The following is a 72,089-nucleotide window of genomic DNA, read 5'->3' as shown; positions in this document are numbered from 1 at the left end:
AAAGGAACCCACACTCAAGATTAACGTCTGAGTGTGCGTGTCCTCGAGGAAATGAGGTCTCCTGATCCCAGGTGCAAAGGGGTAAGTCCTCTAACTCCAGGGGCCATGAAGGGACATCTGAGTTTCCCTTGTCCTTCTTTCCCTCTCTAACTAACCACAGTTAGGACCCTGGCCTCATTCCCCAGTGAGGATCATTAGGCTCCATAAAGGACAGTCTCTAAGATGCTCAGAGGACCAACACCCTCTGCACAACCCATAACCCTATTCACCCAAGAGGCAAGAGGATTTCTATTCAGGAAAACCAGGAAAGGGAGAGCCTTTCTCAAGGACACAAGGACATTAGTGAGTGAGGGAGTGATTAATGGATGGAGAACTATTTCCAACACCAACTTCCAGGAGCATATATGGCCCCCTGGAGAATTCTGCAGTGTGTTGGTGATTAAGGAGAACGTGTGAATTCAGGGGTCACTAGGTCCTCTCAGCCATAAGGAGGGAAACTGCCATAAAGGAACTAGGACAAGGGTGCGAGGAATGCTCACTGGTGGGAGATCGGAAGGAAGGAAAGTGTACTCATTAGAAAAGTGTCGCCTGAAAATTCTTAGCCAGCCAAAAGTCGTGCGAACTTGTGTGGGAAAAGAGTCTTTGCACAGTGATGAAGCTAAGAGCTCACATGATGGAACACAGCATCAACTGGGACCAAATCCAATATCTGATATTCTTGTAGGAAGAGGAGAGTCTGGACCCAGATACCAGGGAGACTGGGGGATACCGGATATGTGAGGTTGGAGCCAGGGCGGGATGCCCATATGGGAACCACAGATCGTGGGCAGCAATAGGAGAGTGGGCAAGGGCTGGGAGAGTTGGGGAGACAGTCCCCTTGAAACCTGGGAGGGGTTATGGCACTGGGACAGCCCAACACCTACTGTGTTGAGCCTCTGGAGCTCAACGGAAGACACTTCCTCTGTTGTCGGCCACCCAGTTAACAGAGTTTGGTTGCAGCAGCCTAGGACCCAGCTGAAGGTCTGAGCATGTTGGCCATGCAGGTTGGATCTGGACCACAGACACCCTCATCAGAGATTGTAGGGTCTCAGCCCTGAGGCAAGACAGGCACTAAGTCAGGCCAGGTGGGGAAACGGATAGGCACACACTCTGGGGGCTGGTGCCTGTGTTACTGGGAGCACTTCTGATCGCAATTCCCTGATCTGCTGCCAACACAGGCTACAGAGGAGCGTACAGAAACACAGACCACGGATCTGCCCCACTCAGTGGGCCCAGGCCAACACCACACCCAGCAGCCTCGTGCCATACCCAATGAGTCTCGAAGCGGCCCCCTCTTCCCATCCTGAGAGCTCTTCCCTTCCTCATGTGCCAATAGCTCCCTACTGTCACTGGCAATATCTACTCTGTGAGATGTCAACATCCGTGGGTACTGTTCTCTCATCCCAGGACAGTGTGGTCCCACACACCCTGGTGAAATGGGCCACCTGGAGGCTGGACCTGGAGGTTGTTGAGGCTGAATGGCAGCGGTGGTCCTCTGGCACTTAATATTATTTAAGTTAAAAAAAAAAAAACAAAAACAAAAAACGGGTCTTGGTGCTCAAAAATGTTTGATTTGCATATTCTCATCCCCTAACCCCAATATTTTCATTATTTCCTCACATATGAAATCTTACTAGCATAAAGGTAATTTCGTATTAAACAAAGTGGATTGAAATAACATTGGTAAAAATAATCAATCACCATACTTTCAATTTTTGTTCTGCTTTCCTATTAGAAACCACTTGGATACAAGAGAACAGAGGACAGACTCATGGAAATGCTTGAAATGACAAGAAGCTCCCACTCAAGCTCAGCATTCAGTCCTGGACAGGGTAAGACCAGGCCACTTTGACATCTGTGCCAAAGAGTCTACCAGACAGAATCCTCTGACTGATCCCTGACTGAGCCATAGGAACTGGCTAGAAAAGCCTTCACATCCTCAATACATTCTTCACGTCAGAATACTTGACAACCATTGATATCCATCTCTCGTTAACTTGCTCCCCAGCCAACCATTCTTCAACAAATTCAAAGGAGTAACTCATGCAAGCACACAGAAAGGGGTGTTCACTACACACATCCATGTGCGAAAAAGACAACTGGTATTTCTTGTTTGGGCTATTTCAAATGAAATCCCTTCTGCATGACCTCCACAAACCAAAGGAAAATATTTGTGAAATTCCCACGTAGAAGACAAGATACACTTGCCAAGGAGGCAGTGGCAAGAATTTTGACACTCCAAATGTAGAGTGTGTGTTTAGGAAGCAGTCACAGTTTCCATGAGAGAGTCCCATGAAATCAATTAGGAAGATCCATGCTCTAGCCCTACCATGCAAGTGATGTGACTTGAAAGAGTCACTTAGTCTTAGTAACCATCATCACTAACAACTAAGTCAATGAATAAAGGTCCTCAGGTGCCAAGCTACAAAATGTGGGATGAGCATGGATGAGGATGGGTGGGAGAAGTCTCCAACTCTAACACAATTAGGGAAGGATGTGCTGACCTCAAGTGGCTGGGGGGCTGGGATCCTGCCACAGAGGGGGATTCCAAACCTCACATCCCCTGACCCAGGCCAGAAGACCAGGTAGAGTCCAAGGACCCTGGGGTGGCCCAATGGCAATAAAGGTCAAAAGGAACTAGGGATCTGCCTGGTCCCTCAATCCCCTACTCTGAGCAGGGCTGCATGACGAGGCCAGAGGCCATCCACAGCAATCTGCCTTTACAGGAAAACAGGGACTGCAGGCTGCCTCTGGCTCACTGAATCAGGGTGGTGTTTTCATAAAGCAAGACCACTTCCTCACACTTGACCAGCAGCTCATGTGTTCACAGCACAATGACTGACTTGACTCAGGCCCTGATGAATGAAATAGAAAATTCATAGCAAACCCATCTTTAGCTCTTCCACATCATCAGGGGCTCTGATTCAATTCCGTCCAGAAAGGTGTCTGAAATGATTTCTAAACATGCTGGGGACTCACCTCTGTGTGGAACTTTTCAGGAAAAAGGGGATCAAATCTCATGAAGCAACTCTTCTCTCTTCTAGCCCATGGGCAATGCAAGGAACCTGCATGATACCAGAGGCTCACTTCTCTCTTCTCATGTCTTCTGGAAAGGATTCGTTAATGCTTCCTGCAAGGTGAAGCAGAAGCCTGCATCCCCAGCTGCACAGAAGTGTTTTAGGGCAGTGTCTCCCTTAAAACCCAAAAATAAAAAAAACAGGTCATTCAACAGGCACATGGATTCGAGTACATGTTCAATGATCCCTCCTCCCTGGAGCCTTCCACATGCCCATCTTCCACATTCACAGAGCAATGCTTGGCCATTCTCAAGACCAGGAGACCATGATGCTCATCACCAGGAAGTCAATAAGGAACATGAAGAGAGCAGCATGGATTGCAGAAGGTGGCACATCAAGGATCTTCAGCTCTGCTGCTAGAACACAAGAGCTTAACTTCAGTATTGACTTTTTGCCAACTACCAAGTACGATAGCAGTGTCAAGCCCAATATGCAGATATGCAAGTAGTAGGTGACACCCCACATCCATTCACAAAAGTGGGAGACATCTGCATCAGAACAAGGAAGTATCTTACCCTTACTCATAAAAATCATGAGAAACAAAATAAAATGGATGCAAGACTTCTCATTTCACTATTAGGTAGCTGTTGGAATTCCCTATTAAATAATACCTCCTCCAAAATAAAAAGTATCTCAGACATGTGTCAACTATTCAATGGATGACATTTTAAAAACTATGGACTTTACTTAATATTTATGTATGCTATATCCCTGCCTAAGGCTCTATGAGAAAGGAGCACATAGAATTGGATCTTTGAAAATCTCACATTTTCTGATAAATATTACTGCTGATCTCAGGCATGGCGAAGTGAAAAGTGGGACTTTGGATATTCCAAGAATGCTATGTTGTGGGATTGGTGTCCCTGATTCATACATAGCATATGGTTTCCATGAAATCCAGTGAGGGAGCAGGAGTAACGAAGCTGATTGCACAGATGACCTCAGGGAATACTGACAGATAGGCCAAATGAAAAATATGCTCCAGCTAACCATTGGTATTTGGGCTTCTGATCCCAGTCCTGTTTTTAAAAAAGGTGCAGACAGGCAGTGTTCATTAAAAACTGTCTACCATGTAAAAGTGGGTAATTTAAATGGCATCTAGTTACACATCTGATAGAATGGTCTGGCAACATATGAATTTCATTCTAACAACAACAACAACAACAAAACATAGAAAATGAGACATAAAGATAAAACCTTGTCTTCACCAGGATGCCTAAAAATAGTTTTTATTTGGCTCATGCCAATAAATATCTTTCAATATAATTTCTGATTTCTGAATGAATCCATTCAACTTCATACTGCACAGATCACAAGGTTTTCTTTACAGAATATTCTCTTCTTCTTCTTAAAGCCTCACATAGAAAATGTCTCACAGGACATAGGAGGGGAATGACCCAAAGGATGAGAGAATGGCTGGAACCGTTCTCAAATGTGCCCATGTAGCCTAAAGTTTGAAGGCATCTAATTGTACTCTAAAATAATTATGAACCTATTCGATCCATTATTAATAAATATCACCACTTTACCACTTGAACCAAATCACAGAAAATTGGAAACAGATGATCATTGGCTTTGATACCTTTACTTCTGTTTCATTACTCAGAGTCGATCAACTCTATACTTCAAGTGACACAGATTTATTACAGAATGCCTAAGATCCTAAGGATCTATTTTAGCTCAGCCCATGGTATTGCTTCATTATTTTATTATTTTGTAAGTAATAAAATATAACTTCATGTTGGATGATATATTCAAGCCATGAATATATCATCCAACATTGTTCTTCCCAAAATATTAGCCCAATTTCTGCGCGTGCTCACTTACTGTTCAGGAATTTTACTAATTGTTTGAAGGTTCTAGAGGACCTGTTAGACTCCTAATGGACAAACCATACAACATACTCCAGAGAACGGACGAGTGCCATAAGAAGAAAATAAGGTCAGCCTACAGCAATGGGCAGCTGCCTGCCCTCGGCTGGGAGGAGCCCTGGCCATGGCACCAGGGCTGCTGGGCAGCAGAAGCCTCCACAGCCCTGCAGGGAGCCTGGAGCACAGCTCTGCCTAACCATGCTCAGCCCTGGACAGATGCACATGAGTTCCCATCACAGGCTCCAGTGTGACAGTCCCAGGTGCATGCCTGTCATGCCAGCCACCAGGGAGGCTGAGGCAAGAGGAACGTTTGAGGTCAGCCTTGGCAACTTAGACCCCGAGGCAAAGGGGAAATACGTTTACAGGGGTCTCTGAGGGTGTAGCTCAGGTAGGTCACTTGCCTCACAGGCTCAAGGCCCTGGGTTCAATCCCCAGAACCCACGTACACACAAAAAGTGAACTTGGAATATTGTTTAAAATGATGGGTCAGGTACACACAAGGACTTCAATATGACCTCTCAGAGGAGCTCAATTTGAGATCAGACTGAACAAAAGACCACCTGGACCATTGACTCAGTGTCTGAAACCCTCTGTGAGCATGAGAAGCACTGCTGGCAAGACACCAGAGGGCCAAAGCACTTGTGCCCCCTGCAGGGGCGTCTCTTGTCTACCGCCAAAGACTGTTCCCCTCCTGGGGCAGCTGAGAGCAAGCTGGGCCTTGGAGCAAGGACTAGTGCTTTAGATATAGACTATGCAAGCAAGGGGCAATGTCTTTAATAAAACTAAAATTAAAAAGTCACATTGAAAAAATTTTAAAAAGAAGAAAATAAGGTCAAGTAGAGGAAGCCCATTTTCACAGGAAAAAATCCCCCAGTGAAAAGCATCAGAATAGATACCAAGAAAAATACCAACAAAAACAGTGTGCTCCCACTATGTATCTACTCAACCTGCAAAAGTTAGAAAGCTAGATAATACAATCCTGGCCACAGGTAGAGCTATGCAGAAGAGCCACCTGGCACTGCTTAGTCAAAGAAGTAAACATGCACACTTTGACCTAGAAATTCCACCTGTGTGTAAACCAGGTGGTGCTTAAGCAGTTTCACAAGGGGACATGCACAGGGAAATTTATCCTCAGGTTCTTATAGAGTTGTCTGTGCTTACAGGGAGTTGATGGTTGTCAAGATGCCCACAGCTGCGAAAGTCAAAAGCTAAAAAAATAATAGATGCCAACCTGGATATATTAATAATCCCGTATCTATGATCACCTTCATAAGGTAGCTTCCCAACTTCTGTGTGGAAGTGAGTTCCTCCTTGGCCCTTACACTGTTGTGGAGACCACTAGGAGTTCAGCTTTGTGCAGGATCATCTGACCTGGACTTTTGGCAAGACCTGTACAGCCCTCACACATGCTCAGATGCTACAGGACTTTTCAGACCAGTCCAGACAACAGTAGGCATCCATTCATTGTCTGCACTCTACAGATTCCTAGATGCACGACATTCATTACCATCAAATGCAGAATTTTCATCAAAAACTAATATATATATCATTCCAATCTGAATCAAGAAAATCGGAAATATCCCCAAATCCAAAGAGTGGATCCCCATTGTGATGCTACAAGTTGAAAATTCCACAGCTGACCTCATGGGATGGTTCACAGTCAAAAGACAGCTGCATGAAAAATATTACATGACCTTCCTGCTATGTGAAAAGTGGCATGTGAAGTACACATGCATGTCTTCCTCAGACATGGGTTCATTTGCAAGACACCTTGTGCAATTGAAAATACTCCAAAAGGGGAGAAATCAGAACCATGTCTCCAAAGTATTTCAGCAGAGACCAACTCCATCTGTCTATCTATCTCTCAGTGAGTGTGTGTGCTCTTGTGTGTGTTTGTGTGTCTTTGTTTGTGTTTGTACCATCACAGCTGATACTTCATTGCCCCCATTGGAAAACTGACTCAGATAATGCCATCTGCCAAACTCCTAAAAACCAAAGTTCTTGCTGATAGAATGAAACATTCCTTCCTGTTGGTTTGGATGTGTCCTTTAGGAATCACTGCTACATTTAGTATACTCAAATCATCACAGTAGATCAGGTAACAAAAACATATATATTTTAAAATAATAATAATATATTAATGGAAACAACAAATACAGGATAGAGTAACAACTGTGTTACTAAACAAGGTCAAGGACAATGGCAAACTATAGATTCAAACTTTGAAGAAAATAGTAATCAATGTAAATATTCCTGGGCTGCCCCAGCCCCGCCCAGGCACACAGCAACAGAATGGTTTTGCAAGCATCCTCAGGAGGGCTGGAGCCTTCTTTCCAGGACGAGAGGGAGGTTGAGGCTCGATCCACCCATCATTCTTTTGGGAGAGGCTCCTTTTCCTCAGCACAAAGTTGGATTTTTTGTGAGGATTCTTGGCATCAAATACGTTGGCCTCTGCTGGAATCCTCAGCTCTGGGGAGAGAGGGGTGTACAAAAAGAAGGTGGCACTCAGGAGGTGCTCCCTAGGACACGCCAACATCTGAGAGCCTGTGCCAGAAAAGGCCAGAGCCACACACCTGAGAGCTCTCCAATTCAGCACCAATACCAACAAAGACAGCCTCCACAGTCCTCCCTGAGGAAGAACTAGGCAGAGCACTTCAACAGACCTAATGTCTGTTCCTACCGAAGGCTTTGGACTCCAGAATATCTCAGGTCCTCTTGCATCTGCCAAAGCACACCACTAGGGTTTGCATCTGAAATCTCCCACAAAAGGCTCCTGTGCCGAAGATTCAGTCCCCACATGAGCCATCTTCATAGGTGGGTTTGGAGGGAAGCATTGGATGGTGAGTGCTCTGATGTCAACATGAAATTCTCATTCAAGATGAATACACTACTGGGGGCTGGGAGGGACTGGAAGAAAGGTTGAGCATGGTTGGAGTAAGACCTAAACAGGGTTGTGCCCTGGGCAACAGTACCTTGTTCCTGTTGGCTCCACTGAATCCTCATTCTCCAAAGAGAGGTCCTCCCTCTCCATCTTTCTCTCTCTCCCTCTCTGCCAGCCTCGTTCTCTCTCTCCCAGTCTATGCCTTTGTGGCAAGGGCTGAGGAGCTCTCCACTGCCACACACTAGAGCTTTATGGACAGCCTCAGTGCACAACCAAAGAGAAAGCTATGAAACCCAGAGAAAAAAGGCCTAGGATTCCTCCTCTGAGTTATTTTCCTCAAGTATGGCCACAGTGAGGACAGGATGACCAGCACGGATACCACGTTAGAGCCATGCTTCTGCATTGGTGGAGCCCGCCTCCATGTGAACCAGGCTTCTGAGAATGGAGGCCACATTCCAAATACTGCCCTACTGAGAACAATGGTTCCAAAGACCAGCAAAGGGACTGCTTCCCTCCAACATGGTGTATGGCCCAGTTGTGCCATGACCCCGAGTGGGGGAATACAACAGCCGCTTCTCCTTCCTCTGAACATGTGTTTCCTGTCGCCCTCCTCTAACCTAGAGCCTGTTCTCCATCCCTTCTGGGTTGGATGTGGAGATCTCTGCTATGAATTTCTTAGGCTACCAAGGCCCCAGACAGACTTCCTCTTCCATAGACTCTACTAACCTAACAGTAGGTTAAGATAGGAGACAAGTGATCCTAGAACTCATAGGGATGGTGGTCTTCAGGGTACATAGGCTGGGATAATGGCTGCTGTGGTGTTTGGCTCCCAAAAACCAACCAACCAACCAACGAAAAAGCGCTGGCATTATTATCAGATGAGCTCTGTGGCTACGTGCTCAGGAAGCCCTCATCTGACTTTAGTTAGGGATCACAACCTGGCTATTGTGATCACTCCTTGCCTAGTGGACTCAGGTGCGTAAGACCATGGAATTTATGCAAAAACAGATGATTCAGGCTGTCTCCCAGGCTGTGTTTTCTTCCCAATTTCATCCTGTTACTGCTTGCTAGAATCCTGGCAATGCTCTGCCCAGGCAGTGGTTTTTTGGTCACACAGAAGGCTTTCAATAGTACTGCTTCAGTCCACAAAATGCCAGTTCCCTCTTTAGCCCATGCATTCCCATGTTCCTTTGAAACCACTCCTATCCCAGACCATGAAAACATACTGCTCCTGGAGAGAGGCTTTCCTCCTCACTCCTCAAAGATGTCAGCTTTGGATGCCTGTTCATGTCCAGGGGAGGGCACCTGGTGGGGAGCCGCAATATCCACCGGGGTATACCATTGGACCTCAAGACCTTCCACCAGCAGAAGTGCAGTTGGCTTTGTGCACGAACCCAACACACCTGTTGGAGTGTTCTTGGGGGTCAGAGACTACTCTTTGTTGCTAAGAGTTGACCTGAGTCCACATCCTGACCCTTGCTCTCTGCTATCTGATTGTCTCACTTACTCTGACGGCGAGAGATGATTTGGCCCAGCTCATAATCCTCTGGATTCTCCTCAGTAAGGAAGTGTAGGTCGAGGGCGCTGCGGATGACGACAGGAGCCCTATCGTGGCAGGTCACCTGGAGCAGCATGGGAGACAGGCCTTCAGGAAATGGGCCTTGAAGTGACTACTCAAGGACAGTGGGCAGGGGCATTCTGGAGGCACCTCCACTCTAAATACAAGGGCAACATCCATGACCCTACTACCCGAGGCTGACCTCCTGCTCATCGTGTGGGCTCTTCCCACAGGCTACTAGCCCAATCCTTGTACATAGGACTTCCTGGGCCTGCCATTGCTCTTTGTGGAGCTGCACTCCTCTCGGAGTGAAAGGACCCCACTACCTGCATACAGATGCAATCTCATCCCACAAGTTGGGAGGAATGGGACAATAGCCTCCAAGATCCCAGGTCTGCCCGAGGATGCAGGCGGCATTGGGAATGGCCTAGGCACAAAACCTAGAGGCTTTGGTCTGGATTGCCAGGGCCAAAAACAGACCCAGGAACATGACCACACACAGGAGAGCTGAAAGATAGCCACGAGAGCTCCTGGCCTCCAGAGGCTCAGTGCTGGCTGGGATGTAGGAGGGCACCTCATCCGGCAAGGGTGGTCATTGGGTTACCTGGACATTTAGTGTGCTTGCTCCACATCCATATCGACTCTGCAGAGAGACTCTCTCAGCTCCTTGTTCAAGGAACATGGAGAACCTCACACTGCTGTCCTCCTCCATAGACGTCAGCATCCCATACAAGGGAACCTGCAACCTAGTTCCTGTCCTATTCTCATCTGTCACCCATACCTGTCCCTGCCCTTCTGGACTGCATGCTGCCACCTGACACACAGACTCCCTCAGACATGGCAGTGGACAAGCTGCTGCACTCGCTCATCTCAGCTCCAGCCCTTCACACTGACCTCTCCCTTCTTGATTCCCATCTATCCTCCTGATCATCCAGAAGCTCCAAATTCAAGAGGGCATGAGTAGTCCATGGTATTGGACCAGTGTCTGCTCCCCACCCAGGTGTAAGCACCACGGGACACCCCTGCTCCCAGGCTTACCAGAACACTCTTGGCCATCTCTGGACTTTGTGTTTCTAAGTGGACACGAATTAAGCAGGTGTCTCCCACCTACTTGTGGGAAAGCGGCCTGGAGGACTTGCAGGTTGATTCTGAGAACTGTGGGGGATGGAACATCAGCAAACCCAGAAACAGAAAGCCACCCCAGACTGTCAGTTGGCTCTATGGGCTTCCAGCAAATATGTCCAGGTGCTGAGGCTTCTTATTTCCTCAGGTCGGAGTGGAATGGCAGCACATGCACAGCTTGAATAAGGTAGGTGTTTACCTCCTTTCCCTTGACCTGGGGGCGTTTCCTCACCATGAAATATTGTATTCCCAGATTCATGGACAGACACACGAGTGAGTGGTCAGAGACCTTGATTTCTGCAGAGCGAAGTGGAGAGAATTGTTAGGTGGCACTCAAGGATTATACCACAAAACACCCACAACCCCTGAGAGTCTCCGCCAGGCCCATCACACTTTGGTATTTTGGGGCCAAGGCCCACTTTCTCTTGGCTGTCAGTTATCCTGAGCCCACTGTGGATCATGTCTCCCCACTGTCTGATTGTCCTACTTACTCTCATCCTCAGACATCATATACAGCAGCTCAAAGTTGTCCACATCCTCATGCTGCAACAAATTTTGGTCCAAGGCCCTGCGGATGAGGCTTGTCACCGTCTCCTGAAAGGTCACCTGGATCAGGGTGGGACAAATGTCATCAGAGAATGGCTTTTAGAAGAGCTACCCAGAAGACTGTGGTCAAACATTCAGGAGAAATCTCAGCTACATATACAAGGGCACAATCTTGTTATCCTGCTACCTGAGTGTGTCCTCCATATACCACCTGGGTTCTTGCAATGTGCTACTAGAACAATCCTGGTACAAATATCTGCCTGTACCTGCCATCTCCCCTCCCCCTGGGGAGCCACATTCCACTCATGTCAAAGGACCAAACTGCCTATGCACAGACACACTCTCATCTCACTGAGATGAGAGCAATGGGCCAGGGATCTGCGCACCAAGTGTGATCTGGGATGCAGGCTGCCTTTGTGGGTGGAAGAGGCAGATGCACTGAAAATTTGGGTCCTGACTGCCACGACACAAAACAGACTCAGATACAAGAGTGTGCACTTGAGTGCTTCATGATAGCTTTGAGAGGCCCTGGCCTCTGGAAGCTCGGTGCGGGTCTGGTTGTAATGATGTACTTGACTCAGCACTGGCAGTCACTGAACATATCTCCTCTGCAGCTGGACACCTGCAGCATTAGCGTGTCTACTGCACATCCATAGAAATTCTGCCAAGAACCCCTTTAGCTCCGTATTTACATACATGCAAAGCCTAACATTCCGAAGCTTTGGCATGACCCCCCAGGTGATCCCGACCCCAAATTCCTACACCTAGTCATGCTAAGGAGGTTCTCTTCCCTGCCACCAGGAACACATCCCCTCCTACACATGTGACAAGTCACTGCCACCTCCTCTGCTCCAACTTCACTCATTGAGAATACCAAGTTCTAGGCACTGCAGCCTGCACCCTGGACATATCTCTGCCTTCATCTGTCCACAGCACTTCCGTCTGCACTTCTGGCCTGCAAAACCCACAATACACAGGCCCACTCACCACTGAAGCTGGGCATGCTGATGCTCTCCCTCCTCAGGTCAAGCCCTTAAGACGGACCTCTCTCTTCTTTATTTCCCACCATAGCCCTGGGGTTGGCTGTGTCTCCTGCCTTCCACTGTGTGGACACCCAGGAGGCAGCCCTGCTGTCGGGCTTACCGGGATGCGCTTTGTCTCCCTCAGGCTCTGTCCCTCTAGGAGGACGTGAACAACGCGGCTGTCTTCCACCTGCTCGCTGGAGTGAAGCAGTGAGGAGCTGCTACTCACAGCTGCTGGGGTCCTGGATGCCACTGCCACAGAAGGTTCCAAGAACTGTGGGGGATGACAACATCAGCAAAGCCCAGCAACTGCACCCCACCCAGCCTGGCAGTTGGCTCTGTGGGCATTCTACAACATCCATCCAGAACCTGAGGTTCTTGTCCCCTTGGAGGATGTGGAGTGGCACCAGGAGTAAAGACTGAAGAAGGTGGCTGTTTTGGGAACAAGAGATCCAGCACCTGCTGGGTGGGGATGAAATCCCAGGAGATTAACCCCATGTTGCTGCTGAAATGTAGGTTCCTCCCACAAATGACAGGCAGGAGCTCATTCCTAAGCTGGTCCTGCCTGTAAGGTTCAAGGCTCTGAACCCTGAAGGGCTCCTCCGTGTTCTGATCATTTTCACCCTGGGTTGGGACCAAGAATGGTGGGTTCAAAATGGAAATGGTGACAAACAGAAAAATGACTTGTGCCAATACACTAGAGTCAAAGCACAATGGGACAGTTCCCATCAGTACAAACACACACACACACACACACACACACACACACACAGAGTCAGAATAGGAGTCCTGGGCCATTCATCAGGGATCAGACTAGAGGGCCTGCTGGGCTCACCTGCCCTGTGCTACTCACTGTTACTCTTGAGCTCCTCTGCGACAATCGCCAGAGGCTGTGGCGTCTAAGATGAAGCCTCACCCAGTGTATCCACAAAAGGGCTAGTTGGCCCCCCTGAGATTCCTGGGAGCCTGAGGCTCGGCATTGTCTGCAACCACAGGAGAACATCCTTCTCCCTCCAGTGGCTCCAACCAAGTGAGCTCGGATGGCTTGGTCAGTGAAGTGGGTGCCTGGATACCAGGGTTCCATGTTCTGTTTGATCCATTGTCAAGGCAATGATGTCATTTCCTGTGCCCATACCTGAGCCTCTTTTCACATAAGACCACTTTCAACAGCCCTATGGGCTGCCGATTTCTCCTCCATGCCTACCCATCTCAGGTGCGCAGGTGTTCACCAACAACTCCCCAAACATCCCCACCAGCATCTGCCCTGCTTGGTGCCACTAGAGTTCCAGCTTGGAGCCTTCAAAAATGCATTCACAACCAGTCCTTCCCTCTCAGCAGCTTTTGGACCCTGGTCCCATCATTGTGCAACTCATGGTGTGCCCAGTCTTTTCTGGAAAGTAGGGTAGCATCTAATCTCTAGGGTTTATTGTGTCTATTGGCCCATAACACCCTCTGTTCTCTCTGAAACCAGAGATGGGACTCACAGGTGGCTAAAGCACAAATGTAGAGATGGGATAATCACAAGAAAGGGAGAGACAAAGAATGCACCCTAACTCAATCAGGCCTGTGTCCCACACAGGGACATGGCCAATGTCCGTCCCATCGTGGCTGCAGTTCCCTCTCTACACCATGGCAAGTTGGAGGGGACTGAGATGCAGAGGCTGCTCCCCTCTGCCATACAACTTCCCAAGGCTTCTCCTAAGATTTCAAAAGGGCCAAGTGTGTCTAGTGTTGGGGTCTCACAGAGACTCCGAGGTACCACAGCATCCTGCTGCCCAGAACCGGTTCACCCCTCACCTCAAGGGGGCTCAGCCTCTGGATTCATGGGAATTGAAGTGGGTACAGGTGATGGGATATCACCTCCAAGACTGAGTTATGCCAAGTCCATGACCCCTGTCTGCATCCCTGTCTCCAGCACCACTCCCCCCTCTCTCTTTCCTCCTCAGAGCAAACAAATCCATTTAGCAAGTGTGTCCTGTGATAAAGACATGACGGTCACCCATCCTCTCATTACAAAAACACTGAGGCTCAGCCAACATGGATCCTACAGGGAACACAGGCATAAACTCAGACTCCGATCCTCCCAGCCGAGCCTCAGTGGAGCCTGGACTCCCAGCCTCCTGAGTCAAGGAAACAGAGGTTCCTAGCCGAGCCACCTTGGATGCAGCCGCACACAAACTGAACTCATCAATGCCCCTTGCTCTCAGTTGTGAGTAAGAGGGGAAGTGGTGTTTCACAACCCTGGACATCAAGTGCAGTCTCCAGGCTTTGGGGTGTGCCCTGGCCTCTGTCTATCTGCCCAGGCTCTCCAACCCACACTGGCCTCTTACCCAACCTCCTCCTAGGGCCAAACTCAATCCTGCCTCTCAATTTCTGCTGCCTTCCCCAACACACTGCTCCCCAAAATGAGCAGGGCTGGCTCTCGGTTATCATGCTGGTGCCAGCAGCAATGCCACCCCACTGACATAATTCTGAGTCCCAACCTAGGCACTCCAGCTGTCTTTGCCACACCTGGCCTGTTTGGGCTCTGGCTCTTGCTCTTTTCTTTCATGTGCATGTGTTTTGAGGTTTTGAGTTTCTCCCACTGCAGAACTGCAGCTGTGGCAGGGTAGAGCTCATGAGGGTAACATTCTGAGCCACATCCAATCCCATCAGGACTGTTCACTGGGGTGACTGCTGGAACACAGTGATGAGTGAACACATGGGAGGTGGTTGGACCCACCTTGCCTCTGAGTGGCTTCCATTCAGGACAGGAATGTAGGCATGGGAGCCCCTGGCGTGGGATGCTTTGCACAAGGCGTGACCATGGGCTCTCTTTCCTGGCAAAAATGGCTCCACTCAGCATGGAGAGCACTGTCATTCCTGGTGGCTAACAGCCCTGGACCCCAGAAAGGAACCCACACTCAAGATTAACGTCTGAGTGTGCGTGTCCTCGAGGAAATGAGGTCTCCTGATCCCAGGTGCAAAGGGGTAAGTCCTCTAACTCCAGGGGCCATGAAGGGACATCTGAGTTTCCCTTGTCCTTCTTTCCCTCTCTAACTAACCACAGTTAGGACCCTGGCCTCATTCCCCAGTGAGGATCATTAGGCTCCATAAAGGACAGACTCTAAGATGCTCAGTGGACCAACACCCTCTGCACAACCCATAACCCTATTCACCCAAGAGGCAAGAGGATTTCTATTCAGGAAAACCAGGAAAGGGAGAGCCTTTCTCAAGGACACAAGGACATTAGTGAGTGAGGGAGTGATTAATGGATGGAGAACTATTTCCAACACCAACTTCCAGGAGCATATATGGCCCCCTGGAGAATTCTGCAGTGTGTTGGTGATTAAGGAGAACGTGTGAATTCAGGGGTCACTAGGTCCTCTCAGCCATAAGGAGGGAAACTGCCATAAAGGAACTAGGACAAGGGTGCGAGGAATGCTCACTGGTGGGAGATCGGGAGGAAGGAAAGTGTACTCATTAGAAAAGTGTCGCCTGAAAATTCTTAGCCAGCCAAAAGCCGTGCGAACTTGTGTGGGAAAAGAGTCTTTGCACAGTGATGAAGCTAAGAGCTCACATGATGGAACACAGCATCAACTGGGACCAAATCCAATATCTGATATTCTTGTAGGAAGAGGAGAGTCTGGACCCAGATACCAGGGAGACTGGGGGATACCGGATATGTGAGGTTGGAGCCAGGGCGGGATGCCCATATGGGAACCACAGATCGTGGGCAGCAATAGGAGAGTGGGCAAGGGCTGGGAGAGTTGGGGAGACAGTCCCCTTGAAACCTGGGAGGGGTTATGGCACTGGGACAGCCCAACACCTACTGTGTTGAGCCTCTGGAGCTCAACGGAAGACACTTCCTCTGTTGTCGGCCACCCAGTTAACAGAGTTTGGTTGCAGCAGCCTAGGACCCAGCTGAAGGTCTGAGCATGTTGGCCATGCAGGTTGGATCTGGACCACAGACACCCTCATCAGAGATTGTAGGGTCTCAGCCCTGAGGCAAGACAGGCACTAAGTCAGGCCAGGTGGGGAAACGGATAGGCACACACTCTGGGGGCTGGTGCCTGTGTTACTGGGAGCACTTCTGATCGCAATTCCCTGATCTGCTGCCAACACAGGCTACAGAGGAGGGTACAGAAACACAGACCACGGATCTGCCCCACTCAGTGGGCCCAGGCCAACACCACACCCAGCAGCCTCGTGCCATACCCAATGAGTCTCGAAGCGGCCCCCTCTTCCCATCCTGAGAGCTCTTCCCTTCCTCATGTGCCAATAGCTCCCTACTGTCACTGGCAATATCTACTCTGTGAGATGTCAACATCCGTGGGTAGTGTTCTCTCATCCCAGGACAGTGTGGTCCCACACACCCTGGTGAAATGGGCCACCTGGAGGCTGGACCTGGAGGTTGTTGAGGCTGAATGGCAGCGGTGGTCCTCTGGCACTTAATATTATTTAAGTTAAAAAAAAAACAAAAACAAAAACAAAAAACCGGTCTTGGTGCTCAAAAATGTTTGATTTGCATATTCTCATCCCCTAACCCCAATATTTTCATTATTTCCTCACATATGAAATCTTACTAGCATAAAGGTAATTTCGTATTAAACAAAGTGGATTGAAATAACATTGGTAAAAATAATCAATCACCATACTTTCAATTTTTGTTCTGCTTTCCTATTAGAAACCACTTGGATACAAGAGAACAGAGGACAGACTCATGGAAATGCTTGAAATGACAAGAAGCTCCCACTCAAGCTCAGCATTCAGTCCTGGACAGGGTAAGACCAGGCCACTTTGACATCTGTGCCAAAGAGTCTACCAGACAGAATCCTCTGACTGATCCCTGACTGAGCCATAGGAACTGGCTAGAAAAGCCTTCACATCCTCAATACATTCTTCACGTCAGAATACTTGACAACCATTGATATCCATCTCTCGTTAACTTGCTCCCCAGCCAACAATTCTTCAACAAATTCAAAGGAGTAACTCATGCAAGCACAGAGAAAGGGGTGTTCACTACACACATCCATGTGCGAAAAAGACAACTGGTATTTCTTGTTTGGGCTATTTCAAATGAAATCCCTTCTGCATGACCTCCACAAACCAAAGGAAAATATTTGTGAAATTCCCACGTAGAAGACAAGATACACTTGCCAAGGAGGCAGTGGCAAGAATTTTGACACTCCAAATGTAGAGTGTGTGTTTAGGAAGCAGTCACAGTTTCCATGAGAGAGTCCCATGAAATCAATTAGGAAGATCCATGCTATAGCCCTACCATGCAAGTGATGTGACTCGAAAGAGTCACTTAGTCTTAGTAACCATCATCACTAACAACTAAGTCAATGAATAAAGGTCCTCAGGTGCCAAGCTACAAAATGTGGGATGAGCATGGATGAGGATGGGTGGGAGAAGTCTCCAACTCTAACACAATTAGGGAAGGATGTGCTGACCTCAAGTGGCTGGGGGGCTGGGATCCTGCCACAGAGGGGGATTCCAAACCTCACATCCCCTGACCCAGGCCAGAAGACCAGGTAGAGTCCAAGGACCCTGGGGTGGCCCAATGGCAATAAAGGTCAAAAGGAACTAGGGATCTGCCTGGTCCCTCAATACCCTACTCTGAGCAGGGCTGCATGACGAGGCCAGAGGCCATCCACAGCAATCTGCCTTTACAGGAAAACAGGGACTGCAGGCTGCCTCTGGCTCACTGAATCAGGGTGGTGTTTTCATAAAGCAAGACCACTTCCTCACACTTGACCAGCAGCTCATGTGTTCACAGCACAATGACTGACTTGACTCAGGCCCTGATGAATGAAATAGAAAATTCATAGCAAACCCATCTTTAGCTCTTCCACATCATCAGGGGCTCTGATTCAATTCCATCCAGAAAGGTGTCTGAAATGATTTCTAAACATGCTGGGGACTCACCTCTGTGTGGAACTTTTCAGGAAAAAGGGGATCAAATCTCATGAAGCAACTCTTCTCTCTTCTAGCCCATGGGCAATGAAAGGAACCTGCATGATACCAGAGGCTCACTTCTCTCTTCTCATGTCTTCTGGAAAGGATTCGTTAATGCTTCCTGCAAGGTGAAGCAGAAGCCTGCATCCCCAGCTGCACAGAAGTGTTTTAGGGCAGTGTCTCCCTTAAAACCCAAAAATAAAAAAACAGGTCATTCAACAGGCACATGGATTCGAGTACATGTTCAATGATCCCTCCTCCCTGGAGCCTTCCACATGCCCATCTTCCACATTCACAGAGCAATGCTTGGCCATTCTCAAGACCAGGAGACCATGATGCTCATCACCAGGAAGTCAATAAGGAACATGAAGAGAGCAGCATGGATTGCAGAAGGTGGCACATCAAGGATCTTCAGCTCTGCTGCTAGAACACAAGAGCTTAACTTCAGTATTGACTTTTTGCCAACTACCAAGTACGATAGCAGTGTCAAGCCCAATATGCAGATATGCAAGTAGTAGGTGACACCCCGCATCCATTCACAAAAGTGGGCAACATCTGCATCAGAACAAGGAAGTATCTTACCCTTACTCATAAAAATCATCAGAAACAAAATAAAATGGATGCAAGACTTCTCATTTCACTATTAGGTAGCTGTTGGAATTCCCTATTAAATAATACCTCCTCCAAAATAAAAAGTATCTCAGACATGTGTCAACTATTCAATGGATGACATTTTAAAAACTATGGACTTTACTTAATATTTATGTATGCTATATCCCTGCCTAAGGCTCTATGAGAAAGGAGCACATAGAATTGGATCTTTGAAAATCTCACATTTGCTGATAAATATTACTGCTGATCTCAGGCATGGCGAAGTGAAAAGTGGGACTTTGGATATTCCAAGAATGCTATGTTGTGGGATTGGTGTCCCTGATTCATACATAGCATATGGTTTCTATGAAATCCAGTGAGGGAGCAGGAGGAACGAAGCTGATTGCACAGATGACCTCAGGGAATACTGACAGATAGGCCAAATGAAAAATATGCTCCAGCTAACCATTGGTATTTGGGCTTCTGATCCCAGTCCTGTTTTTAAAAAAGGTGCAGACAGGCAGTGTTCATTAAAAACTGTCTACCATGTAAAAGTGGGTAATTTAAATGGCATCTAGTTACACATCTGATAGAATGGTCTGGCAACATATGAATTTCATTCTAACAACAACAACAACAACAAAACATAGAAAATGAGACATAAAGATAAAACCTTGTCTTCACCAGGATGCCTAAAAATAGGTTTTATTTGGCTCATGCAAATAAATATCTTTCAATAGAATTTCTGATTTCTGAATGAATCCATTCAACTTCATACTGCACAGATCACAAGGTTTTCTTTACAGAATATTCTCTTCTTCTTCTTAAAGCCTCACATAGAAAATGTCTCACAGGACATAGGAGGGCTAAAGTTTGAAGGCATCTAATTGTACTCTAAAACAATTATGAACCTATTCGATCCATTATTAATAAATATCACCACTTTACCACTTGAACCAAATCACAGAAAATTGGAAACAGATGATCATTGGCTTTGATACCTTTACTTCTGTTTCATTACTCAGAGTCGATCAACTCTATACTTCAAGTGACACAGATTTATTACAGAATGCCTAAGATCCTAAGGATCTATTTTAGCTCAGCCCATGGTATTGCTTCATTATTTTATTATTTTGTAAGTAATAAAATATAACTTCATGTTGGATGATATATTCAAGCCATGAATATATCATCCAACATTGTTCTTCCCAAAATATTAGCCCAATTTCTGCGCGCGCTCACTTACTGTTCAGGAATTTTACTAATTGTTTGAAGGTTCTAGAGGACCTGTTAGACTCCTAATGGACAAACCATACAACATACTCCAGAGAACGGACGAGTGCCATAAGAAGAAAATAAGGTCAGCCTACAGCAATGGGCAGCTGCCTGCCCTCGGCTGGGAGGAGCCCTGGCCATGGCACCAGGGCTGCTGGGCAGCAGAAGCCTCCACAGCCCTGCAGGGAGCCTGGAGCACAGCTCTGCCTAACCATGCTCAGCCCTGGACAGATGCACATGAGTTCCCATCACAGGCTCGAGTGTGACAGTCCCAGGTGCATGCCTGTCATGCCAGCCACCAGGGAGGCTGAGGCAAGAGGAACGTTTGAGGTCAGCCTTGGCAACTTAGACCCCGAGGCAAAGGGGAAATACTTTTACAGGGGTCTCTGAGGGTGTAGCTCAGGTAGGTCACTTGCCTCACAGGCTCAAGGCCCTGGGTTCAATCCCCAGAACCCACGTACACACAAAAAGTGAACTTGGAATATTGTTTAAAATGATGGGTCAGGTACACACAAGGACTTCAATATGACCTCTCAGAGGAGCTCAATTTGAGATCAGACTGAACAAAAGACCACCTGGACCATTGACTCAGTGTCTGAAACCCTCTGTGAGCATGGGAAGCACTGCTGGCAAGACACCAGAGGGCCAAAGCACTTGTGCCCCCTGCAGGGGCGTCTCTTGTCTACCGCCAAAGACTGTTCCCCTCCTGGGGCAGCTGAGAGCAAGCTGGGCCTTGGAGCAAGGACTAGTGCTTTAGATATAGACTATGCAAGCAAGGGGCAATGTCTTTAATAAAACTAAAATTAAAAAGTCACATTGAAACAATTTTAAAAAGAAGAAAATAAGGTCAAGTAGAGGAAGCCCATTTTCACAGGAAAAAATCCCCCAGTGAAAAGCATCAGAATAGATACCAAGAAAAATACCAACAAAAACAGTGCGCTCCCACTATGTATCTACTCAACCTGCAAAAGTTAGAAAGCTAGATAATACAATCCTGACCACAGGTAGAGCTATGCAGAAGAGCCACCTGGCAGTGCTTAGTCAAAGAAGTAAACATGCACACTTTGAGCTAGAAATTCCACCTGTGTGTAAACCAGGCGGTGCTTAAGCAGTTTCACAAGGGGACATGCACAGGGAAATTTATCCTCAGGTTCTTATAGAGTTGTCTGTGCTTACAGGGAGTTGATGGTTGTCAAGATGCCCACAGCTGCGAAAGTCAAAAGCTAAAAAAATAATAGATGCCAACCTGGATATATTAATAATCCCGTATCTATGATCACCTTCATAAGGTAGCTTCCCAACTTCTGTGTGGAAGTGTGTTTCTCCTTGGCCCTTACACTGTTGTGGAGACCACTAGGAGTTCAGCTTTGTGCAGGATCATCTGACCTGGGCTTTTGGCAAGACCTGTACAGCCCTCACACATGCTCAGATGCTACAGGACTTTTCAGACCAGTCCAGACAACAGTAGGCATCCATTCATTGTCTGCACTCTACAGATTCCTAGATGCACGACATTCATTACCATCAAATGCAGAATTTTCATCAAAAACTAATATATATATATCATTCCAATCTGAATCAAGAAAATCGGAAATATCCCCAAATCCAAAGAGTGGATCCCCATTGTGATGCTACAAGTTGAAAATTCCACAGCTGACCTCATGGGATGGTTCACAGTCAAAAGACAGCTGCATGAAAAATATTACATGACCTTCCTGCTATGTGAAAAGTGGCATGTGAAGTACACATGCATGTCTTCCTCAGACATGGGTTCATTTGCAAGACACCTTGTGCAATTGAAAATACTCCAAAAGGGGAGAAATCAGAACCATGTCTCCAAAGTATTTCAGCAGAGACCAACTCCATCTGTCTATCTATCTCTCAGTGAGTGTGTGTGCTCTTGTGTGTGTTTGTGTGTCTTTGTTTGTGTTTGTACCATCATAGCTGATACTTCATTGCCCCCATTGGAAAACTGACTCAGATAATGCCATCTGCCAAACTCCTAAAAACCAAAGTTCTTGCTGATAGAATGAAACATTCCTTCCTGTTGGTTTGGATGTGTCCTTTAGGAATCACTGCTACATTTAGTATACTCAAATCATCACAGTAGATCAGGTAACAAAAACATATATATTTTAAAATAATAATATATTAATGGAAACAACAAATACAGGATAGAGTAACAACTGTGTTACTAAACAAGGTCAAGGACAATGGCAAACTATAGATTCAAACTTTGAAGAAAATAGTAATCAATGTAAATATTCCTGGGCTGCCTCAGCCCCGCCCAGGCACGCAGCCCCAGAATGGTTTTGCAAGCATCCTCAGGAGGGCTGGAGCCTTCTTTCCAGGACGAGAGGAAGGTTGAGGCTGGATCCACCCATCATTCTTTTGGGAGAGGCTCCTTTTCCCCAGCACAATGTTGGATTTTTTGTGAGGATTCTTGGCATAAAATACGTTGGCCTCTGCTGGAATCCTCAGCTCTGGGGAGAGAGGGGTGTACAAAAAGAAGGTGGCACTCAGGAGGTGCTCCCTAGGACACGCCAACATCTGAGAGCCTGTGCCAGAAAAGGCCAGAGCCACACACCTGAGAGCTCTCCAATTCAGCACCAATACCAACAAAGACAGCCTCCACAGTCCTCCCTGAGGAAGAACTAGGCAGAGCACTTCAACAGACCTAATGTCTGTTCCTACCGAAGGCTTTGGACTCCAGAATATCTCAGGTCCTCTTGCATCTGCCAAAGCACACCACTAGGGTTTGCATCTGAAATCTCCCACAAAAGGCTCCTGTGCCGAAGATTCAGTCCCCACATGAGCCATCTTCATAGGTGGGTTTGGAGGGAAGCATTGGATGGTGAGTGCTCTGATGTCAACATGAAATTCTCATTCAAGATGAATACACTACTGGGGGGTGGGAGGGACTGGAAGAAAGGTTGAGCATGGTTGGAGTAAGACCTAAACAGGGTTGTGCCCTGGGCAACAGTACCTTGTTCCTGTTGGCTCCACTGAATCCTCATTCTCCAAGGAGAGGTCCTCCCTCTCCATCTTTCTCTCTCTCCCTCTCTGCCAGCCTCGTTCTCTCTCTCCCAGTCTATGCCTTTGTGGCAAAGGCTGAGGAGCTCTCCACTGCCACACACTAGAGCTTTATGGACAGCCTCAGTGCACAACCAAAGAGAAAGCTATGAAACCCAGAGAAAAAAGGCCTAGGATTCCTCCTCTGAGTTATTTTCCTCAAGTATGGCCACAGTGAGGACAGGCTGACCAGCGCGGATACCACGTTAGAGCCATGCTTCTGCGTTGGTGGAGCCCGCCTCCAAGTGAACCAGGCTTCTGAGAATGGAGGCCACATTCCAAATACTGCCCTACTGAGAACAATGGTTCCAAAGACCAGCAAAGGGACTGCTTCCCTCCAACATGGTGTATGGCCCAGTGGTGCCATGACCCCGAGTGGGGGAATACAACAGCCGCTTCTCCTTCCTCTGAACATGTGTTTCCTGTCGCCCTCCTCTAACCTAGAGCCTGTTCTCCATCCCTTCTGGGTTGGATGTGGAGATCTCTGCTATGAATTTCTTAGGCTACCAAGGCCCCAGACAGACTTCCTCTTCCATAGACTCTACTAACGTAACAGTAGGTTAAGATAGGAGACAAGTGATCCTAGAACTCATAGGGATGGTGGTCTTCAGGGTACATAGGCTGGGATAATGTCTGCTGTGGTGTTTGGCTCACAAAAACCAACCAACCAACCAACGAAAAAGCGCTGGCATTATTATCAGATGAGCTCTGTGGCTACGTGCTCAGGAAGCCCTCATCTGACTTTAGTTAGGGATCACAACCTGGCTATTGTGATCACTCCTTGCCTAGTGGACTCAGGTGCGTAAGACCATGGAATTTATGCAAAAACAGATGATTCAGGCTGTCTCCCAGGCTGTGTTTTCTTCCCAATTTCATCCTGTTACTGCTTGCTAGAATCCTGGCAATGCTCTGCCCAGGCAGTGGTTTTTTGGTCACACAGAAGGCTTTCAATAGTACTGCTTCAGTCCACAAAATGCCAGTTCCCTCTTTAGCCCATGCATTCCCATGTTCCTTTGAAACCACTCCTATCCCAGACCATGAAAACATACTGCTCCTGGAGAGAGGCTTTCCTCCTCACTCCTCAAAGATGTCAGCTTTGGATGCCTGTTCATGTCCAGGGGAGGGCACCTGGTGGGGAGCCGCAATATCCACCGGGGTATATCATTGGACCTCAAGACCTTCCACCAGCAGAAGTGCAGTTGGCTTTGTGCACGAACCCAACACACCTGTTGGAGTGTTCTTGGGGGTCAGAGACTACTCTTTGTTGCTAAGAGTTGACCTGAGTCCACATCCTGACCCTTGCTCTCTGCTATCTGATTGTCTCACTTACTCTGACGGCGAGAGATGATTTGGCCCAGCTCATAATCCTCTGGATTCTCCTCAGTAAGGAAGTGTAGGTCGAGGGCGCTGCGGATGACGACAGGAGCCCTATCGTGGCAGGTCACCTGGAGCAGCATGGGAGACAGGCCTTCAGGAAATGGGCCTTGAAGTGACTACTCAAGGACAGTGGGCAGGGGCATTCTGGAGGCACCTCCACTCTAAATACAAGGGCAACATCCATGACCCTACTACCCGAGGCTGACCTCCTGCTCATCGTGTGGGCTCTTCCCACAGGCTACTAGCCCAATCCTTGTACATAGGACTTCCTGGGCCTGCCATTGCTCTTTGTGGAGCTGCACTCCTCTCGGAGTGAAAGGACCCCACTACCTGCATACAGATGCAATCTCATCCCACAAGTTGGGAGGAATGGGACAATAGCCTCCAAGATCCCAGGTCTGCCCGAGGATGCAGGCGGCATTGGGAATGGCCTAGGCACAAAACCTAGAGGCTTTGGTCTGGATTGCCAGGGCCAAAAACAGACCCAGGAACATGACCACACACAGGAGAGCTGAAAGATAGCCACGAGAGCTCCTGGCCTCCAGAGGCTCAGTGCTGGCTGGGATGTAGGAGGGCACCTCATCCGGCAAGGGTGGTCATTGGGTTACCTGGACATTTAGTGTGCTTGCTCCACATCCATATCGACTCTGCAGAGAGACTCTCTCAGCTCCTTGTTCAAGGAACATGGAGAACCTCACACTGCTGTCCTCCTCCATAGACGTCAGCATCCCATACAAGGGAACCTGCAACCTAGTTCCTGTCCTATTCTCATCTGTCACCCATACCTGTCCCTGCCCTTCTGGACTGCATGCTGCCACCTGACACACAGACTCCCTCAGACATGGCAGTGGACAAGCTGCTGCACTCGCTCATCTCAGCTCCAGCCCTTCACACTGACCTCTCCCTTCTTGATTCCCATCTATCCTCCTGATCATCCAGAAGCTCCAAATTCAAGAGGGCATGAGTAGTCCATGGTATTGGACCAGTGTCTGCTCCCCACCCAGGTGTAAGCACCACGGGACACCCCTGCTCCCAGGCTTACCAGAACACTCTTGGCCATCTCTGGACTTTGTGTTTCTAAGTGGACACGAATTAAGCAGGTGTCTCCCACCTGCTTGTGGGAAAGCGGCCTGGAGGACTTGCAGGTTGATTCTGAGAACTGTGGGGGATGGAACATCAGCAAACCCAGAAACAGAAAGCCACCCCAGACTGTCAGTTGGCTCTATGGGCTTCCAGCAAATATGTCCAGGTGCTGAGGCTTCTTATTTCCTCAGGTCGGAGTGGAATGGCAGCACATGCACAGCTTGAATAAGGTAGGTGTTTACCTCCTTTCCCTTGACCTGGGGGCGTTTCCTCACCATGAAAGATTGTATTCCCAGATTCATGGACAGACACACGAGTGAGTGGTCAGAGACCTTGATTTCTGCAGAGCGAAGTGGAGAGAATTGTTAGGTGGCACTCAAGGATTATACCACAAAACACCCACAACCCCTGAGAGTCTCCGCCAGGCCCATCACACTTTGGTATTTTGGGGCCAAGGCCCACTTTCTCTTGGCTGTCAGTTATCCTGAGCCCACTGTGGATCATGTCTCCCCACTGTCTGATTGTCCTACTTACTCTCATCCTCAGACATCATATACAGCAGCTCAAAGTTGTCCACATCCTCATGCTGCAACAAATTTTGGTTCAAGGCCCCGCGGATGAGGCTTGTCACCGTCTCCTGAAAGGTCACCTGGATCAGGGTGGGACAAATGTCATCAGAGAATGGCTTTTAGAAGAGCTACCCAGAAGACTGTGGTCAAACATTCAGGAGAAATCTCAGCTACATATATAAGGGCACAATCTTGTTATCCTGCTACCTGAGTGTGTCCTCCATATACCACCTGGGTTCTTGCAATGTGCTACTAGAACAATCCTGGTACAAATATCTGCCTGTACCTGCCATCTCCCCTCCCCCTGGGGAGCCACATTCCACTCATGTCAAAGGACCAAACTGCCTATGCACAGACACACTCTCATCTCACTGAGATGAGAGCAATGGGCCAGGGATCTGCGCACCAAGTGTGATCTGGGATGCAGGCTGCCTTTGTGGGTGGAAGAGGCAGATGCACTGAAAATTTGGGTCCTGACTGCCACGACACAAAACAGACTCAGATACAAGAGTGTGCACTTGAGTGCTTCATGATAGCTTTGAGAGGCCCTGGCCTCTGGAAGCTCGGTGCGGGTCTGGTTGTCATGATGTACTTGACTCAGCACTGGCAGTCACTGAACATGTCTCCTCTGCAGCTGGACACCTGCAGCATGAGCGTGTCTACTGCACATCCATAGAAATTCTGCCAAGAACCCCTTTAGCTCCGTATTTACATACATGCAAAGCCTAACATTCCTAAGCTTTGGCATGACCCCCCAGGTGATCCCAACCCCAAATTCCTACACCTAGTCATGCTAAGGAGGATCTCTTCCCTGCCACCAGGAACACATCCCCTCCTACACATGTGACAAGTCACTGCCACCTCCTCTGCTCCAACTTCACTCATTGAGAATACCAAGTTCTAGGCACTGCAGCCTGCACCCTGGACATATCTCTGCCTTCATCTGTCCACAGCACTTCCGTCTGCACTTCTGGCCTGCAAAACCCACAATACACAGGCCCACTCACCACTGAAGCTGGGCATGCTGATGCTCTCCCTCCTCAGGTCAAGCCCTTAAGACGGACCTCTCTCTTCTTTATTTCCCACCATAGCCCTGGGGTTGGCTGTGTCTCCTGCCTTCCACTGTGTGGACACCCAGGAGGCAGCCCTGCTGTCGGGCTTACCGGGATGCGCTTTGTCTCCCTCAGGCTCTGTCCCTCTAGGAGGACGTGAACAACGCGGCTGTCTTCCACCTGCTCGCTGGAGTGAAGCAGTGAGGAGCTGCTACTCACAGCTGCTGGGGTCCTGGATGCCACTGCCACAGAAGGTTCCAAGAACTGTGGGGATGACAACATCAGCAAAGCCCAGCAACTGCACCCCACCCAGCCTGGCAGTTGGCTCTGTGGGCATTCTACAACATCCATCCAGAACCTGAGGTTCTTGTCCCCTTGGAGGATGTGGAGTGGCACCAGGAGTAAAGACTGAAGAAGGTGGCTGTTTTGGGAACAAGAGATCCAGCACCTGCTGGGTGGGGATGAAATCCCAGGAGATTAACCCGATGTTGCTGCTGAAATGTAGGTTCCTCCCACAAATGACAGGCAGGAGCTCATTCCTAAGCTGGTCCTGCCTGTAAGGTTCAAGGCTCTGAACCCTGAAGGGCTCCTCCGTGTTCTGATCATTTTCACCCTGGGTTGGGACCAAGAATGGTGGGTTCAAAATGGAAATGGTGACAAACAGAAAAATGACTTGTGCCAATACACTAGAGTCAAAGCACAATGGGACAGTTCCCATCAGTACAAACACACACACACACACACACACACACACACACACACACACACACAGAGTCAGAATAGGAGTCCTGGGCCATTCATCAGGGATCAGACTAGAGGGCCTGCTGGGCTCACCTGCCCTGTGCTACTCACTGTTACTCTTGAGCTCCTCTGCGACAATCGCCAGAGGCTGTGGCGTCTAAGATGAAGCCTCACCCAGTGTATCCACAAAAGGGCTAGTTGGCCCCCCTGAGATTCCTGGGAGCCTGAGGCTCGGCATTGTCTGCAACCACAGGAGAACATCCTTCTCCCTCCAGTGGCTCCAACCAAGTGAGCTCGGATGGCTTGGTCAGTGAAGTGGGTGCCTGGATACCAGGGTTCCATGTTCTGTTTGATCCATTGTCAAGGCAATGATGTCATTTCCTGTGCCCATACCTGAGCCTCTTTTCACATAAGACCACTTTCGACAGCCCTATGGGCTGCCGATTTCTCCTCCATGCCTACCCATCTCAGGTGCGCAGGTGTTCACCAACAACTACCCAAACATCCCAACCAGCATCTGCCCTGCTTGGTGCCACTAGAGTTCCAGCTTGGAGCCTTCAAAAATGCATTCACAACCAGTCCTTCCCTCTCAGCAGCTTTTGGACCCTGGTCTCATCATTGTGCAACTCATGGTGTGCCCAGTCTTTTCTGGAAAGTAGGGTAGCATCTAATCTCTAGGGTTTATTGTGTCTATTGGCCCATAACACCCTCTGTTCTCTCTGAAACCAGAGATGGGACTCACAGGTGGCTAAAGCACAAATGTAGAGATGGGATAATCACAAGAAAGGGAGAGACAAAGAATGCACCCTAACTCAATCAGGCCTGTGTCCCACACAGGGACATGGCCAATGTCCATCCCATCGTGGCTGCAGTTCCCTCTCTACACCATGGCAAGTTGGAGGGGACTGAGATGCAGAGGCTGCTCCCCTCTGCCATACAACTTCCCAAGGCTTCTCCTAAGATTTCAAAAGGGCCAAGTGTGTCTAGTGTTGGGGTCTCACAGAGACTCCGAGGTACCACAGCATCCTGCTGCCCAGAACCGGTTCACCCCTCACCTCAAGGGGGCTCAGCCTCTGGATTCATGGGAATTGAGTGGGTACAGGTGATGGGATATCACCTCCAAGACTGAGTTATGCCAAGTCCATGACCCCTGTCTGCATCCCTGTCTCCAGCACCACTCCCCCCTCTCTCTTTCCTCCTCAGAGCAAACAAATCCATTTAGCAAGTGTGTCCTGTGATAAAGACATGACGGTCACCCATCCTCTCATTACAAAAACACTGAGGCTCAGCCAACATGGATCCTACAGGGAACACAGGCATAAACTCAGACTCCGATCCTCCCAGCCGAGCCTCAGTGGAGCCTGGACTCCCAGCCTCCTGAGTCAAGGAAACAGAGGTTCCTAGCCGAGCCACCTTGGATGCAGCCGCACACAAACTGAACTCATCAATGCCCCTTGCTCTCAGTTGTGAGTAAGAGGGGAAGTGGTGTTTCACAACCCTGGACATCAAGTGCAGTCTCCAGGCGTTGGGGTGTGCCCTGGCCTCTGTCTATCTGCCCAGGCTCTCCAACCCACACTGGCCTCTTACCCAACATCCTCCTAGGGCCAAACTCAATCCTGCCTCTCAATTTCTGCTGCCTTCCCCAACACACTGCTCCCCAAAATGAGCAGGGCTGGCTCTCGGTTATCATGCTGGTGCCAGCAGCAATGCCACCCCACTGACATAATTCTGAGTCCCAACCTAGGCACTCCAGCTGTCTTTGCCACACCTGGCCTGTTTGGGCTCTGGCTCTTGCTCTTTTCTTTCATGTGCATGTGTTTTGAGGTTTTGAGTTTCTCCCACTGCAGAACTGCAGCTGTGGCAGGGTAGAGCTCATGAGGGTGACATTCTGAGCCACATCCAATCCCATCAGGACTGTTCACTGGGGTGACTGCTGGAACACAGTGATGAGTGAACACATGGGAGGTGGTTGGACCCACCTTGCCTCTGAGTGGCTTCCTTTCAGGACAGGAATGTAGGCATGGGAGCCCCTGGCGTGGGATGCTTTGCACAAGGCGTGACCATGGGCTCTCTTTCCTGGCAAAAATGGCTCCACTCAGCATGGAGAGCACTGTCATTCCTGGTGGCTAACAACAGCCCTGGACCCCAGAAAGGAACCCACACTCAAGATTAACGTCTGAGTGTGCGTGTCCTCGAGGAAATGAGGTCTCCTGATCCCAGGTGCAAAGGGGTAAGTCCTCTAACTCCAGGGGCCATGAAGGGACATCTGAGTTTCCCTTGTCCTTCTTTCCCTCTCTAACTAACCACAGTTAGGACCCTGGCCTCATTCCCCAGTGAGGATCATTAGGCTCCATAAAGGACAGTCTCTAAGATGCTCAGTGGACCAACACCCTCTGCACAACCCATAACCCTATTCACCCAAGAGGCAAGAGGATTTCTATTCAGGAAAACCAGGAAAGGGAGAGCCTTTCTCAAGGACACAAGGACATTAGTGAGTGAGGGAGTGATTAATGGATGGAGAACTATTTCCAACACCAACTTCCAGGAGCATATATGGCCCCCTGGAGAATTCTGCAGTGTGTTGGTGATTAAGGAGAACGTGTGAATTCAGGGGTCACTAGGTCCTCTCAGCCATAAGGAGGGAAACTGCCATAAAGGAACTAGGACAAGGGTGCGAGGAATGCTCACTGGTGGGAGATCGGAAGGAAGGAAAGTGTACTCATTAGAAAAGTGTCGCCTGAAAATTCTTAGCCAGCCAAAAGCCGTGCGAACTTATGTGGGAAAAGAGTCTTTGCACAGTGATGAAGCTAAGAGCTCACATGATGGAACACAGCATCAACTGGGACCAAATCCAATATCTGATATTCTTGTAGGAAGAGGAGAGTCTGGACCCAGACTGGGGGATACCGGATATGTGAGGTTGGAGCCAGGGCGGGATGCCCATATGGGAACCACAGATCGTGTGCAGCAATAGGAGAGTGGGCAAGGGCTGGGAGAGTTGGGGAGACAGTCCCCTTGAAACCTGGGAGGGGTTATGGCACTGGGACAGCCCAACACCTACTGTGTTGAGCCTCTGGAGCTCAACGGAAGACACTTCCTCTGTTGTCGGCCACCCAGTTAACAGAGTTTGGTTGCAGCAGCCTAGGACCCAGCTGAAGGTCTGAGCATGTTGGCCATGCAGGTTGGATCTGGACCACAGACACCCTCATCAGAGATTGTAGGTTCTCAGCCCTGAGGCAAGACAGGCACTAAGTCAGGCCAGGTGGGGAAACGGATAGGCACACACTCTGGGGGCTGGTGCCTGTGTTACTGGGAGCACTTCTGATCGCAATTCCCTGATCTGCTGCCAACACAGGCTACAGAGGAGGGTACAGAAACACAGACCACGGATCTGCCCCACTCAGTGGGCCCAGGCCAACACCACACCCAGCAGCCTCGTGCCATACCCAATGAGTCTCGAAGCGGCCCCCTCTTCCCATCCTGAGAGCTCTTCCCTTCCTCATGTGCCAATAGCTCCCTACTGTCACTGGCAATATCTACTCTGTGAGATGTCAACATCCGTGGGTACTGTTCTCTCATCCCAGGACAGTGTGGTCCCACACACCCTGGTGAAATGGGCCACCTGGAGGCTGGACCTGGAGGTTGTTGAGGCTGAATGGCAGCGGTGGTCCTCTGGCACTTAATATTATTTAAGTTAAAAAAAAAAAAAAAAAACAAAAAACGGGTCTTGGTGCTCAAAAATGTTTGATTTGCATATTCTCATCCCCTAACCCCAATATTTTCATTATTTCCTCACATATGAAATCTTACTAGCATAAAGGTAATTTCGTATTAAACAAAGTGGATTGAAATAACATTGGTAAAAATAATCAATCACCATACTTTCAATTTTTGTTCTGCTTTCCTATTAGAAACCACTTGGATACAAGAGAACAGAGGACAGACTCATGGAAATGCTTGAAATGACAAGAAGCTCCCACTCAAGCTCAGCATTCAGTCCTGGACAGGGTAAGACCAGGCCACTTTGACATCTGTGCCAAAGAGTCTACCAGACAGAATCCTCTGACTGATCCCTGACTGAGCCATAGGAACTGGCTAGAAAAGCCTTCACATCCTCAATACATTCTTCACGTCAGAATACTTGACAACCATTGATATCCATCTCTCGTTAACTTGCTCCCCAGCCAACCATTCTTCAACAAATTCAAAGGAGTAACTCATGCAAGCACACAGAAAGGGGTGTTCACTACAGACATCCATGTGCGAAAAAGACAACTGGTATTTCTTGTTTGGGCTATTTCAAATGAAATCCCTTCTGCATGACCTCCACAAACCAAAGGAAAATATTTGTGAAATTCCCACATAGAAGACAAGATACACTTGCCAAGGAGGCAGTGGCAAGAATTTTGACACTCCAAATGTAGAGTGTGTGTTTAGGAAGCAGTCACAGTTTCCATGAGAGAGTCCCATGAAATCAATTAGGAAGATCCATGCTCTAGCCCTACCATGCAAGTGATGTGACTTGAAAGAGTCACTTAGTCTTAGTAACCATCATCACTAACAACTAAGTCAATGAATAAAGGTCCTCAGGTGCCAAGCTACAAAATGTGGGATGAGCATGGATGAGGATGGGTGGGAGAAGTCTCCAACTCTAACACAATTAGGGAAGGATGTGCTGACCTCAAGTGGCTGGGGGGCTGGGATCCTGCCACAGAGGGGGATTCCAAACCTCACATCCCCTGACCCAGGCCAGAAGACCAGGTAGAGTCCAAGGACCCTGGGGTGGCCCAATGGCAATAAAGGTCAAAAGGAACTAGGGATCTGCCTGGTCCCTCAATCCCCTACTCTGAGCAGGGCTGCATGACGAGGCCAGAGGCCATCCACAGCAATCTGCCTTTACAGGAAAACAGGGACTGCAGGCTGCCTCTGGCTCACTGAATCAGGGTGGTGTTTTCATAAAGCAAGACCACTTCCTCACATTTGACCAGCAGCTCATGTGTTGACAGCACAATGACTGACTTGACTCAGGCCCTGATGAATGAAATAGAAAATTCATAGCAAACCCATCTTTAGCTCTTCCACATCATCAGGGGCTCTGATTCAATTCCGTCCAGAAAGGTGTCTGAAATGATTTCTAAACATGCTGGGGACTCACCTCTGTGTGGAACTTTTCAGGAAAAAGGGGATCAAATCTCATGAAGCAACTCTTCTCTCTTCTAGCCCATGGGCAATGCAAGGAACCTGCATGATACCAGAGGCTCACTTCTCTCTTCTCATGTCTTCTGGAAAGGATTCGTTAATGCTTCCTGCAAGGTGAAGCAGAAGCCTGCATCCCCAGCTGCACAGAAGTGTTTTAGGGCAGTGTCTCCCTTAAAACCCAAAAATAAAAAAACAGGTCATTCAACAGGCACATGGATTCGAGTACATGTTCAATGATCCCTCCTCCCTGGAGCCTTCCACATGCCCATCTTCCACATTCACAGAGCAATGCTTGGCCATTCTCAAGACCAAGAGACCATGATGCTCCTCACCAGGATGTCAATAAGGAACATGAAGAGAGCAGCATGGATTGCAGAAGGTGGCACATCAAGGATCTTCAGCTCTGCTGCTAGAACACAAGAGCTTAACTTCAGTATTGACTTTTTGCCAACTACCAAGTACGATAGCAGTGTCAAGCCCAATATGCAGATATGCAAGTAGTAGGTGACACCCCGCATCCATTCACAAAAGTGGGCAACATCTGCATCAGAACAAGGAAGTATCTTACCCTTACTCATAAAAATCATCAGAAACAAAATAAAATGGATGCAAGACTTCTCATTTCACTATTAGGTAGCTGTTGGAATTCCCTATTAAATAATACCTCCTCCAAAATAAAAAGTATCTCAGACATGTGTCAACTATTCAATGGATGACATTTTAAAAACTATGGACGTTACTTAATATTTATGTATGCTATATCCCTGCCTAAGGCTCTATGAGAAAGGAGCACATAGAATTGGATCTTTGAAAATCTCACATTTGCTGATAAATATTACTGCTGATCTCAGGCATGGCGAAGTGAAAAGTGGGACTTTGGATATTCCAAGAATGCTATGTTGTGGGATTGGTGTCCCTGATTCATACATAGCATATGGTTTCTATGAAATCCAGTGAGGGAGCAGGAGGAACGAAGCTGATTGCACAGATGACCTCAGGGAATACTGACAGATAGGCCAAATGAAAAATATGCTCCAGCTAACCATTGGTATTTGGGCTTCTGATCCCAGTCCTGTTTTTAAAAAAGGTGCAGACAGGCAGTGTTCATTAAAAACTGTCTACCATGTAAAAGTGGGTAATTTAAATGGCATCTAGTTACACATCTGATAGAATGGTCTGGCAACATATGAATTTCATTCTAACAACAACAACAACAACAAAACATAGAAAATGAGACATAAAGATAAAACCTTGTCTTCACCAGGATGCCTAAAAATAGTTTTTATTTGGCTCATGCCAATAAATATCTTTCAATAGAATTTCTGATTTCTGAATGAATCCATTCAACTTCATACTGCACAGATCACAAGGTTTTCTTTACAGAATATTATCTTCTTCTTCTTAAAGCCTCACATAGAAAATGTCTCACAGGACATAGGAGGGGAATGACCCAAAGGATGAGACAATGGCTGGAACCGTTCTCAAATGTGCCCATGTAGCCTAAAGTTTGAAGGCATCTAATTGTACTCTAAAACAATTATGAACCTATTCGATCCATTATTAATAAATATCACCACTTTACCACTTGAACCAAATCACAGAAAATTGGAAACAGATGATCATTGGCTTTGATACCTTTACTTCTGTTTCATTACTCAGAGTCGATCAACTCTATACTTCAAGTGACACAGATTTATTACAGAATGCCTAAGATCCTAAGGATCTATTTTAGCTCAGCCCATGGTATTGCTTCATTATTTTATTATATTGTAAGTAATAAAATATAACTTCATGTTGGATGATATATTCAAGCCATGAATATATCATCCAACATTGTTCTTCCCAAAATATTAGCCCAATTTCTGCGTGCGCTCACTTACTGTTCAGGAATTTTACTAATTGTTTGAAGGTTCTAGAGGACCTGTTAGACTCCTAATGGACAAACCATACAACATACTCCAGAGAACGGACGAGTGCCATAAGAAGAAAATAAGGTCAGCCTACAGCAATGGGCAGCTGCCTGCCCTCGGCTGGGAGGAGCCCTGGCCATGGCACCAGGGCAGCTGGGCAGCAGAAGCCTCCAAAGCCCTGCAGGGAGCCTGGAGCACAGCTCTGCCTAACCATGCTCAGCCCTGGACAGATGCACATGAGTTCCCATCACAGGCTCGAGTGTGACAGTCCCAGGTGCATGCCTGTCATGCCAGCCACCAGGGAGGCTGAGGCAAGAGGAACGTTTGAGGTCAGCCTTGGCAACTTAGACCCCGAGGCAAAGGGGAAATACTTTTACAGGGGTCTCTGAGGGTGTAGCTCAGGTAGGTCACTTGCCTCACAGGCTCAAGGCCCTGGGTTCAATCCCCAGAACCCACGTACACACAAAAAGTGAACTTGGAATATTGTTTAAAATGATGGGTCAGGTACACACAAGGACTTCAATATGACCTCTCAGAGGAGCTCAATTTGAGATCAGACTGAACAAAAGACCACCTGGACCATTGACTCAGTGTCTGAAACCCTCTGTGAGCATGGGAAGCACTGCTGGCAAGACACCAGAGGGCCAAAGCACTTGTGCCCCCTGCAGGGGCGTCTCTTGTCTACCGCCAAAGACTGTTCCCCTCCTGGGGCAGCTGAGAGCAAGCTGGGCCTTGGAGCAAGGACTAGTGCTTTAGATATAGACTATGCAAGCAAGGGGCAATGTCTTTAATAAAACTAAAATTAAAAAGTCACATTGAAAAAATTTTAAAAAGAAGAAAATAAGGTCAAGTAGAGGAAGCCCATTTTCACAGGAAAAAATCCCCCAGTGAAAAGCATCAGAATAGATACCAAGAAAAATACCAACAAAAACAGTGTGCTCCCACTATGTATCTACTCAACATGCAAAAGTTAGAAAGCTAGATAATACAATCCTGGCCACAGGTAGAGCTATGCAGAAGAGCCACCTGGCAGTGCTTAGTCAAAGAAGTAAACATGCACACTTTGACCTAGAAATTCCACCTGTGTGTAAACCAGGCGGTGCTTAAGCAGTTTCACAAGGGGACATGCACAGGGAAATTTATCCTCAGGTTCTTATAGAGTTGTCTGTGCTTACAGGGAGTTGATGGTTGTCAAGATGCCCACAGCTGCGAAAGTCAAAAGCTAAAAAAATAATAGATGCCAACCTGGATATATTAATAATCCCGTATCTATGATCACCTTCATAAGGTAGCTTCCCAACTTCTGTGTGGAAGTGTGTTTCTCCTTGGCCCTTACACTGTTGTGGAGACCACTAGGAGTTCAGCTTTGTGCAGGATCATCTGACCTGGACTTTTGGCAAGACCTGTACAGCCCTCACACATTCTCAGATGCTACAGGACTTTTCAGACCAGTCCAGACAACAGTAGGCATCCATTCATTGTCTGCACTCTACAGATTCCTAGATGCACGACATTCATTACCATAAAATGCAGAATTTTCATCAAAAACTAATATATATATCATTCCAATCTGAATCAAGAAAATCGGAAATATCCCCAAATCCAAAGAGTGGATCCCCATTTTGATGCTACAAGTTGAAAATTCCACAGCTGACCTCATGGGATGGTTCACAGTCAAAAGACAGCTGCATGAAAAATATTACATGACCTTCCTGCTATGTGAAAAGTGGCATGTGAAGTACACATGCATGTCTTCCTCAGACATGTGTTCATTTGCAAGACACCTTGTGCAATTGAAAATACTCCAAAAGGGGAGAAATCAGAACCATGTCTCCAAAGTATTTCAGCAGAGACCAACTCCATCTGTCTATCTATCTCTCAGTGAGTGTGTGTGCTCTTGTGTGTGTTTGTGTGTCTTTGTTTGTGTTTGTACCATCACAGCTGATACTTCATTGCCCCCATTGGAAAACTGACTCAGATAATGCCATCTGCCAAACTCCTAAAAACCAAAGTTCTTGCTGATAGAATGAAACATTCCTTCCTGTTGGTTTGGATGTGTCCTTTAGGAATCACTGCTACATTTAGTATACTCAAATCATCACAGTAGATCAGGTAACAAAAACATATATATTTTAAAATAATAATAATATATTAATGGAAACAACAAATACAGGATAGAGTAACAACTGTGTTACTAAACAAGGTCAAGGACAATGGCAAACTATAGATTCAAACTTTGAAGAAAATAGTAATCAATGTAAATATTCCTGGGCTGCCTCAGCCCCGCCCAGGCACCCACAACAGAATGGTTTTGCAAGCATCCTCAGGAGGGCAGGAGCCTTCTTTGCAGGACGAGAGGGAGGTTGAGGCTGGATCCACCCATCATTCTTTTGGGAGAGGCTCCTTTTCCTCAGCACAAAGTTGGATTTTTTGTGAGGATTCTTGGCATAAAATACGTTGGCCTCTGCTGGAATCCTCAGCTCTGGGGAGAGAGGGGTGTACAAAAAGAAGGTGGCACTCAGGAGGTGCTCCCTAGGACACGCCAACATCTGAGAGCCTGTGCCAGAAAAGGCCAGAGCCACACACCTGAGAGCTCTCCAATTCAGCACCAATACCAACAAAGACAGCCTCCACAGTCCTCCCTGAGGAAGAACTAGGCAGAGCACTTCAACAGACCTAATGTCTGTTCCTACCGAAGGCTTTGGACTCCAGAATATCTCAGGTCCTCTTGCATCTGCCAAAGCACACCACTAGGGTTTGCATCTGAAATCTCCCACAAAAGGCTCCTGTGCCGAAGATTCAGTCCCCACATGAGCCATCTTCATAGGTGGGTTTGGAGGGAAGCATTGGATGGTGAGTGCTCTGATGTCAACATGAAATTCTCATTCAAGATGAATACACTACTGGGGGGTGGGAGGGACTGGAAGAAAGGTTGAGCATGGTTGGAGTAAGACCTAAACAGGGTTGTGCCCTGGGCAACAGTACCTTGTTCCTGTTGGCTCCACTGAATCCTCATTCTCCAAGGAGAGGTCCTCCCTCTCCATCTTTCTCTCTCTCCCTCTCTGCCAGCCTCGTTCTCTCTCTCCCAGTCTATGCCTTTGTGGCAAGGGCTGAGGAGCTCTCCACTGCCACACACCAGAGCTTTATGGACAGCCTCAGTGCACAACCAAAGAGAAAGCTATGAAACCCAGAGAAAAAAGGCCTAGGATTCCTCCTCTGAGTTATTTTCCTCAAGTATGGCCACAGTGAGGACAGGCTGACCAGCACGGATACCACGTTAGAGCCATGCTTCTGCGTTGGTGGAGCCCGCCTCCATGTGAACCAGGCTTCTGAGAATGGAGGCCACATTCCAAATACTGCCCTACTGAGAACAATGGTTCCAAAGACCAGCAAAGGGACTGCTTCCCTCCAACATGGTGTATGGCCCAGTGGTGCCATGACCCCGAGTGGGGGAATACAACAGCCGCTTCTCCTTCCTCTGAACATGTGTTTCCTGTCGCCCTCCTCTAACCTAGAGCCTGTTCTCCATCCCTTCTGGGTTGGATGTGGAGATCTCTGCTATGAATTTCTTAGGCTACCAAGGCCCCAGACAGACTTCCTCTTCCATAGACTCTACTAACCTAACAGTAGGTTAAGATAGGAGACAAGTGATGCTAGAACTCATAGGGATGGTGGTCTTCAGGGTACATAGGCTGGGATAATGGCTGCTGTGGTGTTTGGCTCACAAAAACCAACCAACCAACCAACGAAAAAGCGCTGGCATTATTATCAGATGAGCTCTGTGGCTACGTGCTCAGGAAGCCCTCATCTGACTTTAGTTAGGGATCACAACCTGGCTATTGTGATCACTCCTTGCCTAGTGGACTCAGGTGCGTAAGACCATGGAATTTATGCAAAAACAGATGATTCAGGCTGTCTCCCAGGCTGTGTTTTCTTCCCAATTTCATCCTGTTACTGCTTGCTAGAATCCTGGCAATGCTCTGCCCAGGCAGTGGTTTTTTGGTCACACAGAAGGCTTTCAATAGTACTGCTTCAGTCCACAAAATGCCAGTTCCCTCTTTAGCCCATGCATTCCCATGTTCCTTTGAAACCACTCCTATCCCAGACCATGAAAACATACTGCTCCTGGAGAGAGGCTTTCCTCCTCACTCCTCAAAGATGTCAGCTTTGGATGCCTGTTCATGTCCAGGGGAGGGCACCTGGTGGGGAGCCGCAATATCCACCGGGGTATACCATTGGACCTCAAGACCTTCCACCAGCAGAAGTGCAGTTGGCTTTGTGCACGAACCCAACACACCTGTTGGAGTGTTCTTGGGGGTCAGAGACTACTCTTTGTTGCTAAGAGTTGACCTGAGTCCACATCCTGACCCTTGCTCTCTGCTATCTGATTGTCTCACTTACTCTGACGGCGAGAGATGATTTGGCCCAGCTCATAATCCTCTGGATTCTCCTCAGTAAGGAAGTGTAGGTCGAGGGCGCTGCGGATGACGACAGGAGCCCTATCGTGGCAGGTCACCTGGAGCAGCATGGGAGACAGGCCTTCAGGAAATGGGCCTTGAAGTGACTACTCAAGGACAGTGGGCAGGGGCATTCTGGAGGCACCTCCACTCTAAATACAAGGGCAACATCCATGACCCTACTACCCGAGGCTGACCTCCTGCTCATCGTGTGGGCTCTTCCCACAGGCTACTAGCCCAATCCTTGTACATAGGACTTCCTGGGCCTGCCATTGCTCTTTGTGGAGCTGCACTCCTCTCGGAGTGAAAGGACCCCACTACCTGCATACAGATGCAATCTCATCCCACAAGTTGGGAGGAATGGGACAATAGCCTCCAAGATCCCAGGTCTGCCCGAGGATGCAGGCGGCATTGGGAATGGCCTAGGCACAAAACCTAGAGGCTTTGGTCTGGATTGCCAGGGCCAAAAACAGACCCAGGAACATGACCACACACAGGAGAGCTGAAAGATAGCCACGAGAGCTCCTGGCCTCCAGAGGCTCAGTGCTGGCTGGGATGTAGGAGGGCACCTCATCCGGCAAGGGTGGTCATTGGGTTACCTGGACATTTAGTGTGCTTGCTCCACATCCATATCGACTCTGCAGAGAGACTCTCTCAGCTCCTTGTTCAAGGAACATGGAGAACCTCACACTGCTGTCCTCCTCCATAGACGTCAGCATCCCATACAAGGGAACCTGCAACCTAGTTCCTGTCCTATTCTCATCTGTCACCCATACCTGTCCCTGCCCTTCTGGACTGCATGCTGCCACCTGACACACAGACTCCCTCAGACATGGCAGTGGACAAGCTGCTGCACTCGATCATCTCAGCTCCAGCCCTTCACACTGACCTCTCCCTTCTTGATTCCCATCTATCCTCCTGATCATCCAGAAGCTCCAAATTCAAGAGGGCATGAGTAGTCCATGGTATTGGACCAGTGTCTGCTCCCCACCCAGGTGTAAGCACCACGGGACACCCCTGCTCCCAGGCTTACCAGAACACTCTTGGCCATCTCTGGACTTTGTGTTTCTAAGTGGACACGAATTAAGCAGGTGTCTCCCACCTGCTTGTGGGAAAGCGGCCTGGAGGACTTGCAGGTTGATTCTGAGAACTGTGGGGGATGGAACATCAGCAAACCCAGAAACAGAAAGCCACCCCAGACTGTCAGTTGGCTCTATGGGCTTCCAGCAAATATGTCCAGGTGCTGAGGCTTCTTATTTCCTCAGGTCGGAGTGGAATGGCAGCACATGCACAGCTTGAATAAGGTAGGTGTTTACCTCCTTTCCCTTGACCTGGGGGCGTTTCCTCACCATGAAATATTGTATTCCCAGATTCATGGACAGACACACGAGTGAGTGGTCAGAGACCTTGATTTCTGCAGAGCGAAGTGGAGAGAATTGTTAGGTGGCACTCAAGGATTATACCACAAAACACCCACAACCCCTGAGAGTCTCCGCCAGGCCCATCACACTTTGGTATTTTGGGGCCAAGGCCCACTTTCTCTTGGCTGTCAGTTATCCTGAGCCCACTGTGGATCATGTCTCCCCACTGTCTGATTGTCCTACTTACTCTCATCCTCAGACATCATATACAGCAGCTCAAAGTTGTCCACATCCTCATGCTGCAACAAATTTTGGTCCAAGGCCCTGCGGATGAGGCTTGTCACCGTCTCCTGAAAGGTCACCTGCATCAGGGTGGGACAAATGTCATCAGAGAATGGCTTTTAGAAGAGCTACCCAGAAGACTGTGGTCAAACATTCAGGAGAAATCTCAGCTACATATACAAGGGCACAATCTTGTTATCCTGCTACCTGAGTGTGTCCTCCATATACCACCTGGGTTCTTGCAATGTGCTACTAGAACAATCCTGGTACAAATATCTGCCTGTACCTGCCATCTCCCCTCCCCCTGGGGAGCCACATTCCACTCATGTCAAAGGACCAAACTGCCTATGCACAGACACACTCTCATCTCACTGAGATGAGAGCAATGGGCCAGGGATCTGCGCACCAAGTGTGATCTGGGATGCAGGCTGCCTTTGTGGGTGCAAGAGGCAGATGCACTGAAAATTTGGGTCCTGACTGCCACGACACAAAACAGACTCAGATACAAGAGTGTGCACTTGAGTGCTTCATGATAGCTTTGAGAGGCCCTGGCCTCTGGAAGCTCGGTGCGGGTCTGGTTGTCATGATGTACTTGACTCAGCACTGGCAGTCACTGAACATGTCTCCTCTGCAGCTGGACACCTGCAGCATTAGCGTGTCTACTGCACATCCATAGAAATTCTGCCAAGAACCCCTTTAGCTCCGTATTTACATACATGCAAAGCCTAACATTCCGAAGCTTTGGCATGACCCCCCAGGTGATCCCGACCCCAAATTCCTACACCTAGTCATGCTAAGGAGGTTCTCTTCCCTGCCACCAGGAACACATCCCCTCCTACACATGTGACAAGTCACTGCCACCTCCTCTGCTCCAACTTCACTCATTGAGAATACCAAGTTCTAGGCACTGCAGCCTGCACCCTGGACATATCTCTGCCTTCATCTGTCCACAGCACTTCCGTCTGCACTTCTGGCCTGCAAAACCCACAATACACAGGCCCACTCACCACTGAAGCTGGGCATGCTGATGCTCTCCCTCCTCAGGTCAAGCCCTTAAGACGGACCTCTCTCTTCTTTATTTCCCACCATAGCCCTGGGGTTGGCTGTGTCTCCTGCCTTCCACTGTGTGGACACCCAGGAGGCAGCCCTGCTGTCGGGCTTACCGGGATGCGCTTTGTCTCCCTCAGGCTCTGTCCCTCTAGGAGGACGTGAACAACGCGGCTGTCTTCCACCTGCTCGCTGGAGTGAAGCAGTGAGGAGCTGCTACTCACAGCTGCTGGGGTCCTGGATGCCACTGCCACAGAAGGTTCCAAGAACTGTGGGGGATGACAACATCAGCAAAGCCCAGCAACTGCACCCCACCCAGCCTGGCAGTTGGCTCTGTGGGCATTCTACAACATCCATCCAGAACCTGAGGTTCTTGTCCCCTTGGAGGATGTGGAGTGGCACCAGGAGTAAAGACTGAAGAAGGTGGCTGTTTTGGGAACAAGAGATCCAGCACCTGCTGGGTGGGGATGAAATCCCAGGAGATTAACCCCATGTTGCTGCTGAAATGTAGGTTCCTCCCACAAATGACAGGCAGGAGCTCATTCCTAAGCTGGTCCTGCCTGTAAGGTTCAAGGCTCTGAACCCTGAAGGGCTCCTCCGTGTTCTGATCATTTTCACCCTGGGTTGGGACCAAGAATGGTGGGTTCAAAATGGAAATGGTGACAAACAGAAAAATGACTTGTGCCAATACACTAGAGTCAAAGCACAATGGGACAGTTCCCATCAGTACAAACACACACACACACACACACACACACACACACACACACACACACAGTCAGAATAGGAGTCCTGGGCCATTCATCAGGGATCAGACTAGAGGGCCTGCTGGGCTCACTTGCCCTGAGCTACTCACTGTTACTCTTGAGCTCCTCTGCGACAATCGCCAGAGGCTCTGGCGTCTAAGATGAAGCCTCACCCAGTGTATCCACAAAAGGGCTAGTTGGCCCCCCTGAGATTCCTGGGAGCCTGAGGCTCGGCATTGTCTGCAACCACAGGAGAACATCCTTCTCCCTCCAGTGGCTCCAACCAAGTGAGCTCGGATGGCTTGGTCAGTGAAGTGGGTGCCTGGATACCAGGGTTCCATGTTCTGTTTGATCCATTGTCAAGGCAATGATGTCATTTCCTGTGCCCATACCTGAGCCTCTTTTCACATAAGACCACTTTCAACAGCCCTATGGGCTGCCGATTTCTCCTCCATGCCTACCCATCTCAGGTGCGCAGGTGTTCACCAACAACTACCCAAACATCCCCACCAGCATCTGCCCTGCTTGGTGCCACTAGAGTTCCAGCTTGGAGCCTTCAAAAATGCATTCACAACCAGTCCTTCCCTCTCAGCAGCTTTTGGACCCTGGTCCCATCATTGTGCAACTCATGGTGTGCCCAGTCTTTTCTGGAAAGTAGGGTAGCATCTAATCTCTAGGGTTTATTGTGTCTATTGGCCCATAACACCCTCTGTTCTCTCTGAAACCAGAGATGGGACTCACAGGTGGCTAAAGCACAAATGTAGAGATGGGATAATCACAAGAAAGGGAGCGACAAAGAATGCACCCTAACTCAATCAGGCCTGTGTCCCACACAGGGACATGGCCAATGTCCGTCCCATCGTGGCTGCAGTTCCCTCTCTACACCATGGCAAGTTGGAGGGGACTGAGATGCAGAGGCTGCTCCCCTCTGCCATACAACTTCCCAAGGCTTCTCCTAAGATTTCAAAAGGGCCAAGTGTGTCTAGTGTTGGGGTCTCACAGAGACTCCGAGGTACCACAGCATCCTGCTGCCCAGAACCGGTTCACCCCTCACCTCAAGGGGGCTCAGCCTCTGGATTCATGGGAATTGAAGTGGGTACAGGTGATGGGATATCACCTCCAAGACTGAGTTATGCCAAGTCCATGACCCCTGTCTGCATCCCTGTCTCCAGCACCACTCCCCCCTCTCTCTTTCCTCCTCAGAGCAAACAAATCCATTTAGCAAGTGTGTCCTGTGATAAAGACATGACGGTCACCCATCCTCTCATTACAAAAACACTGAGGCTCAGCCAACATGGATCCTACAGGGAACACAGGCATAAACTCAGACTCCGATCCTCCCAGCCGAGCCTCAGTGGAGCCTGGACTCCCAGCCTCCTGAGTCAAGGAAACAGAGGTTCCTAGCCGAGCCACCTTGGATGCAGCCGCACACAAACTGAACTCATCAATGCCCCTTGCTCTCAGTTGTGAGTAAGAGGGGAAGTGGTGTTTCACAACCCTGGACATCAAGTGCAGTCTCCAGGCGTTGGGGTGTGCCCTGGCCTCTGTCTATCTGCCCAGGCTCTCCAACCCACACTGGCCTCTTACCCAACCTCCTCCTAGGGCCAAACTCAATCCTGCCTCTCAATTTCTGCTGCCTTCCCCAACACACTGCTCCCCAAAATGAGCAGGGCTGGCTCTCGGTTATCATGCTGGTGCCAGCAGCAATGCCACCCCACTGACATAATTCTGAGTCCCAACCTAGGCACTCCAGCTGTCTTTGCCACACCTGGCCTGTTTGGGCTCTGGCTCTTGCTCTTTTCTTTCATGTGCATGTGTTTTGAGGTTTTGAGTTTCTCCCACTGCAGAACTGCAGCTGTGGCAGGGTAGAGCTCATGAGGGTGACATTCTGAGCCACATCCAATCCCATCAGGACTGTTCACTGGGGTGACTGCTGGAACACAGTGATGAGTGAACACATGGGAGGTGGTTGGACCCACCTTGCCTCTGAGTGGCTTCCTTTCAGGACAGGAATGTAGGCATGGGAGCCCCTGGCGTGGGATGCTTTGCACAAGGCGTGACCATGGGCTCTCTTTCCTGGCAAAAATGGCTCCACTCAGCATGGAGAGCACTGTCATTCCTGGTGGCTAACAACAGCCCTGGACCCCAGAAAGGAACCCACACTCAAGATTAACGTCTGAGTGTGCGTGTCCTCGAGGAAATGAGGTCTCCTGATCCCAGGTGCAAAGGGGAAAGTCCTCTAACTCCAGGGGCCATGAAGGGACATCTGAGTTTCCCTCGTCCTTCTTTCCCTCTCTAACTAACCACAGTTAGGACCCTGGCCTCATTCCCCAGTGAGGATCATTAGGCTCCATAAAGGACAGTCTCTAAGATGCTCAGTGGACCAACACCCTCTGCACAACCCATAACCCTATTCACCCAAGAGGCAAGAGGATTTCTATTCAGGAAAACCAGGAAAGGGAGAGCCTTTCTCAAGGACACAAGGATATTAGTGAGTGAGGGAGTGATTAATGGATGGAGAACTATTTCCAACACCAACTTCCAGGAGCATATATGGCCCCCTGGAGAATTCTGCAGTGTGTTGGTGATTAAGGAGAACGTGTGAATTCAGGGGTCACTAGGTCCTCTCAGCCATAAGGAGGGAAACTGCCATAAAGGAACTAGGACAAGGGTGCGAGGAATGCTCACTGGTGGGAGATCGGAAGGAAGGAAAGTGTACTCATTAGAAAAGTGTCGCCTGAAAATTCTTAGCCAGCCAAAAGTCGTGCGAACTTGTGTGGGAAAAGAGTCTTTGCACAGTGATGAAGCTAAGAGCTCACATGATGGAACACAGCATCAACTGGGACCAAATCCAATATCTGATATTCTTGTAGGAAGAGGAGAGTCTGGACCCAGATACCAGGGAGACTGGGGGATACCGGATATGTGAGGTTGGAGCCAGGGCGGGATGCCCATATGGGAACCACAGATCGTGTGCAGCAATAGGAGAGTGGGCAAGGGCTGGGAGAGTTGGGGAGACAGTCCCCTTGAAACCTGGGAGGGGTTATGGCACTGGGACAGCCCAACACCTACTGTGTTGAGCCTCTGGAGCTCAACGGAAGACACTTCCTCTGTTGTCGGCCACCCAGTTAACAGAGTTTGGTTGCAGCAGCCTAGGACCCAGCTGAAGGTCTGAGCATGTTGGCCATGCAGGTTGGATCTGGACCACAGACACCCTCATCAGAGATTGTAGGGTCTCAGCCCTGAGGCAAGACAGGCACTAAGTCAGGCCAGGTGGGGAAACGGATAGGCACACACTCTGGGGGCTGGTGCCTGTGTTACTGGGAGCACTTCTGATCGCAATTCCCTGATCTGCTGCCAACACAGGCTACAGAGGAGGGTACAGAAACACAGACCACGGATCTGCCCCACTCAGTGGGCCCAGGCCAACACCACACCCAGCAGCCTTGTGCCATACCCAATGAGTCTCAAAGCGGCCCCCTCTTCCCATCCTGAGAGCTCTTCCCTTCCTCATGTGCCAATAGCTCCCTACTGTCACTGGCAATATCTACTCTGTGAGATGTCAACATCCGTGGGTACTGTTCTCTCATCCCAGGACAGTGTGGTCCCACACACCCTGGTGAAATGGGCCACCTGGAGGCTGGACCTGGAGGTTGTTGAGGCTGAATGGCAGCGGTGGTCCTCTGGCACTTAATATTATTTAAGTTAAAAAAAAACAAAAACAAAAACAAAAAACGGGTCTTGGTGCTCAAAAATGTTTGATTTGCATATTCTCATCCCCTAACCCCAATATTTTCATTATTTCCTCACATATGAAATCTTACTAGCATAAAGGTAATTTCGTATTAAACAAAGTGGATTGAAATAACATTGGTAAAAATAATCAATCACCATACTTTCAATTTTTGTTCTGCTTTCCTATTAGAAACCACTTGGATACAAGAGAACAGAGGACAGACTCATGGAAATGCTTGAAATGACAAGAAGCTCCCACTCAAGCTCAGCATTCAGTCCTGGACAGGGTAAGACCAGGCCACTTTGACATCTGTGCCAAAGAGTCTACCAGACAGAATCCTCTGACTGATCCCTGACTGAGCCATAGGAACTGGCTAGAAAAGCCTTCACATCCTCAATACATTCTTCACGTCAGAATACTTGACAACCATTGATATCCATCTCTCGTTAACTTGCTCCCCAGCCAACCATTCTTCAACAAATTCAAAGGAGTAACTCATGCAAGCACACAGAAAGGGGTGTTCACTACACACATCCATGTGCGAAAAAGACAACTGGTATTTCTTGTTTGGGCTATTTCAAATGAAATCCCTTCTGCATGACCTCCACAAACCAAAGGAAAATATTTGTGAAATTCCCACGTAGAAGACAAGATACACTTGCCAAGGAGGCAGTGGCAAGAATTTTGACACTCCAAATGTAGAGTGTGTGTTTAGGAAGCAGTCACAGTTTCCATGAGAGAGTCCCATGAAATCAATTAGGAAGATCCATGCTCTAGCCCTACCATGCAAGTGATGTGACTTGAAAGAGTCACTTAGTCTTAGTAACCATCATCACTAACAACTAAGTCAATGAATAAAGGTCCTCAGGTGCCAAGCTACAAAATGTGGGATGAGCATGGATGAGGATGGGTGGGAGAAGTCTCCAACTCTAACACAATTAGGGAAGGATGTGCTGACCTCAAGTGGCTGGGGGGGCTGGGATCCTGCCACAGAGGGGGATTCCAAACCTCACATCCCCTGACCCAGGCCAGAAGACCAGGTAGAGTCCAAGGACCCTGGGGTGGCCCAATGGCAATAAAGGTCAAAAGGAACTAGGGATCTGCCTGGTCCCTCAATCCCCTACTCTGAGCAGGGCTGCATGACGAGGCCAGAGGCCATCCACAGCAATCTGCCTTTACAGGAAAACAGGGACTGCAGGCTGCCTCTGGCTCACTGAATCAGGGTGGTGTTTTCATAAAGCAAGACCACTTCCTCACATTTGACCAGCAGCTCATGTGTTGACAGCACAATGACTGACTTGACTCAGGCCCTGATGAATGAAATAGAAAATTCATAGCAAACCCATCTTTAGCTCTTCCACATCATCAGGGGCTCCGATTCAATTCCGTCCAGAAAGGTGTCTGAAATGATTTCTAAACATGCTGGGGACTCACCTCTGTGTGGAACTTTTCAGGAAAAAGGGGATCAAATCTCATGAAGCAACTCTTCTCTCTTCTAGCCCATGGGCAATGCAAGGAACCTGCATGATACCAGAGGCTCACTTCTCTCTTCTCATGTCTTCTGGAAAGGATTCGTTAATGCTTCCTGCAAGGTGAAGCAGAAGCCTGCATCCCCAGCTGCACAGAAGTGTTTTAGGGCAGTGTCTCCCTTAAAACCCAAAAATAAAAAAACAGGTCATTCAACAGGCACATGGATTCGAGTACATGTTCAATGATCCCTCCTCCCTGGAGCCTTCCACATGCCCATCTTCCACATTCACAGAGCAATGCTTGGCCATTCTCAAGACCAGGAGACCATGATGCTCATCACCAGGAAGTCAATAAGGAACATGAAGAGAGCAGCATGGATTGCAGAAGGTGGCACATCAAGGATCTTCAGCTCTGCTGCTAGAACACAAGAGCTTAACTTCAGTATTGACTTTTTGCCAACTACCAAGTACGATAGCAGTGTCAAGCCCAATATGCAGATATGCAAGTAGTAGGTGACACCCCGCATCCATTCACAAAAGTGGGCAACATCTGCATCAGAACAAGGAAGTATCTTACCCTTACTCATAAAAATCATCAGAAACAAAATAAAATGGATGCAAGACTTCTCATTTCACTATTAGGTAGCTGTTGGAATTCCCTATTAAATAATACCTCCTCCAAAATAAAAAGTATCTCAGACATGTGTCAACTATTCAATGGATGACATTTTAAAAACTATGGACTTTACTTAATATTTATGTATGCTATATCCCTGCCTAAGGCTCTATGAGAAAGGAGCACATAGAATTGGATCTTTGAAAATCTCACATTTGCTGATAAATATTACTGCTGATCTCAGGCATGGCGAAGTGAAAAGTGGGACTTTGGATATTCCAAGAATGCTATGTTGTGGGATTGGTGTCCCTGATTCATACATAGCATATGGTTTCTATGAAATCCAGTGAGGGAGCAGGAGGAACGAAGCTGATTGCACAGATGACCTCAGGGAATACTGACAGATAGGCCAAATGAAAAATATGCTCCAGCTAACCATTGGTATTTGGGCTTCTGATCCCAGTCCTGTTTTTAAAAAAGGTGCAGACAGGCAGTGTTCATTAAAAACTGTCTACCATGTAAAAGTGGGTAATTTAAATGGCATCTAGTTACACATCTGATAGAATGGTCTGGCAACATATGAATTTCATTCTAACAACAACAACAACAACAACAAAACAAAGAAAATGAGACATAAAGATAAAACCTTGTCTTCACCAGGATGCCTAAAAATAGGTTTTATTTGGCTCATGCAAATAAATATCTTTCAATAGAATTTCTGATTTCTGAATGAATCCATTCAACTTCATACTGCACAGATCACAAGGTTTTCTTTACAGAATATTCTCTTCTTCTTCTTAAAGCCTCACATAGAAAATGTCTCACAGGACATAGGAGGGGAATGACCCAAAGGATGAGACAATGGCTGGAACCGTTCTCAAATGTGCCCATGTAGCCTAAAGTTTGAAGGCATCTAATTGTACTCTAAAACAATTATGAACCTATTCGATCCATTATTAATAAATATCACCACTTTACCACTTGAACCAAATCACAGAAAATTGGAAACAGATGATCATTGGCTTTGATACCTTTACTTCTGTTTCATTACTCAGAGTCGATCAACTCTATACTTCAAGTGACACAGATTATTACAGAATGCCTAAGATCCTAAGGATTTATTTTAGCTCAGCCCATGGTATTGCTTCATTATTTTATTATTTTGTAAGTAATAAAAAATAACTTCATGTTGGATGATATATTCAAGCCATGAATATATCATCCAACATTGTTCTTCCCAAAATATTAGCCCAATTTCTGCGCGCGCTCACTTACTGTTCAGGAATTTTACTAATTGTTTGAAGGTTCTAGAGGACCTGTTAGACTCCTAATGGACAAACCATACAACATACTCCAGAGAACGGACGAGTGCCATAAGAAGAAAATAAGGTCAGCCTACAGCAATGGGCAGCTGCCTGCCCTCGGCTGGGAGGAGCCCTGGCCATGGCACCAGGGCTGCTGGGCAGCAGAAGCCTCCACAGCCCTGCAGGGAGCCTGGAGCACAGCTCTGCCTAACCATGCTCAGCCCTGGACAGATGCACATGAGTTCCCATCACAGGCTCCAGTGTGACAGTCCCAGGTGCATGCCTGTCATGCCAGCCACTAGGGAGGCTGAGGCAAGAGGAACGTTTGAGGTCAGCCTTGGCAACTTAGACCCCGAGGCAAAGGGGAAATACTTTTACAGGGGTCTCTGAGGGTGTAGCTCAGGTAGGTCACTTGCCTCACAGGCTCAAGGCCCTGGGTTCAATCCCCAGAACCCACGTACACACAAAAAGTGAACTTGGAATATTGTTTAAAATGATGGGTCAGGTACACACAAGGACTTCAATATGACCTCTCAGAGGAGCTCAATTTGAGATCAGACTGAACAAAAGACCACCTGGACCATTGACTCAGTGTCTGAAACCCTCTGTGAGCATGGGAAGCACTGCTGGCAAGACACCAGAGGGCCAAAGCACTTGTGCCCCCTGCAGGGGCGTCTCTTGTCTACCGCCAAAGACTGTTCCCCTCCTGGGGCAGCTGAGAGCAAGCTGGGCCTTGGAGCAAGGACTAGTGCTTTAGATATAGACTATGCAAGCAAGGGGCAATGTCTTTAATAAAACTAAAATTAAAAAGTCACATTGAAAAAATTTTAAAAAGAAGAAAATAAGGTCAAGTAGAGGAAGCCCATTTTCACAGGAAAAAATCCCCCAGTGAAAAGCATCAGAATAGATACCAAGAAAAATACCAACAAAAACAGTGTGCTCCCACTATGTATCTACTCAACATGCAAAAGTTAGAAAGCTAGATAATACAATCCTGGCCACAGGTAGAGCTATGCAGAAGAGCCACCTGGCAGTGCTTAGTCAAAGAAGTAAACATGCACACTTTGACCTAGAAATTCCACCTGTGTGTAAACCAGGCGGTGCTTAAGCAGTTTCACAAGGGGACATGCACAGGGAAATTTATCCTCAGGTTCTTATAGAGTTGTCTGTGCTTACAGGGAGTTGATGGTTGTCAAGATGCCCACAGCTGCGAAAGTCAAAAGCTAAAAAAATAATAGATGCCAACCTGGATATATTAATAATCCCGTACCTATGATCACCTTCATAAGGTAGCTTCCCAACTTCTGTGTGGAAGTGAGTTCCTCCTTGGCCCTTACACTGTTGTGGAGACCACTAGGAGTTCAGCTTTGTGCAGGATCATCTGACCTGGACTTTTGGCAAGACCTGTACAGCCCTCACACATGCTCAGATGCTACAGGACTTTTCAGACCAGTCCAGACAACAGTAGGCATCCATTCATTGTCTGCACTCTACAGATTCCTAGATGCACGACATTCATTACCATCAAATGCAGAATTTTCATCAAAAACTAATATATATATCATTCCAATCTGAATCAAGAAAATCGGAAATATCCCCAAATCCAAAGAGTGGATCCCCATTGTGATGCTACAAGTTGAAAATTCCACAGCTGACCTCATGGGATGGTTCACAGTCAAAAGACAGCTGCATGAAAAATATTACATGACCTTCCTGCTATGTGAAAAGTGGCATGTGAAGTACACATGCATGTCTTCCTCAGACATGGGTTCATTTGCAAGACACCTTGTGCAATTGAAAATACTCCAAAAGGGGAGAAATCAGAACCATGTCTCCAAAGTATTTCAGCAGAGACCAACTCCATCTGTCTATCTATCTCTCAGTGAGTGTGTGTGCTCTTGTGTGTGTTTGTGTGTCTTTGTTTGTGTTTGTACCATCATAGCTGATACTTCATTGCCCCCATTGGAAAACTGACTCAGATAATGCCATCTGCCAAACTCCTAAAAACCAAAGTTCTTGCTGATAGAATGAAACATTCCTTCCTGTTGGTTTGGATGTGTCCTTTAGGAATCACTGGTACATTTAGTATACTCAAATCATCACAGTAGATCAGGTAACAAAAACATATATATTTTAAAATAATAATAATATATTAATGGAAACAACAAATACAGGATAGAGTAACAACTGTGTTACTAAACAAGGTCAAGGACAATGGCAAACTATAGATTCAAACTTTGAAGAAAATAGTAATCAATGTAAATATTCCTGGGCTGCCTCAGCCCCGCCCAGGCACACAGCAACAGAATGGTTTTGCAAGCATCCTCAGGAGGGCAGGAGCCTTCTTTGCAGGACGAGAGGGAGGTTGAGGCTCGATCCACCCATCATTCTTTTGGGAGAGGCTCCTTTTCCTCAGCACAAAGTTGGATTTTTTGTGAGGATTCTTGGCATCAAATACGTTGGCCTCTGCTGGAATCCTCAGCTCTGGGGAGAGAGGGGTGTACAAAAAGAAGGTGGCACTCAGGAGGTGCTCCCTAGGACACGCCAACATCTGAGAGCCTGTGCCAGAAAAGGCCAGAGCCACACACCTGAGAGCTCTCCAATTCAGCACCAATACCAACAAAGACAGCCTCCACAGTCCTCCCTGAGGAAGAACTAGGCAGAGCACTTCAACAGACCTAATGTCTGTTCCTACCGAAGGCTTTGGACTCCAGAATATCTCAGGTCCTCTTGCATCTGCCAAAGCACACCACTAGGGTTTGCATCTGAAATCTCCCACAAAAGGCTCCTGTGCCGAAGATTCAGTCCCCACATGAGCCATCTTCATAGGTGGGTTTGGAGGGAAGCATTGGATGGTGAGTGCTCTGATGTCAACATGAAATTCTCATTCAAGATGAATACACTACTGGGAGGTGTGAGGGACTGGAAGAAAGGTTGAGCATGGTTGGAGTAAGACCTAAACAGGGTTGTGCCCTGGGCAACAGTACCTTGTTCCTGTTGGCTCCACTGAATCCTCATTCTCCAAGGAGAGGTCCTCCCTCTCCATCTTTCTCTCTCTCCCTCTCTGCCAGCCTCGTTCTCTCTCTCCCAGTCTATGCCTTTGTGGCAAGGGCTGAGGAGCTCTCCACTGCCACACACTAGAGCTTTATGGACAGCCTCAGTGCACAACCAAAGAGAAAGCTATGAAACCCAGAGAAAAAAGGCCTAGGATTCCTCCTCTGAGTTATTTTCCTCAAGTATGGCCACAGTGAGGACAGGCTGACCAGCGCGGATACCACGTTAGAGCCATGCTTCTGCGTTGGTGGAGCCTGACTCCATGTGAATCAGGCTTCTGAGAATGGAGGCCACATTCCAAATACTGCCCTACTGAGAACAATGGTTCCAAAGACCAGCAAAGGGACTGCTTCCCTCCAACATGGCGTATGGCCCAGTGGTGCCATGACCCCGAGTGGGGGAATACAACAGCCGCTTCTCCTTCCTCTGAACATGTGTTTCCTGTCGCCCTCCTCTAACCTAGAGCCTGTTCTCCATCCCTTCTGGGTTGGATGTGGAGATCTCTGCTATGAATTTCTTAGGCTACCAAGGCCCCAGACAGACTTCCTCTTCCATAGACTCTACTAACCTAACAGTAGGTTAAGATAGGAGACAAGTGATGCTAGAACTCATAGGGATGGTGGTCTTCAGGGTACATAGGCTGGGATAATGGCTGCTGTGGTGTTTGGCTCACAAAAACCAACCAACCAACCAACGAAAAAGCGCTGGCATTATTATCAGATGAGCTCTGTGGCTACGTGCTCAGGAAGCCCTCATCTGACTTTAGTTAGGGATCACAACCTGGCTATTGTGATCACTCCTTGCCTAGTGGACTCAGGTGCGTAAGTCCATGGAATTTATGCAAAAACAGATGATTCAGGCTGTCTCCCAGGCTGTGTTTTCTTCCCAATTTCATCCTGTTACTGCTTGCTAGAATCCTGGCAATGCTCTGCCCAGGCAGTGGTTTTTTGGTCACACAGAAGGCTTTCAATAGTACTGCTTCAGTCCACAAAATGCCAGTTCCCTCTTTAGCCCATGCATTCCCATGTTCCTTTGAAACCACTCCTATCCCAGACCATGAAAACATACTGCTCCTGGAGAGAGGCTTTCCTCCTCACTCCTCAAAGATGTCAGCTTTGGATGCCTGTTCATGTCCAGGGGAGGGCACCTGGTGGGGAGCCGCAATATCCACCGGGGTATACCATTGGACCTCAAGACCTTCCACCAGCAGAAGTGCAGTTGGCTTTGTGCACGAACCCAACACACCTGTTGGAGTGTTCTTGGGGGTCAGAGACTACTCTTTGTTGCTAAGAGTTGACCTGAGTCCACATCCTGACCCTTGCTCTCTGCTATCTGATTGTCTCACTTACTCTGACGGCGAGAGATGATTTGGCCCAGCTCATAATCCTCTGGATTCTCCTCAGTAAGGAAGTGTAGGTCGAGGGCGCTGCGGATGACGACAGGAGCCCTATCGTGGCAGGTCACCTGGAGCAGCATGGGAGACAGGCCTTCAGGAAATGGGCCTTGAAGTGACTACTCAAGGACAGTGGGCAGGGGCATTCTGGAGGCACCTCCACTCTAAATACAAGGGCAACATCCATGACCCTACTACCCGAGGCTGACCTCCTGCTCATCGTGTGGGCTCTTCCCACAGGCTACTAGCCCAATCCTTGTACATAGGACTTCCTGGGCCTGCCATTGCTCTTTGTGGAGCTGCACTCCTCTCGGAGTGAAAGGACCCCACTACCTGCATACAGATGCAATCTCATCCCACAAGTTGGGAGGAATGGGACAATAGCCTCCAAGATCCCAGGTCTGCCCGAGGATGCAGGCGGCATTGGGAATGGCCTAGGCACAAAACCTAGAGGCTTTGGTCTGGATTGCCAGGGCCAAAAACAGACCCAGGAACATGACCACACACAGGAGAGCTGAAAGATAGCCACGAGAGCTCCTGGCCTCCAGAGGCTCAGTGCTGGCTGGGATGTAGGAGGGCACCTCATCCGGCAAGGGTGGTCATTGGGTTACCTGGACATTTAGTGTGCTTGCTCCACATCCATATCGACTCTGCAGAGAGACTCTCTCAGCTCCTTGTTCAAGGAACATGGAGAACCTCACACTGCTGTCCTCCTCCATAGACGTCAGCATCCCATACAAGGGAACCTGCAACCTAGTTCCTGTCCTATTCTCATCTGTCACCCATACCTGTCCCTGCCCTTCTGGACTGCATGCTGCCACCTGACACACAGACTCCCTCAGACATGGCAGTGGACAAGCTGCTGCACTCGCTCATCTCAGCTCCAGCCCTTCACACTGACCTCTCCCTTCTTGATTCCCATCTATCCTCCTGATCATCCAGAAGCTCCAAATTCAAGAGGGCATGAGTAGTCCATGGTATTGGACCAGTGTCTGCTCCCCACCCAGGTGTAAGCACCACGGGACACCCCTGCTCCCAGGCTTACCAGAACACTCTTGGCCATCTCTGGACTTTGTGTTTCTAAGTGGACACGAATTAAGCAGGTGTCTCCCACCTGCTTGTGGGAAAGCGGCCTGGAGGACTTGCAGGTTGATTCTGAGAACTGTGGGGGATGGAACATCAGCAAACCCAGAAACAGAAAGCCACCCCAGACTGTCAGTTGGCTCTATGGGCTTCCAGCAAATATGTCCAGGTGCTGAGGCTTCTTATTTCCTCAGGTCGGAGTGGAATGGCAGCACATGCACAGCTTGAATAAGGTAGGTGTTTACCTCCTTTCCCTTGACCTGGGGGCGTTTCCTCACCATGAAATATTGTATTCCCAGATTCATGGACAGACACACGAGTGAGTGGTCAGAGACCTTGATTTCTGCAGAGCGAAGTGGAGAGAATTGTTAGGTGGCACTCAAGGATTATACCACAAAACACCCACAACCCCTGAGAGTCTCCGCCAGGCCCATCACACTTTGGTATTTTGGGGCCAAGGCCCACTTTCTCTTGGCTGTCAGTTATCCTGAGCCCACTGTGGATCATGTCTCCCCACTGTCTGATTGTCCTACTTACTCTCATCCTCAGACATCATATACAGCAGCTCAAAGTTGTCCACATCCTCATGCTGCAACAAATTTTGGTCCAAGGCCCTGCGGATGAGGCTTGTCACCGTCTCCTGAAAGGTCACCTGGATCAGGGTGGGACAAATGTCATCAGAGAATGGCTTTTAGAAGAGCTACCCAGAAGACTGTGGTCAAACATTCAGGAGAAATCTCAGCTACATATACAAGGGCACAATCTTGTTATCCTGCTACCTGAGTGTGTCCTCCATATACCACCTGGGTTCTTGCAATGTGCTACTAGAACAATCCTGGTACAAATATCTGCCTGTACCTGCCATCTCCCCTCCCCCTGGGGAGCCACATTCCACTCATGTCAAAGGACCAAACTGCCTATGCACAGACACACTCTCATCTCACTGAGATGAGAGCAATGGGCCAGGGATCTGCGCACCAAGTGTGATCTGGGATGCAGGCTGCCTTTGTGGGTGCAAGAGGCAGATGCACTGAAAATTTGGGTCCTGACTGCCACGACACAAAACAGACTCAGATACAAGAGTGTGCACTTGAGTGCTTCATGATAGCTTTGAGAGGCCCTGGCCTCTGGAAGCTCGGTGCGGGTCTGGTTGTAATGATGTACTTGACTCAGCACTGGCAGTCACTGAACATGTCTCCTCTGCAGCTGGACACCTGCAGCATTAGCGTGTCTACTGCACATCCATAGAAATTCTGCCAAGAACCCCTTTAGCTCCGTATTTACATACATGCAAAGCCTAACATTCCGAAGCTTTGGCATGACCCCCCAGGTGATCCCGACCCCAAATTCCTACACCTAGTCATGCTAAGGAGGTTCTCTTCCCTGCCACCAGGAACACATCCCCTCCTACACATGTGACAAGTCACTGCCACCTCCTCTGCTCCAACTTCACTCATTGAGAATACCAAGTTCTAGGCACTGCAGCCTGCACCCTGGACATATCTCTGCCTTCATCTGTCCACAGCACTTCCGTCTGCACTTCTGGCCTGCAAAACCCACAATACACAGGCCCACTCACCACTGAAGCTGGGCATGCTGATGCTCTCCCTCCTCAGGTCAAGCCCTTAAGACGGACCTCTCTCTTCTTTATTTCCCACCATAGCCCTGGGGTTGGCTGTGTCTCCTGCCTTCCACTGTGTGGACACCCAGGAGGCAGCCCTGCTGTCGGGCTTACCGGGATGCGCTTTGTCTCCCTCAGGCTCTGTCCCTCTAGGAGGACGTGAACAACGCGGCTGTCTTCCACCTGCTCGCTGGAGTGAAGCAGTGAGGAGCTGCTACTCACAGCTGCTGGGGTCCTGGATGCCACTGCCACAGAAGGTTCCAAGAACTGTGGGGGATGACAACATCAGCAAAGCCCAGCAACTGCACCCCACCCAGCCTGGCAGTTGGCTCTGTGGGCATTCTACAACATCCATCCAGAACCTGAGGTTCTTGTCCCCTTGGAGGATGTGGAGTGGCACCAGGAGTAAAGACTGAAGAAGGTGGCTGTTTTGGGAACAAGAGATCCAGCACCTGCTGGGTGGGGATGAAATCCCAGGAGATTAACCCCATGTTGCTGCTGAAATGTAGGTTCCTCCCACAAATGACAGGCAGGAGCTCATTCCTAAGCTGGTCCTGCCTGTAAGGTTCAAGGCTCTGAACCCTGAAGGGCTCCTCCGTGTTCTGATCATTTTCACCCTGGGTTGGGACCAAGAATGGTGGGTTCAAAATGGAAATGGTGACAAACAGAAAAATGACTTGTGCCAATACACTAGAGTCAAAGCACAATGGGACAGTTCCCATCAGTACAAACACACACACACACACACACACGCACACACACACACACACACACACACACACACAGAGTCAGAATAGGAGTCCTGGGCCATTCATCAGGGATCAGACTAGAGGGCCTGCTGGGCTCACCTGCCCTGTGCTACTCACTGTTATTCTTGAGCTCCTCTGCGACAATCGCCAGAGGCTGTGGCGTCTAAGATGAAGCCTCACCCAGTGTATCCACAAAAGGGCTAGTTGGCCCCCCTGAGATTCCTGGGAGCCTGAGGCTCGGCATTGTCTGCAACCACAGGAGAACATCCTTCTCCCTCCAGTGGCTCCAACCAAGTGAGCTCGGATGGCTTGGTCAGTGAAGTGGGTGCCTGGATACCAGGGTTCCATGTTCTGTTTGATCCATTGTCAAGGCAATGATGTCATTTCCTGTGCCCATACCTGAGCCTCTTTTCACATAAGACCACTTTCAACAGCCCTATGGGCTGCCGATTTCTCCTCCATGCCTACCCATCTCAGGTGCGCAGGTGTTCACCAACAACTACCCAAACATCCCCACCAGCATCTGCCCTGCTTGGTGCCACTAGAGTTCCAGCTTGGAGCCTTCAAAAATGCATTCACAACCAGTCCTTCCCTCTCAGCAGCTTTTGGACCCTGGTCCCATCATTGTGCAACTCATGGTGTGCCCAGTCTTTTCTGGAAAGTAGGGTAGCATCTAATCTCTAGGGTTTATTGTGTCTATTGGCCCATAACACCCTCTGTTCTCTCTGAAACCAGAGATGGGACTCACAGGTGGCTAAAGCACAAATGTAGAGATGGGATAATCACAAGAAAGGGAGAGACAAAGAATGCACCCTAACTCAATCAGGCCTGTGTCCCACACAGGGACATGGCCAATGTCCGTCCCATCGTGGCTGCAGTTCCCTCTCTACACCATGGCAAGTTGGAGGGGACTGAGATGCAGAGGCTGCTCCCCTCTGCCATACAACTTCCCAAGGCTTCTCCTAAGATTTCAAAAGGGCCAAGTGTGTCTAGTGTTGGGGTCTCACAGAGACTCCGAGGTACCACAGCATCCTGCTGCCCAGAACCGGTTCACCCCTCACCTCAAGGGGGCTCAGCCTCTGGATTCATGGGAATTGAAGTGGGTACAGGTGATGGGATATCACCTCCAAGACTGAGTTATGCCAAGTCCATGACCCCTGTCTGCATCCCTGTCTCCAGCACCACTCCCCCCTCTCTCTTTCCTCCTCAGAGCAAACAAATCCATTTAGCAAGTGTGTCCTGTGATAAAGACATGACGGTCACCCATCCTCTCATTACAAAAACACTGAGGCTCAGCCAACATGGATCCTACAGGGAACACAGGCATAAACTCAGACTCCAATCCTCCCAGCCGAGCCTCAGTGGAGCCTGGACTCCCAGCCTCCTGAGTCAAGGAAACAGAGGTTCCTAGCCGAGCCACCTTGGATGCAGCCGCACACAAACTGAACTCATCAATGCCCCTTGCTCTCAGTTGTGAGTAAGAGGGGAAGTGGTGTTTCACAACCCTGGACATCAAGTGCAGTCTCCAGGCTTTGGGGTGTGCCCTGGCCTCTGTCTATCTGCCCAGGCTCTCCAACCCACACTGGCCTCTTACCCAACCTCCTCCTAGGGCCAAACTCAATCCTGCCTCTCAATTTCTGCTGCCTTCCCCAACACACTGCTCCCCAAAATGAGCAGGGCTGGCTCTCGGTTATCATGCTGGTGCCAGCAGCAATGCCACCCCACTGACATAATTCTGAGTCCCAACCTAGGCACTCCAGCTGTCTTTGCCACACCTGGCCTGTTTGGGCTCTGGCTCTTGCTCTTTTCTTTCATGTGCATGTGTTTTGAGGTTTTGAGTTTCTCCCACTGCAGAACTGCAGCTGTGGCAGGGTAGAGCTCATGAGGGTGACATTCTGAGCCACATCCAATCCCATCAGGACTGTTCACTGGGGTGACTGCTGGAACACAGTGATGAGTGAACACATGGGAGGTGGTTGGACCCACCTTGCCTCTGAGTGGCTTCCTTTCAGGACAGGAATGTAGGCATGGGAGCCCCTGGCGTGGGATGCTTTGCACAAGGCGTGACCATGGGCTCTCTTTCCTGGCAAAAATGGCTCCACTCAGCATGGAGAGCACTGTCATTCCTGGTGGCTAACAACAGCCCTGGACCCCAGAAAGGAACCCACACTCAAGATTAACGTCTGAGTGTGCGTGTCCTCGAGGAAATGAGGTCTCCTGATCCCAGGTGCAAAGGGGTAAGTCCTCTAACTCCAGGGGCCATGAAGGGACATCTGAGTTTCCCTTGTCCTTCTTTCCCTCTCTAACTAACCACAGTTAGGACCCTGGCCTCATTCCCCAGTGAGGATCATTAGGCTCCATAAAGGACAGTCTCTAAGATGCTCAGTGGACCAACACCCTCTGCACAACCCATAACCCTATTCACCCAAGAGGCAAGAGGATTTCTATTCAGGAAAACCAGGAAAGGGAGAGCCTTTCTCAAGGACACAAGGACATTAGTGAGTGAGGGAGTGATTAATGGATGGAGAACTATTTCCAACACCAACTTCCAGGAGCATATATGGCCCCCTGGAGAATTCTGCAGTGTGTTGGTGATTAAGGAGAACGTGTGAATTCAGGGGTCACTAGGTCCTCTCAGCCATAAGGAGGGAAACTGCCATAAAGGAACTAGGACAAGGGTGCGAGGAATGCTCACTGGTGGGAGATCGGAAGGAAGGAAAGTGTACTCATTAGAAAAGTGTCACCTGAAAATTCTTAGCCAGCCAAAAGTCGTGCGAACTTGTGTGGGAAAAGAGTCTTTGCACAGTGATGAAGCTAAGAGCTCACATGATGGAACACAGCATCAACTGGGACCAAATCCAATATCTGATATTCTTGTAGGAAGAGGAGAGTCTGGACCCAGATACCAGGGAGACTGGGGGATACCGGATATGTGAGGTTGGAGCCAGGGCGGGATGCCCATATGGGAACCACAGATCGTGGGCAGCAATAGGAGAGTGGGCAAGGGCTGGGAGAGTTGGGGAGACAGTCCCCTTGAAACCTGGGAGGGGTTATGGCACTGGGACAGCCCAACACCTACTGTGTTGAGCCTCTGGAGCTCAACGGAAGACACTTCCTCTGTTGTCGGCCACCCAGTTAACAGAGTTTGGTTGCAGCAGCCTAGGACCCAGCTGAAGGTCTGAGCATGTTGGCCATGCAGGTTGGATCTGGACCACAGACACCCTCATCAGAGATTGTAGGGTCTCAGCCCTGAGGCAAGACAGGCACTAAGTCAGGCCAGGTGGGGAAACGGATAGGCACACACTCTGGGGGCTGGTGCCTGTGTTACTGGGAGCACTTCTGATCGCAATTCCCTGATCTGCTGCCAACACAGGCTACAGAGGAGGGTACAGAAACACAGACCACGGATCTGCCCCACTCAGTGGGCCCAGGCCAACACCACACCCAGCAGCCTCGTGCCATACCCAATGAGTCTCGAAGCGGCCCCCTCTTCCCATCCTGAGAGCTCTTCCCTTCCTCATGTGCCAATAGCTCCCTACTGTCACTGGCAATATCTACTCTGTGAGATGTCAACATCCGTGGGTACTGTTCTCTCATCCCAGGACAGTGTGGTCCCACACACCCTGGTGAAATGGGCCACCTGGAGGCTGGACCTGGAGGTTGTTGAGGCTGAATGGCAGCGGTGGTCCTCTGGCACTTAATATTATTTAAGTTAAAAAAAAAAAACAAAAACAAAAACAAAAAACGGGTCTTGGTGCTCAAAAATGTTTGATTTGCATATTCTCATCCCCTAACCCCAATATTTTCATTATTTCCTCACATATGAAATCTTACTAGCATAAAGGTAATTTCGTATTAAACAAAGTGGATTGAAATAACATTGGTAAAAATAATCAATCACCATACTTTCAATTTTTGTTCTGCTTTCCTATTAGAAACCACTTGGATACAAGAGAACAGAGGACAGACTCATGGAAATGCTTGAAATGACAAGAAGCTCCCACTCAAGCTCAGCATTCAGTCCTGGACAGGGTAAGACCAGGCCACTTTGACATCTGTGCCAAAGAGTCTACCAGACAGAATCCTCTGACTGATCCCTGACTGAGCCATAGGAACTGGCTAGAAAAGCCTTCACATCCTCAATACATTCTTCACGTCAGAATACTTGACAACCATTGATATCCATCTCTCGTTAACTTGCTCCCCAGCCAACCATTCTTCAACAAATTCAAAGGAGTAACTCATGCAAGCACACAGAAAGGGGTGTTCACTACACACATCCATGTGCGAAAAAGACAACTGGTATTTCTTGTTTGGGCTATTTCAAATGAAATCCCTTCTGCATGACCTCCACAAACCAAAGGAAAATATTTGTGAAATTCCCACGTAGAAGACTAGATACACTTGCCAAGGAGGCAGTGGCAAGAATTTTGACACTCCAAATGTAGAGTGTGTGTTTAGGAAGCAGTCACAGTTTCCATGAGAGAGTCCCATGAAATCAATTAGGAAGATCCATGCTCTAGCCCTACCATGCAAGTGATGTGACTCGAAAGAGTCACTTAGTCTTAGTAACCATCATCACTAACAACTAAGTCAATGAATAAAGGTCCTCAGGTGCCAAGCTACAAAATGTGGGATGAGCATGGATGAGGATGGGTGGGAGAAGTCTCCAACTCTAACACAATTAGGGAAGGATGTGCTGACCTCAAGTGGCTGGGGGGCTGGGATCCTGCCACAGAGGGGGATTCCAAACCTCACATCCCCTGACCCAGGCCAGAAGACCAGGTAGAGTCCAAGGACCCTGGGGTGGCCCAATGGCAATAAAGGTCAAAAGGAACTAGGGATCTGCCTGGTCCCTCAATACCCTACTCTGAGCAGGGCTGCATGACGAGGCCAGAGGCCATCCACAGCAATCTGCCTTTACAGGAAAACAGGGTCTGCAGGCTGCCTCTGGCTCACTGAATCAGGGTGGTGTTTTCATAAAGCAAGACCACTTCCTCACATTTGACCAGAAGCTCATGTGTTGACAGCACAATGACTGACTTGACTCAGGCCCTGATGAATGAAATAGAAAATTCACAGCAAACCCATCTTTAGCTCTTCCACATCATCAGGGGCTCTGATTCAATTCCGTCCAGAAAGGTGTCTGAAATGATTTCTAAACATGCTGGGGACTCACCTCTGTGTGGAACTTTTCAGGAAAAAGGGGATCAAATCTCATGAAGCAACTCTTCTCTCTTCTAGCCCATGGGCAATGCAAGGAACCTGCATGATACCAGAGGCTCACTTCTCTCTTCTCATGTCTTCTGGAAAGGATTCGTTAATGCTTCCTGCAAGGTGAAGCAGAAGCCTGCATCCCCAGCTGCACAGAAGTGTTTTAGGGCAGTGTCTCCCTTAAAACCCAAAAATAAAAAAAACAGGTCATTCAACAGGCACATGGATTCGAGTACATGTTCAATGATCCCTCCTCCCTGGAGCCTTCCACATGCCCATCTTCCACATTCACAGAGCAATGCTTGGCCATTCTCAAGACCAGGAGACCATGATGCTCATCACCAGGAAGTCAATAAGGAACATGAAGAGAGAGCATGGATTGCAGAAGGTGGCACATCAAGGATCTTCAGCTCTGCTGCTAGAACACAAGAGCTTAACTTCAGTATTGACTTTTTGCCAACTACCAAGTACGATAGCAGTGTCAAGCCCAATATGCAGATATGCAAGTAGTAGGTGACACCCCGCATCCATTCACAAAAGTGGGCAACATCTGCATCAGAACAAGGAAGTATCTTACCCTTACTCATAAAAATCATCAGAAACAAAATAAAATGGATGCAAGACTTCTCATTTCACTATTAGGTAGCTGTTGGAATTCCCTATTAAATAATACCTCCCCCAAAATAAAAAGTATCTCAGACATGTGTCAACTATTCAATGGATGACATTTTAAAAACTATGGACTTTACTTAATATTTATGTATGCTATATCCCTGCCTAAGGCTCTATGAGAAAGGAGCACATAGAATTGGATCTTTGAAAATCTCACATTTGCTGATAAATATTACTGCTGATCTCAGGCATGGCGAAGTGACAAGTGGGACTTTGGATATTCCAAGAATGCTATGTTGTGGGATTGGTGTCCCTGATTCATACATAGCATATGGTTTCTTTGAAATCCAGTGAGGGAGCAGGAGTAACGAAGCTGATTGCACAGATGACCTCAGGGAATACTGACAGATAGGCCAAATGAAAAATATGCTCCAGCTAACCATTGGTATTTGGGCTTCTGATCCCAGTCCTGTTTTTAAAAAAGGTGCAGACAGGCAGTGTTCATTAAAGACTGTCTACCATGTAAAAGTGGGTAATTTAAATGGCATCTAGTTACACATCTGATAGAATGGTCTGGCAACATATGGATTTCATTCTAACAACAACAACAACAACAAAACATAGAAAATGAGACATAAAGATAAAACCTTGTCTTCACCACGATGCCTAAAAATAGGTTTTATTTGGCTCATGCCAATAAATATCTTTCAATAGAATTTCTGATTTCTGAATGAATCCATTCAACTTCATACTGCACAGATCACAAGGTTTTCTTTACAGAATATTCTCTTCTTCTTCTTAAAGCCTCACATAGAAAATGTCTCACAGGACATAGGAGGGGAATGACCCAAAGGATGAGAGAATGGCTGGAACCGTTCTCAAATGTGCCCATGTAGCCTAAAGTTTGAAGGCATCTAATTGTACTCTAAAACAATTATGAACCTATTCGATCCATTATTAATAAATATCACCACTTTACCACTTGAACCAAATCACAGAAAATTGGAAACAGATGATCATTGGCTTTGATACCTTTACTTCTGTTTCATTACTCAGAGTCGATCAACTCTATACTTCAAGTGACACAGATTTATTACAGAATGCCTAAGATCCTAAGGATCTATTTTAGCTCAGCCCATGGTATTGCTTCATTATTTTATTATTTTGTAAGTAATAAAATATAACTTCATGTTGGATGATATATTCAAGCCATGAATATATCATCCAACATTGTTCTTCCCAAAATATTAGCCCAATTTCTGCGCGCGCTCACTTACTGTTCAGGAATTTTACTAATTGTTTGAAGGTTCTAGAGGACCTGTTAGACACCTAATGGACAAACCATACAACATACTCCAGAGAACGGACGAGTGCCATAAGAAGAAAATAAGGTCAGCCTACAGCAATGGGCAGCTGCCTGCCCTCGGCTGGGAGGAGCCCTGGCCATGGCACCAGGGCTGCTGGGCAGCAGAAGCCTCCACAGCCCTGCAGGGAGCCTGGAGCACAGCTCTGCCTAACCATGCTCAGCCCTGGACAGATGCACATGAGTTCCCATCACAGGCTCGAGTGTGACAGTCCCAGGTGCATGCCTGTCATGCCAGCCACCAGGGAGGCTGAGGCAAGAGGAACGTTTGAGGTCAGCCTTGGCAACTTAGACCCCGAGGCAAAGGGGAAATACTTTTACAGGGGTCTCTGAGGGTGTAGCTCAGGTAGGTCACTTGCCTCACAGGCTCAAGGCCCTGGGTTCAATCCCCAGAACCCACGTACACACAAAAAGTGAACTTGGAATATTGTTTAAAATGATGGGTCAGGTACACACAAGGACTTCAATATGACCTCTCAGAGGAGCTCAATTTGAGATCAGACTGAACAAAAGACCACCTGGACCATTGACTCAGTGTCTGAAACCCTCTGTGAGCATGAGAAGCACTGCTGGCAAAACACCAGAGGGCCAAAGCACTTGTGCCCCCTGCAGGGGCGTCTCTTGTCTACCGCCAAAGACTGTTCCCCTCCTGGGGCAGCTGAGAGCAAGCTGGGCCTTGGAGCAAGGACTAGTGCTTTAGATATAGACTATGCAAGCAAGGGGCAATGTCTTTAATAAAACTAAAATTAAAAAGTCACATTGAAAAAATTTTAAAAAGAAGAAAATAAGGTCAAGTAGAGGAAGCCCATTTTCACAGGAAAAAATCCCCCAGTGAAAAGCATCAGAATAGATACCAAGAAAAATACCAACAAAAACAGTGTGCTCCCACTATGTATCTACTCAACCTGCAAAAGTTAGAAAGCTAGATAATACAATCCTGGCCACAGGTAGAGCTATGCAGAAGAGCCACCTGGCAGTGCTTAGTCAAAGAAGTAAACATGCACACTTTGACCTAGAAATTCCACCTGTGTGTAAACCAGGCGGTGCTTAAGCAGTTTCACAAGGGGACATGCACAGGGAAATTTATCCTCAGGTTCTTATAGAGTTGTCTGTGCTTACAGGGAGTTGATGGTTGTCAAGATGCCCACAGCTGCGAAAGTCAAAAGCTAAAAAAATAATAGATGCCAACCTGGATATATTAATAATCCCGTATCTATGATCACCTTCATAAGGTAGCTTCCCAACTTCTGTGTGGAAGTGAGTTTCTCCTTGGCCCTTACACTGTTGTGGAGACCACTAGGAGTTCAGCTTTGTGCAGGATCATCTGACCTGGACTTTTGGCAAGACCTGTACAGCCCTCACACATGCTCAGATGCTACAGGACTTTTCAGACCAGTCCAGACAACAGTAGGCATCCATTCATTGTCTGCACTCTACAGATTCCTAGATGCACGACATTCATTACCATCAAATGCAGAATTTTCATCAAAAACTAATATATATATCATTCCAATCTGAATCAAGAAAATCGGAAATATCCCCAAATCCAAAGAGTGGATCCCCATTGTGATGCTACAAGTTGAATATTCCACAGCTGACCTTATGGGATGGTTCACAGTCAAAAGACAGCTGCATGAAAAATATTACATGACCTTCCTGCTATGTGAAAAGTGGCATGTGAAGTACACATGCATGTCTTCCTCAGACATGGGTTCATTTGCAAGACACCTTGTGCAATTGAAAATACTCCAAAAGGGGAGAAATCAGAACCATGTCTCCAAAGTATTTCAGCAGAGACCAACTCCATCTGTCTATCTATCTCTCAGTGAGTGTGTGTGCTCTTGTGTGTGTTTGTGTGTCTTTGTTTGTGTTTGTACCATCATAGCTGATACTTCATTGCCCCCATTGGAAAACTTACTCAGATAATGCCATCTGCCAAACTCCTAAAAACCAAAGTTCTTGCTGATAGAATGAAACATTCCTTCCTGTTGGTTTGGATGTGTCCTTTAGGAATCACTGCTACATTTAGTATACTCAAATCATCACAGTAGATCAGGTAACAAAAACATATATATTTTAAAATAATAATAATATATTAATGGAAACAACAAATACAGGATAGAGTAACAACTGTGTTACTAAACAAGGTCAAGGACAATGGCAAACTATAGATTCAAACTTTGAAGAAAATAGTAATCAATGTAAATATTCCTGGGCTGCCTCAGCCCCGCCCAGGCACACAGCAACAGAATGGTTTTGCAAGCATCCTCAGGAGGGCAGGAGCCTTCTTTGCAGGACGAGAGGGAGGTTGAGGCTCGATCCACCCATCATTCTTTTGGGAGAGGCTCCTTTTCCTCAGCACAAAGTTGGATTTTTTGTGAGGATTCTTGGCATCAAATACGTTGGCCTCTGCTGGAATCCTCAGCTCTGGGGAGAGAGGGGTGTACAAAAAGAAGGTGGCACTCAGGAGGTGCTCCCTAGGACACGCCAACATCTGAGAGCCTGTGCCAGAAAAGGCCAGAGCCACACACCTGAGAGCTCTCCAATTCAGCACCAATACCAACAAAGACAGCCTCCACAGTCCTCCCTGAGGAAGAACTAGGCAGAGCACTTCAACAGACCTAATGTCTGTTCCTACCGAAGGCTTTGGACTCCAGAATATCTCAGGTCCTCTTGCATCTGCCAAAGCACACCACTAGGGTTTGCATCTGAAATCTCCCACAAAAGGCTCCTGTGCCGAAGATTCAGTCCCCACATGAGCCATCTTCATAGGTGGGTTTGGAGGGAAGCATTGGGTGGTGAGTGCTCTGATGTCAACATGAAATTCTCATTCAAGATGAATACACTACTGGGGGCTGGGAGGGACTGGAAGAAAGGTTGAGCATGGTTGGAGTAAGACCTAAACAGGGTTGTGCCCTGGGCAACAGTACCTTGTTCCTGTTGGCTCCACTGAATCCTCATTCTCCAAGGAGAGGTCCTCCCTCTCCATCTTTCTCTCTCTCCCTCTCTGCCAGCCTCGTTATCTCTCTCCCAGTCTATGCCTTTGTGGCAAGGGCTGAGGAGCTCTCCACTGCCACACACTAGAGCTTTATGGACAGCCTCAGTGCACAACCAAAGAGAAAGCTATGAAACCCAGAGAAAAAAGGCCGAGGATTCCTCCTCTGAGTTATTTTCCTCAAGTATGGCCACAGTGAGGACAGGCTGACCAGCACGGATACCACGTTAGAGCCATGCTTCTGCGTTGGTGGAGCCCGCCTCCATGTGAACCAGGCTTCTGAGAATGGAGGCCACATTCCAAATACTGCCCTACTGAGAACAATGGTTCCAAAGACCAGCAAAGGGACTGCTTCCCTCCAACATGGCGTATGGCCCAGTGGTGCCATGACCCCGAGTGGGGGAATACAACAGCCGCTTCTCCTTCCTCTGAACATGTGTTTCCTGTCGCCCTCCTCTAACCTAGAGCCTGTTCTCCATCCCTTCTGGGTTGGATGTGGAGATCTCTGCTATGAATTTCTTAGGCTTCCAAGGCCCCAGACAGACTTCCTCTTCCATAGACTCTACTAACCTAACAGTAGGTTAAGATAGGAGACAAGTGATCCTAGAACTCATAGGGATGGTGGTCTTCAGGGTACATAGGCTGGGATAATGGCTGCTGTGGTGTTTGGCTCACAAAAACCAACCAACCAACCAACGAAAAAGCGCTGGCATTATTATCAGATGAGCTCTGTGGCTACGTGCTCAGGAAGCCCTCATCTGACTTTAGTTAGGGATCACAACCTGGCTATTGTGATCACTCCTTGCCTAGTGGACTCAGGTGCGTAAGACCATGGAATTTATGCAAAAACAGATGATTCAGGCTGTCTCCCAGGCTGTGTTTTCTTCCCAATTTCATCCTGTTACTGCTTGCTAGAATCCTGGCAATGCTCTGCCCAGGCAGTGGTTTTTTGGTCACACAGAAGGCTTTCAATAGTACTGCTTCAGTCCACAAAATGCCAGTTCCCTCTTTAGCCCATGCATTCCCATGTTCCTTTGAAACCACTCCTATCCCAGACCATGAAAACATACTGCTCCTGGAGAGAGGCTTTCCTCCTCACTCCTCAAAGATGTCAGCTTTGGATGCCTGTTCATGTCCAGGGGAGGGCACCTGGTGGGGAGCCGCAATATCCACCGGGGTATACCATTGGACCTCAAGACCTTCCACCAGCAGAAGTGCAGTTGGCTTTGTGCACGAACCCAACACACCTGTTGGAGTGTTCTTGGGGGTCAGAGACTACTCTTTGTTGCTAAGAGTTGACCTGAGTCCACATCCTGACCCTTGCTCTCTGCTATCTGATTGTCTCACTTACTCTGACGGCGAGAGATGATTTGGCCCAGCTCATAATCCTCTGGATTCTCCTCAGTAAGGAAGTGTAGGTCGAGGGCGCTGCGGATGACGACAGGAGCCCTATCGTGGCAGGTCACCTGGAGCAGCATGGGAGACAGGCCTTCAGGAAATGGGCCTTGAAGTGACTACTCAAGGACAGTGGGCAGGGGCATTCTGGAGGCACCTCCACTCTAAATACAAGGGCAACATCCATGACCCTACTACCCGAGGCTGACCTCCTGCTCATCGTGTGGGCTCTTCCCACAGGCTACTAGCCCAATCCTTGTACATAGGACTTCCTGGGCCTGCCATTGCTCTTTGTGGAGCTGCACTCCTCTCGGAGTGAAAGGACCCCACTACCTGCATACAGATGCAATCTCATCCCACAAGTTGGGAGGAATGGGACAATAGCCTCCAAGATCCCAGGTCTGCCCGAGGATGCAGGCGGCATTGGGAATGGCCTAGGCACAAAACCTAGAGGCTTTGGTCTGGATTGCCAGGGCCAAAAACAGACCCAGGAACATGACCACACACAGGAGAGCTGAAAGATAGCCACGAGAGCTCCTGGCCTCCAGAGGCTCAGTGCTGGCTGGGATGTAGGAGGGCACCTCATCCGGCAAGGGTGGTCATTGGGTTACCTGGACATTTAGTGTGCTTGCTCCACATCCATATCGACTCTGCAGAGAGACTCTCTCAGCTCCTTGTTCAAGGAACATGGAGAACCTCACACTGCTGTCCTCCTCCATAGACGTCAGCATCCCATACAAGGGAACCTGCAACCTAGTTCCTGTCCTATTCTCATCTGTCACCCATACCTGTCCCTGCCCTTCTGGACTGCATGCTGCCACCTGACACACAGACTCCCTCAGACATGGCAGTGGACAAGCTGCTGCACTCGCTCATCTCAGCTCCAGCCCTTCACACTGACCTCTCCCTTCTTGATTCCCATCTATCCTCCTGATCATCCAGAAGCTCCAAATTCAAGAGGGCATGAGTAGTCCATGGTATTGGACCAGTGTCTGCTCCCCACCCAGGTGTAAGCACCACGGGACACCCCTGCTCCCAGGCTTACCAGAACACTCTTGGCCATCTCTGGACTTTGTGTTTCTAAGTGGACACGAATTAAGCAGGTGTCTCCCACCTGCTTGTGGGAAAGCGGCCTGGAGGACTTGCAGGTTGATTCTGAGAACTGTGGGGGATGGAACATCAGCAAACCCAGAAACAGAAAGCCACCCCAGACTGTCAGTTGGCTCTATGGGCTTCCAGCAAATATGTCCAGGTGCTGAGGCTTCTTATTTCCTCAGGTCGGAGTGGAATGGCAGCACATGCACAGCTTGAATAAGGTAGGTGTTTACCTCCTTTCCCTTGACCTGGGGGCGTTTCCTCACCATGAAATATTGTATTCCCAGATTCATGGACAGACACACGAGTGAGTGGTCAGAGACCTTGATTTCTGCAGAGCGAAGTGGAGAGAATTGTTAGGTGGCACTCAAGGATTATACCACAAAACACCCACAACCCCTGAGAGTCTCCGCCAGGCCCATCACACTTTGGTATTTTGGGGCCAAGGCCCACTTTCTCTTGGCTGTCAGTTATCCTGAGCCCACTGTGGATCATGTCTCCCCACTGTCTGATTGTCCTACTTACTCTCATCCTCAGACATCATATACAGCAGCTCAAAGTTGTCCACATCCTCATGCTGCAACAAATTTTGGTCCAAGGCCCTGCGGATGAGGCTTGTCACCGTCTCCTGAAAGGTCACCTGGATCAGGGTGGGACAAATGTCATCAGAGAATGGCTTTTAGAAGAGCTACCCAGAAGACTGTGGTCAAACATTCAGGAGAAATCTCAGCTACATATACAAGGGCACAATCTTGTTATCATGCTACCTGAGTGTGTCCTCCATATACCACCTGGGTTCTTGCAATGTGCTACTAGAACAATCCTGGTACAAATATCTGCCTGTACCTGCCATCTCCCCTCCCCCTGGGGAGCCACATTCCACTCATGTCAAAGGACCAAACTGCCTATGCACAGACACACTCTCATCTCACTGAGATGAGAGCAATGGGCCAGGGATCTGCGCACCAAGTGTGATCTGGGATGCAGGCTGCCTTTGTGGGTGCAAGAGGCAGATGCACTGAAAATTTGGGTCCTGACTGCCACGACACAAAACAGACTCAGATACAAGAGTGTGCACTTGAGTGCTTCATGATAGCTTTGAGAGGCCCTGGCCTCTGGAAGCTCGGTGCGGGTCTGGTTGTAATGATGTACTTGACTCAGCACTGGCAGTCACTGAACATGTCTCCTCTGCAGCTGGACACCTGCAGCATTAGCGTGTCTACTGCACATCCATAGAAATTCTGCCAAGAACCCCTTTAGCTCCGTATTTACATACATGCAAAGCCTAACATTCCGAAGCTTTGGCATGACCCCCCAGGTGATCCCGACCCCAAATTCCTACACCTAGTCATGCTAAGGAGGTTCTCTTCCCTGCCACCAGGAACACATCCCCTCCTACACATGTGACAAGTCACTGCCACCTCCTCTGCTCCAACTTCACTCATTGAGAATACCAAGTTCTAGGCACTGCAGCCTGCACCCTGGACATATCTCTGCCTTCATCTGTCCACAGCACTTCCGTCTGCACTTCTGGCCTGCAAAACCCACAATACACAGGCCCACTCACCACTG

The sequence above is a fragment of the Urocitellus parryii genome, chromosome Y (assembly GCF_045843805.1).
Source record: "Urocitellus parryii isolate mUroPar1 chromosome Y, mUroPar1.hap1, whole genome shotgun sequence".
Classification (NCBI taxonomy): domain Eukaryota; kingdom Metazoa; phylum Chordata; class Mammalia; order Rodentia; family Sciuridae; genus Urocitellus; species Urocitellus parryii.
The sequence above is the reverse complement of the archived record's forward strand: the minus strand, read 5'-3'. Positions refer to the sequence as shown.